This window comes from Rhamphochromis longiceps, linkage group LG12, assembly GCF_057381845.1.
Source record: "Rhamphochromis longiceps isolate RC_006_pf linkage group LG12, R_longiceps_female_GT1.1, whole genome shotgun sequence".
In the NCBI taxonomy this organism is placed as follows: domain Eukaryota; kingdom Metazoa; phylum Chordata; class Actinopteri; order Cichliformes; family Cichlidae; genus Rhamphochromis; species Rhamphochromis longiceps.
Window position 1 is genome coordinate 9,381,930 of NC_140568.1, and position 71,721 is coordinate 9,453,650.

A 71,721-nucleotide genomic window follows, 5' to 3' on the forward strand; every position below is an offset into this window, starting at 1 on the left:
AGAAAAATAGATTTCCTGGAAGTGTGTTTCTTGCCTCAGGGTGGGAATATGTTAGCATAGGAAACCGTATGCACAGGCATATACACAAAAGGAAAGCCTCTGTCACAAACTGCATCCTACAGGACTCTCCTATCGATTTTTATTGAGCAGATTTTATTAAACTAGTTTTCATTCCATCACATCATCATGGCCCTTTATTGCCCTCCAAGCCATACCCTCCGTGGTTTGTTTTTCTTTCCCCTTTTCTGATTTTCTCCAGTTTTCTGCAGAAATCAATGCCAGGGCATGTGTGTGTGCAGAGGCGGGTGAGGAGGTGGGGGCAACAAGTGGAACATAAAAACACCTGTCTCCCTCACCCTTTCTACCTGCCCTCGTGGGGCTGATGGGCAGAAGGCACCATCAGCAGTCCATCTGAGTCCTGTAACTAGGACTGCCAAGCCCAGCTCCCACAGAGCACACCGGGGCTGACACGCCAAAAGGTGTGCGGGGAAGCTGGGCAGCCTGGCTGGCTGCTGCTGCTGTGCTGGAAGAAAGCATGGAGCATGTCAAACCACAGCCAGTCTCTCCGGGGGTTCTGCACGGCTGGACAGGCCTGACGTTTTCAGACACAGGGGGATGCATCGATCCACAGCCAAGTCATGAGAGGCTATCCAGCGTCAATGATAGGGAGAAAGAAAGGAGAATAGCCCAGTGTGCTTGCTGCCTTTAAGGTGTCAGTTTTTAAATTCCATACGTGCTTCATACTTTTATTTTCTAAAGAACTCAGAGGTTGAAGATGCTGGTTGTATCTTTAAAGTTCAGCTAAATTATAAATGTATTTTGGCTAAAAATCAATATCCTGCGTTTGGTCCAACCTTGCAACAGAGAAGAAATTCCACCTTTTTTTGTATTACATGCATAAAACCGAATGTTTAGTCCCACTTATGGCAATGCAAAACATACATCCAAAAAATACCCTTCATTGCATACCTGCAAATATATTTTTTACTCAGGTGTGAAAAATGAACCCAGTTTGCAATGTCATATTCCATGCCGAGGTGTGTGAGACCAGCATTTGGGCCGCTTCTCAGTGTGTGAGCTGCGCTTAGCCCACGCCACTCACTCACATCATTTAATGAACCCAGTCCTCTCACTAATGAGGCTAGTAAAGGACTCAAGGGTCAAGTTTTCTGTCTCTCTCTCTCTCACACACACACACATACACACACACAGACACGCACACAGTTCCCATTTACACTCTCTTTTGAAGCTCTATTAAAAATGTGGGGATACAAAATTTAAAGGCTCTTAGTTAATTAGCAAGGACAGGTCAGAGTGTGTTCATTTGACTCAAGTTCATTAACCTTCAATGACACCTGAATGATGAGGAGCCACTTTTATGATATTGTTGAAGGAAATCATAGACGACTCCATCTGCTTTTTTTATAATCCCATCAAGTATAAAAATGGATTGTTACATGTTTTGATGTTCGAGGCTGCTATAAAAAATATCCCCGTCATTTTAACAAACCTCTGTTGTTATTATCAATTACTCTTGTTGCTATTATGCTTCGTGATCTGCCTGGAAACATGAAAAAATTTGGCTCGTTGTTAGCGTTTTTGTCCAAATATCTAATGCTGTGCAGCCTCAAAGCAATAAGTATGAAAGTGGATTTAGACAGCCAATCAGCGTTACAGGAACTTTGTCTTGGCAGAAGTCTTGTAACTTTGAAGAAGATTATTTTGAATATAATGCAAATAAACATAGCTGTTCTGCAGTCTGAGGCAGACACTGGTGATGAATCTCGTATCTGTACATCTAAAGGCATCCTTCACTGAGAGGCGCACACAATCACAAGAAAATAATGCCTACATGCCCGCACGCACACACACACGTAAGCACATGCACATACACACACACACACACACACACACACACACACACACACACACACACACACACAAAATCAGATTCTCCATCTCTGCAGGTGCTGTCATGGGCCCACTCTTCAGCCTCCCATCTTTCCTCCCAGCTCGCCTCTCCTTCCTTTGTTCCCAGACTGCACACCGTCATGTCCAGGTCTTGCCTCTGGGGAGTTCAGCCTGGCAGGAGGCTTGTTTTTAGAGCTTTGCTCTTTTTTTTTTTTTTACTTCTCTCCTTTCTCCTTCTTGGGTTTTTCGTTTGTACTGGTGCTGGCTAATTACCGGCGCATTCTCCTCCTGCCAGCAGCGTGCTGCTGCTGTCGAAACCCCCCCCCCCCCCCCACACACACACACACACACACACACACACACACACCATCACTTCTACCACCACCTCCACCCCCACTCCTCTGTTTCTCTCTTCCTCCTCTTTAGGAGTGAGCGGAGGAAGGAGGCGGAGGGGAGGGCCAGGTTACAGATGTGTATTAATGAAGCAGTGAAGGGCAGGGGGTGACTCATAGAGAGGAAGAGAGCAAGGGAGTGAAAGAGGAGCAAGAGGCGATTTGCATGCAGAGACGAGATTCACTGCTTCTACAATGCCTCTCTCTCTCTCTCTCTCGCTCTCTCTCTCTCTCTCTCTCTCTCTCCTCTGTCTCTGTCTGCTTCTCTCTCCCTCCAAATCCTCCTCCCATCATCCTGCATTCTCTTACTGTTTTAGCTCTCTCACCCTCTCTCTCCACTACTTCCTTGCCTCTCCTTTGCTCTCCGGCTTGCTGCCACTGCTGATTTGAATAATTCAGCACAAGCCGGTATTCTCCAGGGCCCCATTGTCTGCGCGCGGCAGGAGAATGAGAAGGAGAGAGATAGGAGAAGAGGGAGAGAAGAGATAGGTGGGATTGCAGGGCAGTGTGTGTGTGTGTGTGTGCGTGTGTGTGTAAATGGAGAGGGTGGAGGGAAGGGTGGGGGGAGGGAGGTCCACGCTGCCTTCTTTCACCTAGCTGTGGCGTAAATCAGCACTAATGAGGTAGAGGAGGAATACCGAGGCCTCGTAACACACTACAGAAGCTTCTATTTTTTCCATGCAAACGCACTAACGCACACAGGTAGACACACATTTAGCAGTCTACATGCATACAATCACCCATAACCTTCATTGCTCTGCTGTGTTGTGGTTATTGACTTGTTGCTAACCCTCACTCCAGCGCTATCAAAAGGAGGAGGAACGCAAGCAGAGAGACAGAAATGTTGTCATAAGAACACACAGGAGAAAAAATGGCATTCGTTCTTTGCGTTTGTGAGTTGGCTTCAAATATAAAACACTTAAAAGTGAAACAGACCTTTTTAGTAATTGTTGTCATAAGAAAGAAACTTTCTGCCCTTTTGTTTTCAGCTGGAATGCAAAGTGTGAACAACTTGGTCCAAAGCAAATCCTGCATGTGCACAGCAGCTCTGTAGTGCAGATCTGCTCTCCCTCTCTGGAGGTTTTCTGATGTAACATATTTGTCCTGATGCTGTGACCATTTTAGTTTTTACAGCTGCTTGAGCGAGGACAATTTAGCTTCGTTTAGTGCAAAGAGGAGGTCTGTCTGCTTATCACATACCATAATTTGACTTTTCCACCCTTCTCAGAAATAGATAATCAGCTTCTGATTGAATCCTGAAAAAGTGGAGGCTGAAACCAAATGAGCACACCAGGCACAACAGATGCTCTCACATTCTGTCTCTTTTAGCTCCCTTTAACTTTGCTTTTAAAACCTTGATCTCCACTGCACATCTCATCTCCTGCCAGCCCTCCGTCTTACCATCCACCCACAGATTCTGATATTGGGGAGTGGGCCCAGAAACTGTCCCATCCATGAGAACTTTCCCAGACAACAGGCACCACACACTGGACTGAGATCAGCTGAATGCGACAAAGCTCCGGAGATTGTAGTCTACGCTGCTGCATCTTTACACCCAACTGGTGATTTGTTCCCATAAGAAAATATGTCAGTAATAGCTCCACCTTCATGAATATGGACCAATGTGGAAGCTTTGTACTGTCTACACAGTGACTTCAGTCAAGTACCTCTCTCTTAGGAGATGACATACTAGTCCGTCAGATGTAGGGTTTTTAGTTTCTCAGAAAAAAAGAAGAAGAAGAAGAAGAAGAAAAGAAAAACATATAATGTCTAGACATCAAAGGAATGACGCAAATGTTATGAAAGGGCTTTCTTTTGTAAGTCTTGTGAACTCGCTGTCAGGCATGGGTAAAATATGCATTTTAAAATGTTTGGAAGGGTAGACTCAAACCGAGTATTGCACATTATTTCTATCACATCTTCAGCTCTATATTTGGCTCCTGTGGGTGAGGAACTCAATAAAAAACAATGAGCATGGGGGAGGAACTGATTCCCTGGGTACATTTTATAACTGTAATAATATAATCTGGGGAACATTTATTGGGTTATTTATCTGAAATAACAAGCTAAAAACATGTTAGATAGGCTCAATTAAGCAGCGAATCACGAAAGCAACGTAATGCTGGTGCACTCTTTTTCTCTTATCTCAGTTTCTGCTTATTCGCTGCCCCCCCCCCCCCCCCTCCCCCCCAGCTCAGCTATTAAAAAGGCTCAACCAATAGCTGTTTGTTAGCCATCAGGAAAAGAGGAAGATTTTTACCTCACACCGTCACGGTTGAATGAATTTACCCACATGAGTGCAATGGTCAAATAATCAGCTTCGGGAGGATGCTTAACCAGTCCAACTTTATCCCTGGAATAATTTTAGTCAATGAAGGGAGGAAGGGGAGACTTTCACAGTTTGCACCCGCTCACTTTCGCTGCGGCCCCCCCATCACTAGTCTCGCCAAAAGCAATGGCTGGAGGAGGGTGGAATTCCTCAAGACTTACTGCCAATTGGGAAGGTTTGAAGACAGAAAAAATTATTTTAAAAAACAGCTGTATCAAATGTAAATGATGTTGCCTTACCTGTTGTGGGGATTATGTGTGGCTATTACTGTGGCTATTATTACTACGTGAAGAGAATTACAAATGTAGTCATCATCAAGAAAGAAAGCAAAAAAGAAACAAGGAAAATAGGAACGTATTCAACATCTGTTTTGCAGCTGGGAGTATTTCTAAGGGACACCGGGAGAAAAAGGAATTAAACACAAGAAAGGGGGAGGTGGGGGGATCTCTGGGAAAGCTGGAAGAGAAGACAAACACGGGATCCAACATGGCTGGACTGGATTAAAATGGCTGGAGTAAAGAACACCTTTCTATTTACCCAGTTTGAACTTGCATGTCATACAGCTCTGATGTCTCTGTCATGATTAACTGGAATCTAGTGGAGAATTAGACTTCACATGCTGACCTTCTCTGGAAAAATGAGGTCATTTGCACCTTGAGCAAAGTTTAACATAATAAGTACCACGTTTACGGCAAATCGGGGGGTTCGTGTCATATGCAGCTGGTGACAAATGCCAAACTACCCGCTTGATAGCCGCTTCCTAACAGCTATAAAATGGCAAAGAGCACAGACCACAAACACCAACAGAGTGTAGCAAAGCCCCAAGCCCGGCTCTACAGGGCCTGACAGTAATCAGGAGAAGAAGTGAGTGCTGAGGAAGTGTCAACAGAAACAAACCCTGTGCTTCGTTTGAGCCAGACTGAGCTGATAGCTCATTGCCAGTGGCATAATTTAGATGAATGGTGGGTGCAATCCATCAGAATCAGAGTATAGCTAGAGTTAGTATGAGCGCAAGGAGGAAGAGGAGGGGTGCGACCCTTTCCTGCGCTCGCCTGCCAGTAACGGTATCCCATTACCCTACACCTGTTAACAACACCAATCCCCTTGTATAAACAGTAAAGTGATCCACTCATTGAAGGCAGAGGGACAGAAAGAGACAGACGGTGGGATTGAGGTAGGAAGAGAATGCAGAGAATGGGACAGGAAAAAGAGGAAAGAGTAGATGAAGCAGTGGGGATAAAGAAATGTTTTCTTGTTTGATTTTAAAGAGACTAGCACCTCTGGACATGATGGATGAACCCAGGGTCTGGAGAGACAAGTCATGGACAGATGGCTCAGATGCAAACTCCAACAGCACTGCAGCAGCCTTTACAGTAAAGCAACAGGGACATCTAGTGGCACAGAGTGTAACTTCCCCAACGCTCTCAACGTGCATTTGGAACGTGCACTGATTTTATCAAAGCAGCTTTAGCTTGAAACATCTTTGAAAGGCATCTGTCTGTTTTCATTGATATGTGACAGGTGCAATTAAAAAGTTAGAGGCAACAAATCAAAATTAAATTCTTCATTTATAAACATAACCCTTGAAATTGTTTAAAATGTGTACACAACATTAAGTAGGCTGCATATCTGAGTATTTTGTCTACATTTTATTGTTGATTAAAGGAGTAGATGTCAGTTGTGTCATAGCAAAGGACGATATATTAAAAAAACAGGTTTATTTATGAATGAAAACAGCTGCTGTGTTCATTTCTTTCTTAAGTTTTTACATTCGGTTACGGCACAAGTCAACCACATTCCTCACCTACCTTTGCCACAGAGACGATCCCTCAGCAAAGAGACATTTAATGAGATACAGAGAAGAATTGTTAAAGCCACCAAGTTGCCACAGTCTTCCTCTGAAAGGCAACTTGGTGGCTTTTTATTGTTCCTGAATGGATGGCTCATGTGAAAAAAACCCTGAAAAAGTAACTTTTAGGTAAAAGCTATTGACTCAAGCGGTCGGCTAATTGCCCATTTTCAGGCAGTGAAAATAATGGGCAAAAAAATAAAGAGCCATCCAAATTTTGACTAAATTACCCTCCTATAGCTTGGGAAGGTATTTATAGTCAGAATAATAATAATAGTCAGAAAAACACAGCGCTGTGACCTGGCAGATTAGAAGGTAACCATTAGCGGTTTGATAGCTTCAGGGCAGTCGAGTATCGACCCGCATGTAGCTGCATGCTTTTGTCATTCTTGTTCACTGTCGGCTCTCTCTCTTTTCTTTTCTTTTTTCCTTTTCTGGAGAAGGAAATAAAGCTCTTTTCATGGCAGATGGCTGTTTTTCAGCTAGTTCTTCTCGGCTACAGTTTTACACCACTGACACAGATGAGGCGAGCTGCAAACAGCACATCAGGGCTTCAGGACTGAGGTGTGGACAGGCTCGCTTTCAGTGTTTCGGGAAATGTAGGTGTCTGTGGCATTGTCTGTCACACTCATCCTTTTATGCAAAATCTATTCCCTGTTTGGCTTGTGATACTTTTATTTTGGAATACTTATCAGCAGCACAAAGCCTTATTCAGATTCCTTCACAGGGTAAATGTCCAGTTCAAAATAATAATGCAGCAGCTGCACTGACATGCCCAAACATGCCAAAATTTATAAAAATGCATTTCAAGGAATCTGTTGAAGAGTCGATTATATCTTTGGGTCTTTGGGGAGTTTTATAAAGAAATGGCCAAAGTGGGCTAAGACTAAGTCATTATTCGGCCTGTGAACTTCTACATCATCATGTGTCGTAAAACTTTCAGCAGAGTGTGCGCTTGCACAAAAGCTTAAATTTGAATTGTGTGCGTCTTTGGGGTAACTTCTTAACAACAAACCCAGCGCAATTGTCTGGAGTCAAACTGTGACTTGTTCTTTAAATAGAAGCTCCAAAAAATCAGAGACAGGGAGAATTAAGGAGTGGGAAACCAGCGGGAGAGCAGGCGTTCAATCACTCCCCACGCAGAAGATATAAAAAGTCTCCAGTAAGAATTCGAATAAGTATAAATGTAACACACATTTCCAAAATGACCATCAGCTCTTTGCAGAGGGCCCAAATTTTGCATCTAAGACAAAAATGAAAAGCTGAAGAAAGTTGATAGAGAAGATGAAATGTGAGTGTAGAGCTCGCCGCTGTGTGCAACATTGTGCTTAAAGGTGATTCCTCTTTGGCTTCAGCATCGAGTCCTGCTGCCTACTGCCTTCACACCTGGCTTTTTTGTATGCACAAACAGGATATAATGAGTAAATAAGGGTCTCGTGAGCTTTAGAGGCCAGCCAAGATTTTTTTTCCTCAAGCTTACCAGCTGCTGTTTTTAGGTTTATATTTAGCGTAAAGATAAATGAGTGGTGTTAGTCTTCACTATCTCGTCACCATCAGATACCTGATAGTGGTTTCTTCCTGGTAAAAATGAGTTTGTGCTTACTCATTGGGGTTGTCGGATGGTTGGGGTTTTCTTTAAAATACTGTAGCGTGTTCACAGTACAAAGCACCTTGGACTATTTTTTTCTTGTAGTTTGAATTGAAAACCTGAATTGATTTAAGTCCAATTTTATCTATTTTGCAAACAAACAAAAAACAGTCAAATTGTGCTTTTCAACATGTCAAATTACAAAACTGGTGGACTAAAAGCTTAACAGTTTGCACAGGTAGTGAAAGTGGGGTGCTTTTAAGCTAAATATCACATTCATTTATAAAGCTATTAGAATTATTGTTATTATTTTTTATTTTATGGTGCAGTGAATGTGTAATAGCCTATTAGAGTTGATTACAAAGCAGCGGATACTGTGGGAACCTGTGACCTGCGAGGAAAATCATTCAGGAATATTTTAGCTTTAAAATGAAATATTTCCTATTCCAGCGCTAATGACAGTCCAGCTACCCCACCATCACCCCCTCCCCACTATCAATTCATCTTATCAGTCCACAGTATCACTTATCAGTGAGTTTGTGTAAATGGCAGTGTGTGGGAGAACAAGTGCTGCAGCTCAACTAACAGCATTCCTCCTCAAAGGAGTTTCTCCTGTCCTTCCTTCCTTCCTTCGTCCCCTCCCGCTCTCCTTTCACTCTCATATTGTGTCTCTAACGAGTCACGTCCTTCTAGCAATTATTATGAAATTAAAGCTATTTTCCACGGCCGATGTTTGCCCCGGTAATAACCACACCGAGATAGGCTTCATTCATTTAGCGTTTTAGTTCAGCTCAATTCCTGTCGCATTAGCAAGAGGAGCAAAATCAGAGTGTCACTCAGATATTCTGCTTAATGGTTTGGCGATGGCCTGGCCCCTTTTCTTTTTTTCCCCCTCCTTTTTCTTTCACGATCCCCCTAACCCTATCTCTCTGCCAATTACGCTGTTTAATCTATATGTAGATAATGGTGTCCAGGACCTCCCTGTTGAAATGTCAGGTGTGAAGAGGTTATTAGCTAACTTTTAATTACTGTCCATCATTCACCAGGCAGCAGGACAGATTGGTCTTCTCCAGCTGTCCGCTTATCTGGTCTCCGAGTTGGGTGGAGGTGTGGAAAAGAAAGACGTTTAGGAAGCACCAGGTCTTCCACTTAATATCACCATTTTTTTTTTTACATTATTAACTAGACTTAGTGTTTGGAAGGAAGACACAGAAGCGAGGAGACCAAGTAGATCATGTGTCATAGGGTTTAATAGAAGCTGTCCATAAGGTGAGTTGCTCAATGGAAGGTGACTGTGATGCTGTGATGGCACTGTATAATGTGCAAACATTTTGCAGAAAATGTGCAATCATTTTAGCATCAAAACAAAACAATCTCTGCTTTCCAAAAATCTGAAAATAGTTGGCGCTGGTTATCAGAAATGCCAGTCTACCGACACTTTGAACAACCTGCATTCTAGTTTAAAGTGAAGCTTAATAGAGATCAGCTAGATCATAAACGTTCCAGCACAAAAATATTTTATGAACTCCCCCCAGTTCATGTGTCAAAACCTATGTTGTGCGCTGAAAGACCAACAACCCCAGAGCCACAATTTAGTACCCCTGTCTTCAGCACTTGTACTTGCTCTGCTGTATTGCTCCAGCAGGGAAGCAACAGGATGACTAGTGCAGACAGATGCCAAGGAGAGTGGCCTTGGAATTGTCTGTGGAACTGTTGCCGGATTTGGTGGAAGAATTGGACTCAGCGTTTCCCAGCAAGACACAACCGCTGAAAAGACTGATTTCTGATGGTTGGTGCGAGACCATTTGATTCAAGACTGTTGCACCTGTACATATAATGTATAAGTTGGACTTCTAGCCTGGTTTCAGTTTTAGTTCTCGTTGTTTCTTTAATGCCCTGGGTTTGCTTTACTGCTACGAGCACTCCTTTTTTTTAGCTGCTCTCTACCCGATGGAAAAGGAACTCCCTCTTCCTTCTGCTTGTTCCTCTTCTTTACATGTGTAACTTGTCTGCTTCTTATCCAGACTGAACTGAATAGGAAGTCTCCATTAATTTCCACATACATTTTTGCAAATGTATGTGGAAACAGGACACAGGTTGTAAAGGTTCTACAACACGACAACAGCGCACATACAGCAGGCCTGGAAATCACTTTTCCCCCTAAAAAATAGAAAACCTGAAGAATATTGTAACTAGATTCACATCTTCATTCAGGAAGCAGCGACACGTAAAAATACACACTTGCAGCGAGAGCGATCTCTTTTCAGTCCTTGAACTGTCTTTCAGTGGTTTTACTATTTTAAGCTCTACAGGGCAGAGCACTGCTGATTACAGTGCCACAAAGAGAAATACTTCCCGGGCTTAGGTTTTCTTCTTCTTCTTCCTCGCCATCTTTTACAGCCTACACACACATTCCGCTGGAAGTAGCGGAGCTGTTATTTCAGCAGGCATCCTCCATATGATGGAGGCTCTGGTTACAGAGGGCTGCTTCTGGATCGCACACATAATTACGCACGCACACATGAGCAGTGTGCTAAGACATTCCTTATTTTATTCAAACAAAGAAGAAAACAGAAATGGATAATTGGTAAAAACTTGCAGAAATTCTGACACAATTAGATAATTGTGGAAATTACTGATTGCTTACATCAACACACACACGCACACAAGCTCTCGGTCTCTGCCTCTCTCTGTCTTTGGGACATAAATGTCTCTGTGGTATCCAAGCCTGTATAAACTTGAGCATTAGTGTGTTTTCAAAACTAACCATGCGCTAGAGGACATCATTAAGCCGATTAAGGCTTTTCATGCAAACATACCTGCCTTTGAACTGAGGTTTGTGTGATATTTAAGACTTTAAGTGGAGCCTCACTTTTCTGCGCGGGGTTTTGTGTGTGTTAAGACTCTGCTTTCAGAGCTCTGCGGTGAATTACCGCTGACCCATGAAGACCCCGGGCCCCCCAGCTTCTGCCTGTGGAAACCCCCCTGTCATCTGGATCACATTGGGCTCAAATGGGGGGCAGAGCAGAACCCAGTGTGTCTGACCCATGCAGATCAGGAGGATGCTGGAATGAAGGTCCACTGCGGTGTGTGTTTCGCTCTTTCTGTCTCTGGCGCAGACACACAAACCTGTATGACGTGATGGATCTAATGCACACATTACAAGCGAGTTTTAAAGCAATACACTCATATCCTACTAACATTACTAACCACTTTTGTTTCACCTTTGAGTTGTAACACACTTTGTGTATTTGTAAAATCAACATTGCTGAAAATGTGGTTTAAAAGGAATCTTAAATGCAGTGTTTGAAGCAGGCCTGATGTAAATGTGAAGGAGTATCAACAGAATAGTTTGAAACATTGCCCCATCACAAATATGTGTCCGCTTGACTTAAATATAAGAAGAAACCTGTGCTAGAATTTACATCGTTTTTATCTCCCAACATGATGAGTTGCTGCCCCCTGCTGGAAGTTTGCATCCATGAAAACAATACAGTTATTTTAGACAGTTTGTATGTATGAATTCACAGGAGGAACATGGTGATCTGACTGATCAGCCAGACACATGCATAATATTTAAGTTAGTTTAGTAATACAACCACTTCCCACTTTGATGCCAGCGCTTCTCTGCCATTAATGATGATTTAAGGATCCATGACATTTCTTTGAGAGATAAAGTACTACAGGTATGTAAGCATTTCAAGATAAACAGAGCTTCATCATTTGACCTTAACCAGATCCTTTTTTTATACCTGAGCAGCTGTCAGAAACAAATACAAAAGATAAATGTTGAATGATGTCATCCCTGTTATCAGGTTAAAAAAAGGTTCTTGAATTCTTAAAGGTTGTTGAGGCACTGACACAATGAGTGTGTTGCAGTGTTTATGGGTCGTAAACACATATCGTTACACTAACACTCCTTCAGCTCCCAACAAAATGAACTAGTAGCTATTTACTTTATGCAAAATATGAAGCAATCTGGTCATTTTTTTCTATACTCATTGCTAATATTATTTATGTACGTATTTACAGAATATACATGCACATATACATATATTATGCATATATATTTATTGCTGATTGTGAATTAATAATAAATAATGTTACAAATCACTAGCAATATTATTTTCATTATTTTTGATGCAATATTGTCTACTTTATGGTTTATACATAGTATTTTATATTGAATTGGAGCTTATAAGATGCAATACCAATTGTGTTCTGATGGCCATTGTCTTCACATTTTAAAGCAATGTGTAACCTTGAGTGTCATTGCTAATCTGCGCTTGTTGCTTAAAACTAACTCCACGCCGTCTGTGACCGAAACAGGACAGGAAACACGGGCCCACAGACTTATGACGAAACGCTATGTTGCAAAAAAATTTATTAACTGGATACAAAGTTTTAGAAACAAAAGTTACAACATTACAAAAATATTCAGAAATTGTTCATGAAACAGTAAACGATACAATCACTATCAAATTATTGTTTTTAAACTTTATTAACACATTTTCTTAGACCTCCTGCTGTTCTTATGGACATTTTGCTTGTATTGCTTTTTTGTTCTTTTCAAAACATGATTTATGTCAGTGTAAACATTAATTAACATGCTGCTTCCACATAATACATAAACTGAGAGGTTCAAGGATTAGATTTAGGCTGCAAGAGTATTTGGAGGTTTTCGCAGTGCTCACTGCCAGTTTGCAACTTGTTTGCATTTCCACACACTTGTACACACTCGCTCTTCTCTCTCCCTCTCACACACATTCAAGCACGTTGTTGAATTTCATTCTGTTAGTAAGTGACGCATCCCCTCGATGCTGGGGCGCTTCAACAATTCTGAGCAGAGAGTTATTGATTCTAGTTAATTTTTGTTAGGTTATGTGTTCATTAGTAGGTTAGTTTGTTAGTTTGTGGAGAGCTGTTCAACACTCTTCTTTTGGGTTAGTGAATTGTTTTGATGACTGTTGTTCATAGTAGGTCTGTCCAGTGGTATTGCTGGGCATGCTTTGATTTACTCAAAGTTTAGCAAAGAACAGCAAACAAAGACATTAGTAAGATGGACATTTACAGGATCAGGACTGTTAGTATCAGCACCAATCAGGAGTTAGCACTGAGGTGTGCTCAGTTTCTGTCTGACATCACCGCCCGAGCTGACAACAAGCCAGGCACTCACCTGCAGGTTGACCGCACTGAGCACGTACAAATGTAAAGGCTGACCTCTCTGAATCTGATCACAATCGTTTTTGCGATGATTGCTCGTAAGTGTGTGGTCAACCCAGTTTGATGTCAGCAGCTGTTCCCGCTTGTCTTTTCACCTTGAGCTTAATCGCTTTCTTTCCCTTTCCAAGTCCCGAAACCCTTCTTGACATGCTCAGTGCAACATTTTTCCCGACTTTAACGATTTATTTAAACTTCTAAAAGAAGGGATGCAAAATCATGCAAAGGAAGTATATGCGCTGCAGACCGCGGGCAGAAAGCAGAGGGTTAGTCAAGTTAGGGTTAGAAATGCCAGCCAACAGCATTCTCAATACAGGTTAGTAATCCTCCAACTGTTAGCACATATATTAGTACTGTTAGAGATTAGTGAGATACTGTTAGTACAACCCAGATGTGGGTAAAAATCTATTTACGCATAATTATTAGCATTTGCTGAAATTGGCTTCAGTGTGAAATGATAGGACTGCAGGCATCGGGACAACTTAATTAATGCCAGCGGGCATCGTTTAGAAAACTACAGACCATTAATTTCCAATGGCATCCTTGTGATCTAAATCAGCATAATAACTGCTACTTCAGTGAGGTTGTAACAAATGCTAAGAACCATTTGTAAATGTTGTTTTATCCCTTATCTGGTACATCCAGTGGCTAAAAGAATATAGGCCTGTTATTGAGTGTGCAGCTGTGAAAACAAAAACCACAGTAAAGCAGCTTTTAGCTTCAGGCCCGTTACAAATACATTTCATCTGACTGATAAGAGACACATGCAGACATATGTACAGGGTACATGCAAAGAAACACGTGCACTCACGTAGACACTCCCGTAACACACACACACACACACAAGTGTGATCAACTTTAGAGGTTTCCACACAAACAAAAACATACTGTGTGAATGGCACATTGGGAACTTGTCATTTTCACACAATTTAGCAGCTTTTTTTTTTTTTTTTTCAAATATCAGAGCTTTGCACAAATCTGTCAGAGTAAACTCCAGCTATGAAAAGACACAAAATAGAGTCTTGGTGAAACACTGCTCGCTTTGACTGAAGTATCTTATATAGGAAGAAACCATCAGAGGGTTAGAAAGAGTAGAGGTCACCGCACGCGTCACTGTTTTTGAACAGCAAAATAAAGTCAGAGAACGGGCCAGGACGCGCTTATTACTTACAAAAGAAAAAAAAACTGTATCAAATTATTCTGTACAACACCCATGAAATATCTCCCTGCTAAATCTGAGCACACTGATGTTGACCACGAAGCAACAAGTGAACTACTGTTTTCACTGATTTGCAAAAGCAGAAGTCATCTCTCAGTAGGGAAACACTGGAACACGGACTCGCTCTTCTGAAGGTGCAGGGCAGGGAAAATGGCACCATGTGGTCATCGCTGCAAGACAAGTCACAATAAAGGGAATTAGGATGGTATAGTGTAGTATAAAATAATATAGATATAGCGAATGATGGCATGATTACAAAGATATAGTTTTGTACTGGTTTGAAAAATATTGACAAATATTTCCTTTTCTACAAAAATCTTGAATAAAATCACCCGAGGGGCAGATTATGCTAATATGATTTGGTCACATGATCCAATTTGTGGTTTATCTCACCTCTTAACCATAATCATGAGAAAAGTACCATATAGCAAGCATAATAATAATGATAATAATAATAAATGTCAGTGATTAAGCACATAACTGATCTCCCACGTTCTATCTGGTCTTCATTTATCTGTCCTCTGTGCCAGCATAGAGGCTTAACACAAACACACAGAGACATACACTCACACAAAAGCATGACTGAGTCCATAAAAAACTGGCTCTGTATTTTATATTCATCGGCACTTATATAAGAAGTCACTGTGTACAACATAAAAGTGAATGTGGAGGAATAAAAGTCAGTGGTATAAATCTGTGGCTAGATCCTGTACCAGTCCATACGCAGCACAGTAGAGGGCAATGGAGCGAAGCCACCGGGAGTACAATGAAGTCCTGTCGAGCCCCCCCAACAATCTGCTTTTTCCATCGATGTAACTGGAGAAGAGCACACAACACAAAGCAGCAGAAAAAAGTGGGACACAACCCAACTGTCCTCACAAGATCCCCCAGGTACTGGTTGTTCTTTCATCTTTTTTTTTTTGTTTCTTTTTACTGCTTTATATTTAGTATCAGACACGGTGGACTGAAAAACACCCACTGTAAAAACATATGAGTCACTTAGGATAGGAGTCAGTAATATCAGTTATCTAAATGACTGAGTAATGCTATTAAATTTCCGTGTGACCTCCCTAGAGATGATAATGACGACAATCCAGTCTGTACACATAACCTGTCCTGCTGTTGGTTCCCTTCTGGATCCTCCCAGCATCCTGTGTGTCTCTGTCTGCAGCGCTGTGGATGAATCCACAGGGAGTACCTAAAAGGCAAAATACTGAGTCAAATGGACTTGTCTATATACTATATACTATGTATATACTTCATATATACTTCATATTAGATGTGACTCTAATATTAGAAGATCTAAGTTAAGGCTGGGACTATTTGACATTGCTCTTGGCAAATCAGTGCAAAAATAATGACTACAGCTTGTTCTCTGCAGATTAAAGACATATAGGGTAGGTTGCATCCTGCTGTATTGAGAGATGTATTGAGATTAAAAATAACTACAAGATTATTTTTCATATTCTATGGTAAACGAGTATACACCCTACAACCTACAAGACATATTCTCTATAATCTAGGCCCTCAACTGGAGGGATTAAAGGAGTTAGTGTTTGCCTAAAAACATAGATCTTATTAAAGGATTGGGAGGGATAGAGGGGGGTAAAAGTTGAATGCAACGGAAGAGCAGAATAATTGGAAATAAATTATCTATTTTTTTTTTCCTACCAGTGATCTCCGGGATCCACGTCCACCTGTCACCAAACGATAAGAAAAGATCGCTCCTTCTTCGCCTTTTTTTCTGCTTTCTTCGTCTTCCTCTACCAGGCTGACCGCAAGCCGATCAGACGGGAAAACAGGCGTCGTGTGTGTGCGCAGTGATTACGCCCGCACTGAAAGGCTGGTTGGATCGAGTGGCAGCACGCTACTAACACGAACCGCGGCTGTGCGTCCTCTCTATATGGCTGCCGAGCGGAGAGAAGCAGATGTGGGAGTGCCAACAACAGCTGCGCACTGACGGGAGTCCAGTCCACGGAAAATAGGATAAAGTGGAGTCGGAAGCCTCGGGACAAAGAACATGAGCGGAGGGTATTAATGAGAACAGTAACTTCTTTCACTCAGCGCGCAGACCTGAATTAATCGCTGGTCTCGGTCTCCAGCTGCTGCCACAGGTTTATGGTCTTTTGTATGCGCCCCCTTCATCCACCATCTGTGTTTCCCGGGCAACGAGAGGACTGCCTGCAGGCACCACCAGCAAGGCCTGCATGCAACCACCTCAAATCAAGGCACACTACAGTGCTATGATTCTGCTTACTGTAACATAACCAGTGGTTGATGTTTCTTCATTGTTAGGTGCTTTCTACACGTACACACGCATAATCTCACACCTCTTCTTTCGCCTGCTTTTCATTCACTCATCCAAACTGGTGTTTGAACAATATTTCTTATCTTCTCGGTGCTGTGATTCAACACATTCAATTTCAAATAGCGGGTACTCGACTAAAAATGCCAAGTTTACCAGTAAATCTCAGCAAATAATAAAAGCTCTTAAAAAAAACTGGACAATTGCCAACTAAATACTTTTTCAGACACCTAGCTATTATCTTGATTTTAGTTCATGAGCAAAAGAGCTCACATTAATCAGATTTAAGCGAGAAATTGCCACAAACGTAGTTTAATTTAGCCTTAATTTTCAGGTATTATTAATTAAAGGGCTTAATTATTTCAGAGCAAATCAATGGGAAAAATGGAAACAAGTTGTAAAAATCTCAAACTGGAACAACATTAGGCTGTGTGTTATCAATCATGAGCATAAAAGAGAATCCGATACAAGCTGTTAACCTCCGATAATTCTCAGAAAAAGAAATGAAAAGTTTCCATAAAACAAGAAGAACAAAACCGGTGAAGTGGTAAACGGATGAAACAAATAGTGTCTATCAAAGAGAAAAGCTTTAGAAAGAGGAACATATGTAGACGGGGACAAAGATCCTGACCCAAAGAATGTGGTTCTGCCAGGGGTTGGATCTCCTGGGCTGCCGGTGGAAGCGGGACACTGGCTTTTACTCTTGATTTTCCTGCCAACTAAATAAAATGCTGCTTTTCTGGATCAGGACCTGGAACATTCTTGACTGGCTGAGTTAATCAGCTGATCTCAGTTCAACTGGGCTGCATTCCACTTACTGAGGAGGAAGATTAGTCTGAGAGACCTGACAAGAAGCAAGAATGAGTTGCTTTCAAAACCACAGCAGTCACTTAAGCATTTAAATAAACTTAAAATTACATTATCTTTAAATTTAGAGTTTTCATGTTTGCTTTGTGTGTGTGTGTGTGTGTGGGGGGGGGGGGGGGGGGGGGGTGATGATCCTGTTTTCTGTTCTGTATGTCTCAGTTTTCCAGGTCATGGTAGACTAAGGAGCTTGGGGGGGAAAAAACTCACTGGACTTCTTTACGTTTCGTGAAAATGTTTCATCTCTCATCCAAGAGCTTCTTGGACTTTAAGTTTCATGAAGGAAACATCTTCATGAAACTTAAAGTCCAGTTGTTTTCTGTGCCTTTAGTTCCCTGATTGCTTTAGTTGGTGAAAGGTTTATTAATCTCCATTTTGCATTCCCATTCTCGTTTATCTTCTATCTCTTTGTCAAATTCATGTCTCAGTCCTGGTCTCAGTGCTGGTTATTTCCTGTCTTATTTTGATAGTCTCTCGTCGTGTGCTTTCGCTTTGATTCTACTCCCACACACTTATTATCTGTTATTAGTTTGAGCTGTCCTCTTACCTGTTGCTTGTACCCTTGTTATCCTTTGTGAGCAGATGTTGTCTCAGTCCTCTCTGAGCTGTGTCCTGGGTGCCTGCTTATCTTTGTGCTTTTGTTGGAGTGTAGCAATAAAGCTGTTTTTTCAGTTTTATGCCTTTTGTTCCCAGTCCTGCACTTTGGGTTCAATTACTGAGGCCACACAGCAAATCTTGATTTTTTTAAAAAGTCATTTACATGATAATCATAACGTTGATGATTCATTAAAACTGGGATGTTTAACGTTTGTTTGTTTGTTTGTTTGTTTTCACAGTGTAGGTTATTTGAATTGTGATCACACTTTAAACCCACTGCATAGCTGTCAGTATAAAGCTGCCTAGTACGTCACTAAGAAAGGGTATTTACATTTCATTAATTCGACCTTGGTATCCACTTGATAAAACCCCCATCCAGCTGGAGGCGCCAGCTTGCGCGCTCACAGATGTTTGGCCTTCCTGAGTCGCCGTACCACTGCATGTACCTCGCTGCCCCAGCCGTGCGCGCACTGGCGCGATTAGTATCATGGAAAGGAACAAACTGTGAAGCATCGCTGAATGTGACGTTATCCATGCATCAGCCAGCTCCGTCGGCTCTCTCGGGTCTGTGCCGAGTCACCGACTGTCTTTACCTGAGTAATGCCCGAGCGGCCGGTGATCCCCGCCAGGTGACTGGCTGCGGGATAACCTGCATCATCAACGTCACTGAGAAAAAGGGCAGCGTCTCGCCCCCTCCAGGGGTGGAGTACTTCCACATCCCGGTCTCTGATACCCCGGTCTCTCGACTCAGCGATCACTTTGACGAGGTGGCGGATAAAATCCAGGTTACAGCGGAGAGCAGCGGCCGCACGCTGGTGCACTGCAACGCCGGGGTGAGCCGCTCCGCAGCCCTGTGCATGGCTTACCTAATGAAGCACCGCGGCGTGAGCCTCCTAGAGGCCCACGGCTGGGTCAGGACCTGTCGCCCTGTCGTGAGACCCAATAACGGGTTCTGGAAACAGCTCATCCAGTATGAGGGCGGGCTTCGTGGTTGCAACTCTGTCCGCATGGTGTCCTCATCCATGGGAGAGATACCTGACATTTATGAAGAGGAGGCCAGGAATATGATGCCACTGTGAGGGAAGCACGCTTCTTTGTGTGTGGTGGGAAAGTGGGACATAATTTCACAATGATCTGCAGTGTGCTGGCCTTAACTGTAAAATCCTGTGCAGCCTTGAAAGGAAGCATAAACAGTGAATGCGTTCCCTCCAGGCCCTCATAATAATGGGCAGTTGTGCAGAGTAACAGTGAGCTACTGTATAATTTATGCCTGCCGTGGTTTTCCCATGGTGCATTTGGCCACCTCTTGCTTGATTATGTGAGATTTTTGGTGAGCTCAGGAACCGCTTGCAGATATAAACCCTCCATCATTCTGCAAAATGCTCAAACATCCAGTGAGAGTGAGATTTACCACAACACGTTTGTCATGAATGGGAGCTCTAAAGATAGGCTTGTAGTAGGCTTCTACTCAATGTGACTAAATGCTGCTCCACTGTCTGTTAATGATAAATGTTGTGGTATGTTGTTTTACCACAACATTTATCTGAAAAATTACAGGATGTCATATTAAAGGATTCAAAGTTTATAAAATACAACAGAATAAATGAGTGATTGCTATTCTCATTGAGTTATTCCACATAAAATTAACCAAATCCCTCAATAAGGCAAATAGTATCATCTGAACTATTAAGTTCAGATGATACTGATCGAAGAAAAATGGCAGCCATGAAATTCTCTTGAGTCATAAGGAATCATTGCTGGAAGATGATCCTAGTATCAAAATCGTGGCTCAAAGAGTTGGCAGTTTGTCTTGTAACCGGAAGGTTGCCGGTTCGAGTCCCAGCTCAGACTGTCTCGGTCGTTGTGTCCTTGGGCAAGACACTTCACCTACCGCCTACTGGTGTTGGCCAGAGGGGCCGATGGCGCGATATGGCAGCCTCGCTTGTCAGTCTGCCCCAGGGCAGCTGTGGCTACAACTGTAGCTTGCCTCCACCAGTGAGTGAATGAATAGTGGTATTGTAAAGCGCTTTGAGGGCCCCGAAAAGCGCTATATAAATGCATTATTATTATTAAAATGTAAAGTTTACACATTGTACTTTTGGGGGGGGGAGATGAGTCATCAGAAAAACATCCAGGTTATCGGTTCTTGTTTCTGTTATTCTGCGTCACTGATTTGAAAATAGTTTGTTTGTGGTCTTGGATCTGAGCTTAAATACGTTTTTCAACTCTGAAAGTTTAATGTGGCCATCTCATGTATGTAAAGGGGAGGGATCAAAAGTGCTGGGAGACTCATGTCAGATATCAGATTATGTACTTTGAGACCCTGTAACTCAGAATGTTCATAATAACAATAATAATAATAATAATCTAGAAAGTTTATGCATGAAAAACAAAGTCAGCTGACTCTGAGGGCTCAGGTGGAAGCTCTGATTCAACACTCACTTTGCTTTTAAAAATGTTCAGAAACTCCAATAAACTCTTTGTATACTTTTTATGTGGATCAATTGTACATTTAGATAAAAGTTAAAGTCCTGCATTCACAGCGTTGCTAACTGAACTATTTAACATTAATGCTTTGATACTTTTTACTCTCAAAGTCAAAATAAGAGCTGTGACACTGAAGGCTGTTAACAAGTCCGACTCAACTGAGACAAGACAGTAGAAAAAGCATTTCTTTTCCAATAAGCATACAACTGAGCTGGCTCACCTCTCACCCTAATGAGCAAGAAAGCTTCTTTTTATTGTTCTTTGTGTTTTTATTTTTTAAATGGACAGTCACTCCTTACAACAGAGAAATAAAGTCTACATGGCCATGATGTTTTCTAGCTAATTACAGTGCTTCATTAAACAAAACAAAAAAAAGATAATTTCACTTAATTCTTTAATAAAAATATACATTTTCATACCATAATATGGGATTCCTTAAGTCAAAAGAAAACAGCTCTATTTCTTACACAATTAGCTTTACGTGCCCGCCACCTGCAACGAACAGCGAGGAAACTGAGGAAAACGGGTACAATATCTGAGCGACGCCACGGATCACAGTAAAACTCATTCACAACTTGGCACAAGTCTGTCATTTCTTTTAAACATAAACACACATCTGTTACAGAGTAAATGTGAAATCTTTATATTTAAGTGGTCATCCCCGAGACACACATGTAGTGGTACAACGTAAAAATATTCTTCTAAACCACAGACATGATGGATAGATTTCAGATCTTTAAACACCACTTTGAAAAAGACTGGTCGTCTCGACATACTGTCTGAAATAAGAGATTAGCATGCGCACCCAGTAAACCTAAGACAAGTCTCAATTTTTAAAAAGGAGTAGTCGGCCATCATACGGTTGCTCCCTTTATGCCACGAGTTTGCATCACAGCATTGACAGTACGTTCATCTCTGCATCCAACACAAACCTACAGCCAGCTTAGTGTTAATAAATATAGATTCCAGCCTTAAGCAGCGCATCGCTAATCGTGCACTTAAGTAGTCTTGAACAAATGGAAAAAAGTTCACGCGAACGCCCGCTTAGAAAGTCTTACAAACAAAAACGAAAAAAAAAAAGATGGTTTTAATTTTTTTTTTTTTTTTAAATTAACCATCAAAGTGTCTTTTTTAACTTTCAAATGTCAGATTCTGTTCTGCAATCAGTTTATCGTAAACATTGTAATATTGTACCGGTGCATCAATGAGCTGCTGCCCACATAGGGTGATTTAGCGTAGGTAGAACAGTTTAATAAGGAGCAACCTCTAATAACAAGTCTGGTAATGAAGTTATATTTGGGAAACTGCTATAAAACACTGTTTACACAATCACCACACACTAACTTTGTAGTCCTCATTGATTCTACATTCCACCTTAAAAGCAAAGATGTGCTTTCCGATATTTGTGCCAGGCTGTGGCTGTATTTAGCATGCAGATATGAGAGCAGTGACTTTTCCTTCTTCCATGGTTATATTTAAGCCATTACCTCCTTCTGGATTACGGTTGTTACAACATTCACATGGCCTACACTGCAGAGTCTGACCTCCAATATGACACTTTTACATCTTAATGAAATCTTGATGTATTTTTTAAACTCTAAAAGACATTTTTAACAACCGCAAATAAAAAGCACATTACAGTATTTTACAACGATTCAGATGGCTTATTTAAGAGTAAGGCTGGAATTTGCTACTTCAACATCCTGAGCAAGGACCTTTGTCAGGCCAAACTACAAGTGAAATAATGACACAAGTGCAAAAACGGCATGCCTATTTTACCTTCATTGCACTTCCCCCATTCCCTCAATAAGGCAAATCGTGTCACCTGCATAGTCATGCAATAAACATCTAAAAAGGTCCAAAATAGAAGAATGTTCATTTAACCCGAGGTGTAACCCAGAGTACTTCAGTAATATATCGAACACCGGTATCTGCACTCCTTCATTTCAAACAGCCAACAGCTGGCTTGAGATCAAATCTGAAAGAAAAGAAAGAATCGAAAAGTTACAACATTTCTTGAAAAGAGCCGCAGAGAAATGTATTTCTTTATAAAAGTCACTCACCTGCTGTTGCAATTTTTGGTATTCTGTGGACTTAGGTCGACGTGCGGCTCTGGATTGCTTTCCTTCCAAAACAAAGGCGATTATCTGGTGGCGAAAAAAAAGATCAGGCAAGTCTGGTTTGGACTGCTGTAAGATGTCTGATTTTCAAAATAAGGATAGTTAAGCTAGCCAATGTTAGAACTGAGTGTGCTACACATTAATGGACAACTAAGTTAAAAAAAAAAAAAAAAAAAGCTTTAGCTAATGTAAAAGTGGTTTTCAGCATTAAACCAGAACAGCTGGGAAATGTGTTTCTTTCCTTAAGCTCAGTGGAGAAATTTACACAACTCTCAACGTAATTGTTGTGTGTGTTCTACACAGGAAATGACCTGCGCCTCAAAAGGCAACCACAGGTGCCAAATATATTTTAGGCTCAAGGTTCAAGGTGCAGTTTATGTTAGTTTAAACACCAGAGTCAAACTTTAAAGTTAAATTAAAAAAAAAAATCTTTTTCTATGTGTGTATTTGGGTACAAGACTTGGGACATCAAGCCGGTCTAACAGCAAAAGTACCTTGCGCTTGTTGTGGTAAGTGATGTAGAGCACTGCCACCAGCACAGCTGCAGAAACGAGGTAGGCAAAGAAATGGCTGCTTTCCCCGTTTTCCATCATTTTGGATGGGTCGTATGGAACTTTCACCTCTTTTCTTTTAGTCTGCTCCACACCATCCTTTCCTTGCTCTTCGCCATTAGCATGGTTTGGTGTTTCCTCATTGTCATCTATCCCATCGTCCTCGTCTACATCACCTCCTTGGAATTCCTCCATGGTGCTCAATTCATCTTTAAGTTTCTCTGTGGATGTGCTTTCAATTGGCTTTTTTTTAGAATCGTTTTCTGTAGGAGCTTGGGCTTGTGGACTTACTTCTTCTTTGTCTTTGGTTTCAGGCTCCGCTTGGTTGGTTTGCCCATCTGTCTTATTGGGCAGCTTGTTTTTCCCTTGGGTTTGCGGACCAGAATCCTGTTTTCCATCGTGCTCATCATTTCCATCCTTCTGTTGTTTTTCAGTTTGATTCTGTGTATCTGTTTCAATTCCTGCGCTTTCCGGATTTTTCTCGACCGCCTTGGGCTGTTCAGCTGATGTACTCACACCCTTCGTAGGTGAGCTTAGTGACTCTTCAGGTTTTGATACGTTAGCCGCCTTTCCGGTGTGGTTACCAGACACGCTTGACTGAGATTGATCTGTTCCATTTGTATCTTTTACTGGTGGGCTTTTTGCATCTGGGGAGACTTCACCCTGTGCTGAATACAAAAACAAGAGCCTCAGTATTAATGGAATGTTAAATGTGTTAACTGGGATTTTGAATTAACTATTTATTACATTACATGCACATCTGCTTGTTTATCCTCACTACTTATTTCTTCCAGTGCAAACCTCTGAAATATTATTTAATCTATTTTTCTCTTCTCTCCCGATATCTTCGTAACATTTTTCTTGTCAGCTTCCTCCAAGTGATTACATTAAATGGGATTACTCAATTACATAATTGAATCATGTCTGCCATGAAAAAGATTGGCAGCAAAACATTCCAGAAATCAAAGGACAATATAGCAGACGTGGATAATACTAGACTGTGACAGTGACCACTGACACTTTGAGTACATTTGCTTACATATGTGACATACTGCGTAGACCTACTACTATAGGACTAATACACCAGTTATCAAGGCTGGATTACCCACTATGCAAAGCAAAAGGTCAGTGGGCTACAATATGTCAGCTGACCTCATTAATTTGTTAGGTTGACTACAAAATCATACAAAAACACAAAGATATAAGCAACACGCACTAGGAATCCAGTATTTTTTATCATCCTGATTTTCAACTGGGCCAATAATCAGCAGAGTGAACACTATATGCCATTAGTATTTGGTCACATGACTTGTGTGGATCAGTGGTGCAGACCATGATTAACAGATAAATAATGCTGAGATTTTTTTTACTAAAAGAATGTAGATCTGTACAATAAGTTATAATTCATGAGTAATTTTCTTAACATTATGCTACGGACAAAATGATCCAACAGTGTCCACAGTTTTATCCAGCAGGTTTGGAAATATATGTAGTAGAGACCAACTGATTTATTGGTGGGTCAATATTATCAGCCGATACTGGCACTCCACCTATCCTGTTATAAAGGTTGATTAAAGAAAGTAAAGAAGAAAAAGGTAGAAACACCCTTTAATCGTGTTAGGAGTCTTAATGTTGCATTGTTTGCCAACTAAAGGGCAGTCTACAACTTCCCTGTTGGCAACAGGTACCACAAAATCAACAAGCAACGTCAGGCAGAGCTTAGGCGAGTAAACAAATAAGTGCATAACAAATGTCAGGGAAATCTCTTTAAGTTTCATGTGTCTGAAAAATAAACTATATATATTGGCCAATATATCCGAATATTGTCGGGGTTTTTAAATCATAACCAAATATTGGTATGGATATATCGCCTGTGTCAGTTGGCCTCCAGTTGGGAGGAATTACGCCAGATTACGGTGAAAACCTTGTATGTGAATCCATATTTTGCTATATTCACTGTAAAGACAGGGAATATTATGCACAGATGTGTATAGTAGAGTACAGCACAAGTACACATTCCCCTGCAAGAGATCACAATAAGTTAATTATATCGCAAAAGTGAAGCGGTGAAGGAAAAGGAGACTGGATGAGCGCAATCCCTCCCAAGCTCTTAAGAAGCAGAAGGATATCCTATTCACGTAACACCTGTGAGCCAACCTGTTAAACCGGACCGACTGCTCAAGGAGGATGAGGAAAAAGTCAAGATTATTAAAATAACAGAAAAAGCTCAAATAAAAAACTAAACAGAATAAATAGCACCTATTATGCAATTAAAAATAAAAATAAAACATTAAAATTTACAGTTTTAAAAAATGTCAACACATTAACGTGGCAATATATACGAGTTTTTATTACTCATTTTATTGTTTTATTATTCTTTTTATTTATTTATTTCTACAGTGGTGTAAATCAGTCTATTCTCCTTTCTCCATTTAAAAAAAAGGACTGTTTTGACATATATCGTCTATCATCTTTATCAGGGATTGTGGGGAATTCCATAAGTGCTCAACCAACGCAGGCCTAAAGCCAAATAAAAACGCAAAAACAAAACTCGACTCACCTCCGATGGAGCTGAAACACAGGAATATTGCAGATATAGTGAGCAGCAGCAAAGCCGTCCTCATCGTGTCGGCTGTGTCCACACGCCAAAGAAACGCGACCCGAATCCGTCTAATTTCAGCTGCGTCTTCTCAGAGCTCACGACGCAATCCGAGCTGACAAACGCAGGCCGACAGGTTCAAGAGGTTTGACAGATCCGGCCTGCTTCCGTGTACGAGCTGGCATTTCTCTTCTTCTGCGATTGTAAACACGTGAGTGAAGTTTAGTGCCACCTAGAGGCTACATGCTTTTATAACAAGAACGTGCTGACGGAGAAAGCGTGGCGATTGTGGTTTCATTACTTTCACGTCCTTCTTATTGTGCAGTTTTATCATTTCAGCTGCCCAGCTCAGCCTGTGACACCGCTGAATCTCTAGAGCCCATCTATGGTAGTATACGGCACGAAATCATTATACTTTTGTATTTTTTGATTCAATATTATGATTTTATTTCGTCTCAGCTCACTACCAAAGTGGATCTGCTTGTTTAAGTTGGGTTTGCTTTTGTTTTGTTTTTTGTTTGTTTGTTTTTGCGGGGGTGGGGTAGTTGTGGGGCGAGATTTGACACGTTCAAATGAGGTGTTACAATAGAAAAACCTTTCAGTGTCATCAAACATGTGCACCTCGCCTTGCTTCTTTTGTTGGAAAGCCATATTAACAGACACTAACACTAATCTGTATTTCTCTCTCTTTTTTAAAGTCAATCCGTCTATTTTCTTCCACTTATCGAGTTCAGGGTCGCAGGGTGGGCGGGGCCAATCTTTTGTATGGCTAACACAGGCACAGAAAAGCATTCACATTCACACCTATGGGCAATTTTAAATGACCAATTAACCTAATCACATGCATGTCTTTAGACTGTTAGGGGAAGCCAGAGTACCGGGATGTAGATAACGTGCAAACTCTGTAAAGAAAGGCTTCACAGGACCTGTGGCTAACAGTGGTGACCATACAAGATACAGTTATTTTATATTTATTATTTTTATTTACTTATAGCTTCTTTTTTTTTCAGCTTACTTATAATCAATTATAATATCTTTGGTGCTTAAATTATGATAAAGACGTGTCACTATAGGTTAAGGGACAGTTTTTCATGTCCTGCTCCCAGTCATAGTGTCTCACCATTGTTGTAACAGAGAAAAGGAAAATCCCCCCGTTTCCTCCAAATATGCCTGCAGGTATTACTGTATTTAATTCCATATATGTATAAAGACAGGGATGTTCGAGGCAGCTCTGTCTTTACTCGACTTGGTTTAATTTAAAAGCTATGTGGAAACCACTAAAATTACACACATTACACAAATTTAGGGCACGCCTATTTGACCTCATGAAAAAAAAGTTGTGTTTATTATTCTCAATGTCTTTTATCCACCATAGAAGAAGAGATGGGGGTCTCGTTTGTGTTATACTGCCACACACGGGTTAAGTGTAGGCATTGTTGATATTTTTCCTTCATGCGTGTCATTTCACCTTATCAGCAGATGGCAGTATTGGCATGTAGTGCAATTTAAAAAAACAAACACTTTACTTGTGCCATTATCTATGTAGGTTAACTTTGCTTAAAGGGTATTGAAAAGCATTTCTTCTAGTAAGCAATGGCCAAAATAAAACACCACAAAACAAAGCCATGACAATACCAATATCGCTGGCCTTGGAGCTGAACATGTTCAGCAGTTTCTGAGATAATGATATAAATGTTAATTAGAGGTGTTTTACATCTCAGTTGGGTGCAGGAGACCTTCAGGCTCTTGTAATGAATTTGTCTTAATTGTGGCAGGCTATTTGACATTTGAAAAGTCCGATGATCCCTCTCATTCTTGACATCCATTTGCATTTCCATCTTTAAGGTCAAATGGGTATGAATAATACATTACGGAGGTTCTTAAGCTCACAGCCAGCCATACCTGTCTTCACAAACGAGCCAGCTGAGGCTTGCTCAGCTCAGTGAATGCTACAGAAACAATCAATTAATATCACTTTGGGAAACCGCATGTGAAGCATCCTGTAATTAGTAGGAATATAAGGTCACAGAGTCAATGGCAGATATAGGTTCAGCTTTTTTTTCCTGATTATGCTCATGCATAAACACTGGCCTTGCCTTAAATGTGCTGCAGCTCACAGTTTAAGTGACTTCTCAGATAAGAGATCTAGAGGCAGCATTACGCAAGTAAAGTATCAAACGGTTAACCTGGAATAAATTTAAGATCAAAGGAAGGCCCAAAAAAGGAACCTTGGCAAGAGATTGGAGGAATTTAATGAGCAAAAATTAACATGTATTAAATCTGACCTCGTGCTTTACATGGCAGATGTTGAGCAGAGCAGCATCCAGACACGTTACTCGAGATAAACAGCCGTGTGTTACATGCTGACTGCAAGATAGCCTCTGTTTGGTTTCAAGTGGATGGTGTGATTAAATAAAAATATTTCTTTCAATATAGCAAGACCAATTTAACATTTAAAAAATAACAATAATAAGCAGGCACGGGTATGGAAATGTATTTACCTGCACATATGAACTTATTCACTTAGAGACTGGGCTTCATAATAGGGGTACTGTCTTTGGAGAATTGAACGCCGGGCTGCATGCATGGCCTCGAGGAGACAGATTTGCTGACTGTTTTGACAACTCATTACCTGTAATTTCACTGATGGATTGGTGAGGTGGCTCAGAGCAGGCAGCCGTGGCATCAGAGCACGAGCAGTTTGTGTCTGGAATGATGTAAGATAGAATGGCAAACAAGCAAATGCTTATTGTGCCTAATGATTGCTTAAAACAGCAGGGCACACTTGACAGTTTGGTGCCTCTACTATATAAGGCCCCAAACAGAAACGCATCCTCAGTCCCGCCGCTCTGCAGTTTTACAACAATGTTTAAAGTGAATTTTAAAAATATATATGACACAGGTCACCTTTTTTTTTGCTGGCGGCAAATGGATGATGCTTCTGTGACAATGTCATTGATTATTTATGTTTCATCTGAATGTAGAAAATCAGCTAAGACAGACAGATCGTTCTCTGTGTTATTGTTAAGTCTTCTTTATATGTAAATGCATGTGAAAAAGTAACATTTCCCAGCTCCCTGCAGCAGGTAACATCTTGCTTAAGTTAAATTGGTAGATAGAGGGGTTGCAAGTTATCTCGTCCTGGCCGGCCTCCCCCCCTCTGCTCCCACATAATTGGTCCATCTCCAAAGCCACCAAAAACTCATCTCCAAAGCCACCAAAAACTGTAACCTACCTTGTGTATTTTTTCACTAATTGAAATGCCTAATGAGGTCCCAAGGGCTCCATCCCATTACCTCTGAGTTAATTAAAGCCTAAGCAGTGTGCCAAACGGTGAATAAAGATGCAGCAAAAGTGCAAAAGGAAAAAAGGGGAGCCCGAGTAGGGTACGGTGCACTGGGATGGAGGGTTGACCTGCTTTTTTTTTTTTTAGTCATTGTTGAGGGATGCCACATTCCAAGAATGAGCAGATGTCTATTATTTTTTTATTTGCGTCTATACCGGGCTTGAAATTTCCATTACCCTGGCTCAGGCACTCATTTTCCAGTGTGGTTAGCCTAATTCTGCTTTATTAAACATTAAAGTCTTTGCCACCGTCAGGAGGGTTTTGCTGAAGACGTTCTCACGTTAGCGCTGAAGGATAATGTAGGCATAAAAAAATGACAGCTGTGTTTGTTTTTTGTTTGGCTGCCCCCTCCAGTTTAAATGCAGCCCTGATAAATCATACTTGTCTTTAAATGTGATTTTCTACACCTACAGTGTCATGCCCTGTGGTCACTTTTTATAGGAACGCTAATCCAAACCACATCACCTCGTTAAAGCAATTTCTCCTTGTTAAACGACCAGAAACAGCATTGAAAAGACAGACTTGAGATATTTCTTTTAAGAAACAATTTCAAATGTTTATTTAACATGTCAGAGAAGGGGCACACACTCGTGAATTAAAAAAAAAAGAGGGGTTGGGGGGGAGAAGGGGGTTGCAATTATTGGCCAGTACTAAGACTTAAACTTCATACTAACATTAATCAGGTTTTGGCTAAAGTAAAAGTGTGTTTTTTGTTTCTTTTTTGCTTTTATAAAAGAAACTATGTACATAGGTTCATTTATACAAGAGGTTCATTGGATAAATGCATCAAAAACAAAAACAAACCAAAACAAACCAAAACAAAAAAAAAGAAACCAGTTCTGCAGTAAACTTTACAAAAAATACATTTTTGTTTTCATTGAGAGATGTAGAAAAGGAGACGGTCAAATATTGACCAATAATATTTCATCCTTTTCATTATTTAGAAAAAAAAGTTGTTCTAATAACTATTTTTTTTTAAAAGAAAAGCAATCAATATACAGCACAATAAATGGGGAGGAAAGAAAAATTGCCTTTGTGAATTCATTCAGTTGGTTTGGTAACCAAGGAGAGGGGCTGCGACTGGAACAGGGCATGATGGGAATGAAGGGCCTGGTGGAAGGGCGAAGGGGGAGACAGCATGGAGGGGTGCAGAGAGGTGAAGGGGATTGGCCGGGTGAGGATGGGTGTGTTTGACTGGCTACCTGAAGTACCAACGGGGATGGACATGGTGGGTTGGGAGGAGGAAGAGGAAGGGGTGGAGGAAGAGGAGGATGAGGAGGATGTGGACCCGGAAGCTTTCCCGGGTATCGAGAAGTGGTGTTGCATGCGCCCCTCCGGTTTGGTGGTGAGCGATAGCGGCTGGGCCTGTTCAGAGTGAGTGGCAGCGGGGGCGGCGGGGGAGGCCAAGGCTGCGGAGGGAGTGGCCGGTGAGTCCAGCATGCTTCCGTGTGACGACGCGGGGCTGTCGCACATCTTCTCCGAGGTCAGGTACTGCACGCACTGCTTCTTGCTTCTTATCGAGAAGTCTGCGGGGAAACGAGGAAAAGTGAGCAAACTGAATTATGGATCCGCCGCTGACTTCAAATCTGGTGCAAGTCCCTTTATGCCACGTCCGACAGAAGTGAATGAGTGATTATTTAAGCAATGAAGCACGATGTTAAAGTTAGAAACAAGACCTTTTTTTAAACTGACAACAAGAAGACTGAAACAGGATGTTCACAGCATAATACGAATGGTATGTGTGCATGGATCAAAAGAGGAACAACACAAAATGTACACAAAATGTGCACTAAAGAGTGAAAAGCTCCCTTTTTTGGCCAATTTGCCGTGGTAACTTGATTGCACAATAGCAGACATACCTACCACTATTAGCAATGAACCTCATAAGCTGCTTGTCAAAGTATAAAAGCAGGGAAAGGAGTTAGTTAGAGCCAGCGAAGGACAAAATTCACGCAGAAATAAAAAAAAGGGGGAAAGAAAATAACAGAAGAAATGTGCAGTGTCAGGTTGGGCTTGAGCTCTGCAAGAAAAATAAAGCCCTCGCTGTTAGTTCCTACAATTTTTCATTCTTCTCTAATGTGAGAGGGGAAAAAAAACCAAATAAAGCCAGTCAGGAAGAAAATGGCCCCTTACCCTCTGGTTTTGAGTCTGGTTTATTCTCTCTCTTCCTCTTTTTCCGCTTTCCCTGCACACATGAAACAATGCTGTTAAAAACAGTTTTTTTCATAGTGAAAGCAAACAAAATTCACCGACTTCACTTCAAAGATTAAAAGGGCAGTTTCTATAGTCATAGCTGGACTGAACTTTAAAGGGAAATAAATTTAAACATCATCCAGTCACGATATGAAACCTGAGAACAGAAATGTGTCACTCACATAGTTATCTCGTGCTGACCATCCCGGATAGAGCTGGGAGTGAAGTTGCCTCTCTTTCCTGGCCAGCTCATAGTATTTGGCTTGCTCCTCTCTTGACAGGGAATGCCACTGTGGACAGAGTATATCAAAGGACATTTAAACACTCTCACACACACACACATATATGTATGTGTAAACTCCAACGCCTTTGTCTGCACTGCTTACCCGTCTTCCAAGGATCTGGTTGATGGCCGCGCTCTCTTTCAGAGTGCACTCTGCCACCACTTTGGCTCTCATCTCCTTCATATACAGCATAAAAGCATTCAGAGGCTTCTTGATATGAGGCTTCTTGTCCTCTTCTTTCTTGGCAGGAACGGGGGACTTTCTGCTAATCCAAAACAAGAATGAAAGTAGCCGTGTGAATGACCGAGTAAGCACGAGTAGATTTTAGCATAACGAGGAGCAGCAATGAAGGCAGGTTTTGCTGAATTGTCTTACGCGTGCATCGAGGGGCTGATGTCACCGCTGGGCTCCTGCTTGATGGCCGGGGAAACTATGGCCGGATGAGGAATGCCGGTCTGGTGGAGGCTGTGCGGAGGTGGGGTGACCATGTGAGGGGAGAAACGGCTGGACACCAAGCTGGGAGGGCAAAAAGGGGGCAACGTTTTAACAGCGGGATGTAACAGCGTACCTCTGTCAGCTTGACATGGCATAAAAAAAAAAGTTCAGCTAACCTGGCACATAACCGCCCTGCCTCACCCTCGGGGTGAAATTCACTGTGCCTACTGCCTCCGTCTAGACTAAATTCATACACACAATGAGTAACATGCTTTCTTTTTTGTTCAAATAAAGACGTTTTCAAAAGGCCTTTTATTCACCAAAGGCTGAAGAAAAGTGGAATGTGTTGTTACCATGGCAACGGCAGGGCTGTGACACCTGAAACCTCTTTCCTTACCACGTCCCAGACCGCGGAGAGCGCTCTGACAGCCGTCCACACAGAACACCTTTACAAAGTGTCTCTCTCAATTTCCAGTAGTTAATACAAAGGAGCATTGTAACAGACAAGAGGGGGAATTAAGCTCCACAGGCCAGGATCAGTCACTCTAGTTAATGTTAAGACTGGAACATTCACCTCTTTTAAGTGTTTTAGCATGTTACACAGGCTGTCGTTAGTGACACCACACATATGTATTATATATGTGCCTTATTAACCTACATATGTGATGATTTCTAACCGTCACACTCAGCGACATGTGTTCAAACCAAACTTCTTGTCTTATAAAAAGTCTAAAAACAACTCAGTAAACAGGAGCTAATTCTCAGTTCATGTGTTATTTTCCTTTTTTTCCCCCTCGTCTTTGATATTCTTAATAATTTATACTGCATAAACAAACAGGACCCTTATGACTCCCCTGGTAATAAACCTTTACCAGCTATCCTTGTAAACATCCTACTTATTCCCCAGTGAATAACTCAAGCTGCTCCGAGTGATGGCATGCAGTCAAGCTCCGTATTTTGAAGATATTGCTTCCATTAGTGTTCATCATTGTTGCCATAAATTTTTATTCACGCTTTACACTTACGCTTACTTATATCTTACTGATACTGTCGAAAGTGTTTCGTGTAACGTCTTCGTTTCAGCGGGTTTCTTCCTGGGTCAGAGAGCCTCACCGCGAGTTTATTTCAAATCTCCATGATAGCAGAAATTTTGGCACAATATTTGGCACACAGTGCGTCTGGTGCATTAAATAACCTTGTGTGAGGCGTGCTTTGATTGTTGCGAGTTCATTTCAGGATGGAGTTACACATGCTATTGATCACAGAGAACCCTCTGAATATTTCATCTCATACTAACACCGGAAGGCTCCCTACAAATCTTTCCAACTTTGACAGAGGGTCAGAGAGTTTAGTCTGAAGGGACGTGTTGGCTCAGATGAGCTTTGATTTGTCCTAATCGATTCTCAGCCCTTTCATCTCTTCAGTGTGTGTGTGTGTGTGTGTGTGTGTGTGTGTGTGTGTGTGTGTGTGTGTGTGTGTGTGTGTGTGCGCGCACACATGTGGAGTGGCTCAGAACACTGGCCTGACCACAGAAGTTTAGCTCTCAAAGAAAAGACAGGAGAGAAGCCCTGAATGCCAATAATGCATTTGCTCTATTTAAGAAGCTGAACCTGTCTCCAATAGACTTAGACCTTACATCCCTTTGTAGTCCTGACACCACTGCCTGTCCACCGTCTCACAGTGTTTTCTCCAAGCGGATATACTGCATTTTTTCTTTACATTCCTATAAATAAAGCAACATCCACTCCAAATAACATTTACAGTATTAACCACTGAAGTTAATACTGCAGGAAAAATGTGAACAGAGCATGCCACAGAGGCAACAGATATTAGATGTCTCCCTTCGGGAGGGCTGGGGTGTTACTGAACGTGATCCACTCACCTGGACATGGATGGATTCATTGCTAGCGCTGGATAGGGGTGACGGAATCCCCCTGGAGGGATGGAGTACATGTGCTGGCCCTGCCTGGGAGACAGAGGTACACGGAGTGAGCGAAGGCTGCAAAGTGAGGTGGATCAAACACAGCTGACAGCTAACCCATCAGCACTAATCCTCCCCTCATCAACTCAAATCCCCTGCTTGTGGAACAGCACCGCTGTAATTGATTACAGGACCCATGGCAAAACCAATAAATGCTCATAAATTGTCTTGTCATGATACTGTCATGATATAGTTCTATGCTGCATTAAAACCTGGGTGTAGCAATCAAAAACTTTCTGGACAAGAAATACAATTTTTTTCCTTGCTTGACTTGAATTTTATAAATCATTTATTGCGCTTTTTTAAATTTTAGATCAGGGAGAAGCGGTCGAAAGTTGGCCACTAAGCCAGCGCAGCTAATTAGCTAACATCTCTGGTGGTCTGTTAATATGCATCATCACAGCAGGTGGACGCGCCCACAAAGCGAACTCATTCCAAGAACGTGACGCAAGATGGTCGTCAAAAAAAAATCTATTTTTTAGGCGAGCACATGTAACTGCAGCCAGTTAAAAGAGATATGATATGTATAAATAACTAAGTAATACATCTGGCTATGCAAACAGATCACAATGAAAGGAACGTACTGTGGCATGAGCCAGCTGAGAGGGTGTGCAATGGAACCGACTGCACCAGGAGACAGGGGGTAGTATGGAGACAGTTCTGATGGGTGAGGTGTCCGAGGAATACCTACGGAGGCCACAGAAAGATCAGTTTAATAGGAAAAAAAAAAGTCTATCAAACTTCCACAATATATGCCAAATTGTTTTTAAGGCGCGAAACTTTCAAGCCAATAAGATGTGCACTTATCCGTGCACATTTCAGTGCTTAATTTCATATTATTATAACACAACAACTGTAGTTTTATCGCCACTTTTCCTTGCAAAAAGATTCCATGTGAAGGTTAGTCCATCCATCAGATGCTTTACCTGTCTTTGGGTCAAGGATCTCTGGGGAGAGGTGCGATGGCGGCGTGCCAGGGGAGAAGTGTTCATTGCTGTAGGTGATGAGGGGCGTCAGCGGGTGGACATGGTGAGCATGCTGTACCACTGGGACTTTATTGGACTGAAGGAGACACAGAGAGCTGAAGGTGAGCAACAAGTGCCTGACATCATGATTGAAGAGAGTGACACTAATGTGTTTTTCTGTACTAGTGTTTTATTTACACATCAAAGAATTATTTATATTTGTATCTGAAGCAAACATTTTGTCTCCCATAAGTGCATGATTCACGCTGGCTATTGTACAACAGAAATGCACGCCATAAATAGGCCATAATTTGTGAATGCCCTCCATGGTAAACATCACAGTTTATGCGTGTGACTGGCCCTGTGATGCAATCTGGACCGGCACCAAGAAGCAGTAAAAAGGCCTCGCGGACACATGCCAAGATCATTACGGCCATTTAGCTGAGGAGAGAACTGTTTGTTCAGTCCAAGAAGAAAAAACAACGGTGCCACCGAGTCCAAAAGTCGCACCAGCAAGCCGCAAATAAACACAATGGGGCTAAGGTAAACGAAACGACCATAAACATGTGGAGCCATCATCTCCCACTCCGTCTGACAGCAACCACCACGGGCGGATTACAAATGCTGCTAATGTTGGAAAACCACTTAAAATTCTGTATAACTTCAGATAAGTGGTGACGAGCAGAAAGGCCAGCAACACGCAGAGTATGTCTTTCCCTTATTTCCACAATGCTTCACACACTGTGAAAAAACAAGAAAGCACACATCCTCTGTGAGATCTGACCAGCATTAAGAAAGGGATGATGAAGACAATAATAATAACCAGCGTCTCTACTTTCATTAGGCAGCACTCAGCCTAGCAGTCATTTCCCCTGGCTGCAGGGCTGAATAGAGCACTTGTTGGCTCAACTTGTCACAAGGGAGGGTCAAGGGGTGGGAGGGGAGAAAGAAGTCTTGTTCCTCCAGGCTAACCTTTCTTCAATATCCCTCCCCACCCCCTTCCCAACCTCTGTCTCTCTCTCTAACGTGGTCTGCCAGGGAACAAGGTTTGCATTGAGAGTCCTGTATGCTCTCTTGCTTCACGCTGCTAAGAATTGTTCCAAATGTTAGCTTTTTCTCTGCATCTTTTTTTTTTAAGAAAAAGGAAGGTCCAACCTTTTCCTCTTTAAAAAAAAAAAGTCTTTAGCAAAGTGGTTTCTCCTGTTTAAAGCAGGCTTTGATTCAGGTAATGCCAGATGGAGTGGGGAAAATATTTACTGGTGTTAAACATGGCTATATTAAGATCACTTTCCACAAGAGTTCTCTTTTTTTAAAATGTCTCCAGACTTGGAGGACGCGAGGTAAATGCATACGGAGAACGGAGGGCTTTGGATCGTGGTAGAGATGGTGTTGACTTAGTAGGTTAAAATCCTCGGTCCCACATGTCATGTATATTTGAGTTGTGCTTTGTTGTTCCACTTCATGTACAATATGCCGACTTATGAATTTCCCTATATTGTGAGAGCTGTTTGAGACCTCTAGACCTGGGTGCCAACACATTTTGGGAAGCAGTTCAGTGAGAATTTGAAATGATACACATTAATAATTCATATCTTGGAATACATGAATCGGGCGCTCCAAAGATATTTCTAAGTTTGAAGGCACTAGTTTCAAATCCAGGCTGCTTCCAGCCTGACAAAATGCAGAGAGAAATGCCGTGTGCAGCTTCCATGGACGCAAAACTATTCTGACCTACATGCTACCTGTTAGAGCTTCTCTGTTAGAGATGAAAATGGATACTTGAGCTAGCAAATTCCTTTTTTATTTCGACATATATTTTTAATTAAATGAATAGAAATCAGCATAATTGTAAGCTAGTTTAAATTAATTAAATTCCCCAGAACTCAGACATCATAACTCAAAACCAAACAACTTGTTTATCAGTGCCTTTTTTGGCTCGCTTTATGTCCGGGGTAATATTCCTCAAGCCCGTGAAAACCATCATAGGCGTAGTATTATTATCCACAAGCCAAGTGTAAGAGGAAAACCGCAGGAGTCATGAGCCACGTGTTAAATACAAACAACACATACAGACGCTGTCTACGCCAGAAAGATACAAATCTTTACATCGATGTGCTTGTTCCAAACATGCCTGCAATGGTGCATAACCCTCATCTATCCAAGTAAAAACACTCGGAGCTGCTCATCTGAAATAGCAACAGGAAGGTTTAAGAGAGAGAGAGATGGGGGGAAAACAAAAAACAAAAAAGCCAGAGCAGAAAGTTTCGGAGCCGGTGCAGAGAAAAGATGTCTGTCTCTGAAGAGGGCTTAAAGCTAAAAAGGCCGAGGTGGCAGCACCTAGCCTGGCTGTCCAACTTGGAACGGTGCTAAGAAAAGCACAGTCCTTGGTCAGTGTGGGTGGAGGAGTGGATTTCATTCAAGCAAACATGTTTTTGGATCCTGCACATCTGAATTGAATTACTAGGCAAACAGCCGATGGGGAAGAGAGCTTAGAACAAACTGAATAACCCCGCAGCTTTGTGTGTCTTTATGCTCGGCGATTCTGGGTGGGAGGCTCAGAGGCCTTTCAAAACTCGAGGAAAGACGGCGTGAAAAGAATGCCTGGCATGCTGAGAAATCCGAGCCTTGTTTGTCAACGCCAACAGGAAGCGGACGTGAAAGGGGACTGACCGTGTCGTACGGTTGTGTGTCTTTAAAATCAGCCACTCCAAAAAGTATGCCATTCATCACAGGCAGTGCACGCCTTTGCGACTGGTCATCGCCTCTGACAAGGTCAACGGCATTATAATTCTAGGTTAGAATAATACGGCATCAGATTACTGGAGTGAACATCCTCAGCAGTCATTAAATAAATGAAGAGAGCTAGCAAAGTCAGCACCATAAATATGGCTGTAAACACGGACAGATCTCTCTGGAGCCTAACCAGCGATAAATATTTGTAAATTATCAGACAGTAACATTACTTTCTGGTGAATCGGCCACTAATAAACAGTATCTTTTCACTCAGTCTGCCGCACTCGATCTGAGTACGCTCCTCTAAAGAGTTCGACTGGAATCAAAGCACTGGTTCCTCATCACATTTCTGAAGAGGATCCTGTCTCTGCAGTGGCCCAGCAGGACTGCAGACCTTAGATCAGTATTCAGTACAGTCCTCCCAAAGCCTTTGATTTCATGGATCTCGGTTGTTCGCTGCCTAATGCAAAACGAGAAAATCTCACCGGACTCCCAGTGAAAGGTCTGTTAAAGGAATATAGGTCGAAGGCAAATATGTGTATCGCTTTGGGGAGGGAAAAAAATGTATCGTTTTTATTTAATATTTCTTCTTAAAATGTTTTAAGAGCCCATAGATGTAGAAATTACACCAGACGCATGTGGGAAGACAAAAAGGCATCTCTGGAATCTTGCTCTCTACCATGCCACTTTGATTCATTTAAACAATTCGGTGACTAAGTAGCTTGTGATACGCTGACAGGATCAGGCCCCTTGGTGCCGTGATTACTCCATACCATGTTGAAACAAAGAGGGCGATTCTGTCAAGCGCAGATCGGCCCATATTTGACGACTGAGTGTGCTGTAATCCAGTAAGCATCTGAGGGACAGACAGCCAGTTCTGTCTGATTAACGAGTCACAGCTTCTCTGTAAAACAGATTAACAAAACTATTCAGTAATGAGACAGACAACAGGTCTAATGAATGAATTACTGCAAGTAAGTACGGCAAGGCTTGTGATCACTATTAGCAAAGTGGGAATCGATATATTATAGAAGATTCCTCTCCTCTCCTCCAGCTGGGTCACTACTGATGGGCTGACAAGTTCTCCATACTGCATCACCTGGCCCTGCAGCGCCTTTGATGCGTTATTCATGAGGCAAGCCTCTGAACACAGGAGCTGAAATGGGGGTTTTTGGGGTTCACTCGAGTGTGCATGTGTGTGTGTGTGCGCGAAAGACACGCTGTGGTATGTTCATGAAAAAAAAGCTTGTTCCCTTCTTCCCAGTCCTCCAACCCCACCATCATCATTACTACCAAAAGCAATACCAACTGAATGCTAAACAAACCTGTCTGTTGAATAATTGAGGATCTCGGGCAAGAGCAGGCTTCCGATTAGCATACAGGCCTTATGGACCCAATCTGTGGCAAGATGGTCTTTCCCCGGACCCACCGAACACAATTTCTATTCACCAACATCTTTTCTTGTTTCATTCACGCCAACAGAATCGTCAGAAATGTCAAAGCAATTTTGCTCTGGCAACACCGATTGGTAGAAATTTGAAAGTGCATTGTCCCCCCCCCCCCAAAAAGTTTCACATATCAACATGTGGCAACTGGCTAAAAGTTATTAATGTGCAGAAGAGCCTGACTGAGCAGGCCTCTCCATAACAGACTGCAAAAACCTTATCAGTGAACCCAGTTGTCGACATGCTTTTAAAATGCATGAATACGCATATCCCTATAAGCAGGCCCCAGCAGATAATCCAAACTGTGGCGGTCCATCTTCACATAAAAAAAGAAGCAACAATGTCAAATCTAACGCACGCAGGGAACAGGTCCGCTTCAGGAGTCCCTGCTGGGGTCTCCTCAGCGTCTCCTTGGGTCTCTCTCTCTGGCTCCTCTTGGCCCTGGGCAGTAATCCCTGGCCCCCCGTGTGTGCCCATCCGCTCCCCCTGCTCTCATTAGTGCAGTGTTGGGGCCTAGGGAGCCTGCAGGCCTGGGGAGCCAGCCTGCTGCTCCCCTCCCACTCTCCTTCTCTCTCCTCGGCTGGAGTAATGAGCACATAATCAGCCTGGCTCCCTGTCAGCAGCAGCACACCAGAGGAGTATGTGGGCACCTGGCCCAGAAGGGGGGGGTGGGGGGGTGGTAAGGGCACAGCGGGGTGTTTCACTTTTTATCCTCAGTGCCCACAGTGCGCCGTACCCAGCGTTCGATCTACCCACCCCACATCAAATAACCCTGTGGTCCCAGGTCACAAGATAGAGCGTAGCGACTTGCTCATCTAGATGACAAAATGAAAGCAGTTACACTTTCAGTGAACTTCCCCATCACTGACACTGATTTAGCGCAAAAAAAAGCATAATTATTTTTTCCACAAGTGTTTCATACGTGACATTTGACAGCGCACCGCCCGTGCATTACAGCCGTCTTAACAGTATTAGCATTAACAACGCCAACACCAGTACAGAGCTTGTACAGATGTTGAATTTAAAGGCAATTTCCAAGTTCTGCTGTGCATATACAAAAACATTTTTTAAACATTTAAATGCATAAGAAAAGAGAACACATGTTCCAAACTTCCAAAGAGAAATACACAAAAACAAATGATACTTTGTATTCAGACAGTTTTTGCCAGAAAACGATCCCTCGCATTCTCAGACTTCTACATTGTTTCTTTCTGTACTAGCTTTTCTGGTTTAATGACATTCAAAGACATGAAGGCCACAAGACACAATAGAGTCACATAAAAAGTAGCAACAGCTACTGAAGGACAGAACAGAAACAATCCAACCGCAGAACTAAACCTCAGTCAACGTTCTTTAATTTCCTTTAATCCAACTGCCATCATCGCATTCATTTCTGTGAATTATTGCTCACTACAATGGGGATTCAGACAATTTTATAGTGTTCAGTACTGGCTAAACAGCAAAACTTCACCAAGCAGCTGCTTAGAGTCTAAAAGAAAACCAAAAAGGGTCACTGATAGGTCAGGATTTTTCCTAATAGAATATCTTTAATTGAGACATAAAGTCAGGACTGCAGTCCCATGAGCAAACTCTGTTTTCTTCACAATTTCCCATTAATTGCTCTCAATGAGGACTTTGTCAAATGCATCAGTGCAATTACAGGATTCAGAGGATCAACCGCAAACACAGCAAGCATGTCTAGTCAGGATTTAAGGTCAAGGGGGCTGAGTCACGGCGACTGTTTTCGACTACAGAGCAGTGACAATGGCTTCCTACTCTCTGCACTGTTTAAAAATTGGCTTCCTGAACCAGAAAACGCCCTGATACAATCATGCAGGTGAGATGCTAGATAGTAAACTTCAGGCTCCACGTTATCTTGTGTTTTCCATCTGAAAAAACACACACATCCCTCAGTGAAGCCACAAACCAAACAGGTCTGCTGAGACCCCGCATTGTCTAACCCGAGTGAGACACCATCATGATTAGCTCACACCTGTGTGGGAAAGTTGAGGAATGGCAGGGAGGATCAAACTTGAGAGATTTATGCTGCAGACTGAGTTATTGTGGTAAAGACAGACAGGCTGCTGAGCAGCTGGACTGCGGGTGTTGCAGGCTGTGGTGGGAAGCTGCACATGGATGGGTGGGAACCGGCAGATTTGCATGCACACGATAACTTCATTATCGTGAATAATCGCATTACGCTCATGGTCTGATTAAAGCATTTATACAGCTTGCAGTAAATTGATTCCCTCAATACATTTATATGATTTGTCTGATAATTGGGTTAATGTCTTGTAGGATGCAGCCGGGAGGAAGCATCTTATTAGCGCCACAAAAATAAGGGAGGGTAAATAGTGGGACTCTGCTGGTGTGCACATTAATGGATTTGCTGAGCTGAGTTGTGCAGTGTGTGAAATTCTACTCCGTGTTTATTTCTTCCCTCATGCAAGCTGTTCTGCTGCTTGTCAAGCAAGCACTTAACTTATTCCACAATCTTTCTGACGCACGCACTGAAGCAAACCTGCGGAAGACGTCCGACACTTGCAGCGTGCACGTGCAGCAATCCAAAGTGTTTGTCAGTGATCGGTAATGCCAAGAATTCGGAGTCGAACCCCGCTTGCACATCTTATCGTTGTTTGGGTTGAATTTTGTTCTGTTTTGAGATTTACTTACTAAATGGCCAGGTGTCGGAGAGCGAGAATCCTTTAGTCCTGCAGATCCGGGGACATCTAGAAGTGGCCATTTCATCTGCAAGTACTGCAAGTGAGAAAAAAAAAAGAAGCAGCGTTGAACCACAGCAAGTACACACTACAGGGAAAGGGGGTTACAAAAAACAACCAAAAAACTGAAAATAAAATATATGGATTTAACAAAACGCATTCAAAAATAGAGTCTCGTGTGCAAAAGTCACTCTCTAATGTGAGTGTAGGCAGACCAATCTTTTTTTCCGCACAGTGCAAAAGTGGCATAAAATGGTGTCAAACCCACAGAGATCTCCAGCAGACACCTGTACGAGACCCGCAGTGCTGCTGGAGTCTGACAGTGAGTTCTGGCACAGCGGAGAGTAGGAAGAGCGATGTGAACACAACGGACTGGTGGAGGACTGTGAAATTGCCGTTTGTCAGGGAAAAACAAGAGGCCAGCTGTGGGCGCCCATCGCTGAGCGGGTGGGAAGAGACAGCTGGAAGGAAGAGGAAGAACCATCTAAAGATCAGCAAAAGACTCCTGACTACCCACCTCAATCCGTATGGCCCTTTGACCTGATCGCAGCCCCTGCTCGTTTCTTTCTTCTCCACACTTTTTTCAAATATGAAAGTAATCATACTCTTTTTTTTCTGGCATTTGCTAGACAGAAATCTGCAACTGCTTGTCAGATTATTACTGTTCTTCTCTCCCTTTGTGAGAAATGCGCTCAAGAAGAGGTTTTACTGCTCGATGCAACAAACTGAGCATTTTGTTTTTGTCCCACAGCAATGAAGATAGCATGAAGCCCGAGAGCTCCAACCATCTGGTTTATGAATCAGCTTAAATACCGGATACAGCAGCTTGTCATGCATGTGGATTTTCTCCCTGGTACAATTTAAAAATAATCAAGAGTTTTATTTTATAGGTAGTGTTGTTTGTTTTTCATTCATGCCCATGTCGAGTTGACACATAAAGCCTTCGCAAGTCATTGTTTCGGTAGCGTTATAAATTCTGTCACATGTTGTTGCGCAATTTCCCCATGCATCCACTGTTATCAGTCTGCAGTGAACTAGCATTGTTTTATAAATAAGACTCCATGTATGACTTCCAGTGCAAAAAAAAGTCCGCCCACTGGAAACATCTTGCTAATAAAGAAGGTCATTAATAGTACCCGTCGCTTAAAAACATTTAAAAAATAAATTTTTTAAAGCTGGACAAAATCAGCTAAAGACTATATGCAAAGCTTTGTCCATTTTCTGAAAGTCGGTGCAGGATAAATGATGACAAAGAGGCAAACTAGAGGAGTCATGCATTCAGGTTTTGATTTTTAAAACTCCATTCATCACTCCGGGTTTGTAAGGAGGAAGGAAGCTTGGATGGCTGTGGGTTAAAAATGGAAAAGACATTATGGCAGGAGAGGGAAAAGGGAGAGGAGGGAAGAAGAAAAAAACATTTTCAGGAATTAGTTTGTCGGAGCAGGCAGAGGGTATTGTTTCCTGACAGCTGGGGTCCAACAGAGCACTAAGGTAGGGGGAGGGGACCTTTTTTTCCCCTTCGAAAAGGGGGGAAATTCTTGGAGTTGACATCAGCCCTCTTCATTTTCACTATACTGCTCAAGGCTGAATCGTAGGTTCCAACTAATGGGCCCAAGTCCATACAACTGTCAGGAGGCAGTTGCTTTTAAAGGCTGCTAGCTCCCTATTGAAACTTTACTCTGCTGTGTGCATAGTGCCTAATGAATGCTACTCTCCGGAGAGAAAATCCAAAACAATGCAGTTTTCTCTGTCTAATCTATGTCAATCATGAGTCCTTCCACAAATGAAACGAGCGCTATTGTGAGCGTTTGGTCTGGCCCGGCCGTGCCCACTCCAGCTCTCCCACCCAATCCATCCCTTATTTGACAGCTTCTGCCAGGACTGAGGAACATGCCCCCGGGCACTTTTTTCTGAGCACCTACTTTTCTTTTAATTGCCAGTGTGCCCTATGTAGCAACTGTTCACACACTCCCCGAAACATCCAGCCAGGTAATGCCAGCCGCACACTGTCACATTAGCTCCAGTCCACACTTTGAGCTACACACCGCTCACTCATACATGAGAGGGAGAGAGGGAGGGTGCTCGAGTCTGTGAGTTGCTTCTGGAAACAAAAGGTGAGGAATTGGGGGCCATGCTGCTTAGCAAAAACTTTCTCTGTGTTGCAGTGCAGAAGGAAAGAGAAAAAAAAAACAGGTAAAGTGTCAGAAGAAAGTTTGCACTGCAGAATAGGAGCCAGCATTTTTTTAAGTGGCTGATTCAAATGCCGTGGCTTAAGCGGTACTAGATGTTTGTAAAAGAGTGAAACAGGAGATAACCTAATATAAATTAAACTGCAAGACATTTGGAAATGCTTTACACGCGCCCTTATTTTATTAGAAACAAACGCAGCCATATGGTTGAGGTCTCATAGCAATGCCTATTTCAGCATGGGGGCTGGAAGCTCTGGTAAGCACACTCGGACAGAGTACTGAAAGAAGTGTGTAACTAAAGTGAAGTTTAGCTGATCCATTTTCGTAACTCTCTAATTGTCTTCCAGCCTTCCCTGCTGCCTCCAACACTCAGAATAGACATCAGTAGAATGTGCTACTTTTACAGGACCCAGATGCAACAAAGGTGGCAGTGATGCCACTGAAATTTTCCAAAAAAGCTGCACTGGAGGCGTTTGGGTTTTTGAACACAGAGAATACAACATATGCTCGGGGGCATGTGGCCTGCCAGAGCTGGGTTCTAATTGTTACATTGCTCTCACAGAGCAGAGGAAAACACAGCCAAGAGTCTTTGTCATCTCTGAAGTGTGCGCTGCCATACTCCAGGCCAACAGCGGAGCACGGAGAAGAGACAGATGTCTGGACATTTGCTGTCAAACTAAGTCAGAGAGTCTGCCAAAGGGACAGAAAAAAAAATCCAAACTTTTGCTAACAACTATCTGTTAACTTAAAGGTCGCACTGAGGAGTCGTGTTAAGCGTAAATCTAGGTAATGTTAATTTTGCTATATTATCTAAAACGGATTGCAGGATTTTGCATATGTATTGGTGGCGGTGGATCAGGAAGTGGCTCAATACATGGACCCCCGCCCCCACCAAATGTTACTTAGTTATAAAGGGCATAAAATGAAGCACTGTTTGAATGTGCGCGAATGGGCAAATGTGGCTTGTGGCAAAAAGCGCTTTGAGTGGTCAGCTGGAGTAGGAAAGAATTATATGAGCACAATTCCATTTACCATTTAGCATGATATGCTCAATTGGATTAACTCACTCAAATCAACAGAAAAACAGTCAGACAGGCAACAAATAAAGGAGCGAATATGCATAAAGTGGCAGCTCAGACGCGGCCTGGTGCTTGTAAAAGCGGCTTCGCCCAACTTGCGGTGAATAGCCGAGCAGCAGGAATGCCTCCATGGATCACCCCGGCAGATAATGTCAATCACCTACTGTGTGGAGAACTCCTCCCCATTGTTTTCTTTTAACCCTCCTCCCCAACAGAAAACAAATGGGCCACACAGCTTGCTGTTTGGCTGAGGTGTTAATTACCGTCCCCCCGGCCCATATGAACAGCAACTTCAGACAATAACCCTGTCAGGCTCCCGGCAGGAACAGTCCCTCCCAGGTTTTCTCTGCTGATATCACCTGCTCCACGCGGGGCTATTGACACCTAAACCTGATCTATGCATGAAACACAATTAAAGACTTTAAGGCACAAAGGAAAGTGTGATAGGTAGCACCCGCCTTTGTCTCAGAGTTTGCATTAAGCACCATTGTTTGTCGACATTAAGGACAATTACGCAGACAATTGTTAAGCAAACCTTGGAAGTCATTGTGCTAATTAGCGTGTAATTGATGGGGAAATGACAAGCGGCTCAGCTGGTAATACCCGCAATACCGTCTGCGAATGAGGCTACTGCCTGCACTGAATGTGGACTTTTCAACTGGTCCACTATGAGGTAAGTATGCATTAGTAGCGGTGGTAGGGAGGTTGTTAATTAGAGGAAGATTAAAAAAACCTAGTTTGGTGAGAGTGTAAGTTATGGTGATATTTCTATTGCAGAATACATGGAGTATAAATACAGTTACATTAGGCACCCATAAAAAACTTTTGGGGTTGAAGCCTGTCGTCTTGGTTTATACTACATTAACTGTGAGAAGCCCGTGTTGCTGCACTGGAAATAGCATGCTGCTAATGGCTACCACATTTGAAGTGTCCATTAGCCCACAGAGGAATGAAGTTAAGTGACTATGACAGGGGCACTCCCTCAGTTTGCCAGGCTTCTATTGTGACCCGGTTGGTCGTCCTGCACTCTTATTCACAGCCAGTAGAAAAACTGGGTCAAAGGTCAGACATCCAGAGTGCTGTGGTTTCTATGACGACGTGGCCTATTAAGGCCAGGCTCATTGGCCTCTTAACATGCTCTTGTACACAAAAGAACTATTAGTGCAAAAAAAGGGGAGCGAGAAGCGATGAAGGGAGGCAGCGCCGGGGAGGTCCTGACAGCGCAGCGTCAAGCTTCTTCCGACATTTCCAAGACGGTTCGTGCAGGATACGCACTGTATGTCAGACGTACGCAGCGATGACGTGCTCTTCCGAAAACAGGCAAGATACGTGGGTTTGCGCTTTTCTCAAAAGGTCTCAGCTTTAAATTACTCAATGAGCGATGCCGTCATATGACTACCTCATGTGTATTCTGCACAAGGCCAAACTCACCAGCAAACCGGGTTTATTTGAAAAGTCCTTGGAGTGAATTTGTTTCAGTAATAAAACAGCATTAACAGAATACAAGGCCAAGACAAACCCCCATAAAAAGCTTCTTTAACATTCTGTCTCAGTGAGTGAGCTGCAACTTAAGCAGGCGTTTGCATTTTTGCAACTCAAGCAATTATTTGTTTCATGAGGCTACTCTTTTTTTTTTTTGTCTTCCTTGAGCATGACATGGTCCTGAGTTATTACTTCCTGCATCTAGAGTGTAACCAACGTTAACTGCAATGTGTGTGTTAGAATGAAGCCGCCATTGTTCTCCTCCTTGGATTTCAGCTAATTTTAATCAGCCGTTTAAAGCTAAAGTGAGGGTACAGTCAGGAATAAGTGAGTAATTTTGTTACAGAGCACAACAGCAGGTCACATAAAAACTCACTGTGTAATTAGACGCAGGAGAAAATAATTATACATCTGGTAAGAGCAAGGCCATCTCATAAAGACAGAGAGTAGGGTGCAAAGCTATTCAAAGTTAATTATGTGAAGTCAGTTATGTGGTTTTCTGCACCTTTGGAGATCTGCTTTCGATTGTCACAAACGGCTCCCTGCTAATGTCACAATGATCCGATGTCAAGACAGGCTAGCCCTCTAATGTCCAAGATATGCTTTCTGCTCAACGACCCGCGGCATTGTTTGTCCAGTCGCGCAGGAACGCAACGTTTTTATTGTTTGGGGAGTAGCCTCGTTTCATTGAAATTCACAGCTGTAAACGTCTGTATAATTAACTCCAGAACACGACGTGGTTACCAGCAGTCGGCTGGTTGTTTACAGTAAAGCTCGACTTAGAAATCAAATCTAGGTGTGTGTGTGTGTCAACACTACGCCAATGACACACAAGTGAGACCTGAATTTTTCATTTATGACCAAACACAAATTGACCGGAGACAGCGTGGGTTACCAATATAATGCTGCGTTTTCTTGCCAAGGCGTTTAGGAGGCAATAATAAGTTCTGCATGCACCCCCACCCACTCGCGCTGAACGGGGCAAATACCACAGCGTGGTAATCACTCCCAAATACACAGGGAAGACATAAAAATAACCCCTCTCTTCTTTTTCCAGAAATTGCAAATAAATATTTACCCCCAGCCTCCGAGAGTAAACACACGTACGTCTAAAAGTGCACCTTTTTTTTCTCACTGACAGAGCACAATTGTTTTTCTCTCTCTTTTTTTTAACTTCCCAAGAGTAGCTGACAGGGCTAGAGGAGCGGCAGCAAAGCGTCGTGAAGGGGGGCAGTCAGTTTTGAAAAACTGAGGTGGGCATAAGTGGGTGTAGTGGAGAAGGCAAGCGAGAGAGAGCGAGGGAGAGAAGGAGGGAAAAAAAAGAGCCTAAATTAAACACATTTGTTTCTGCTCTCACATACCACAAGTCTTATGAAAACAGAGGGCTGATTGTGTTCACTCTGCAAGTCCTACCCCCCTCCCCTCTGTCTCTTCACCACCACCCAGCTCCACTCCCCCAACCCCTGTCCTGAGCAGCAGCAGCCCCTAACCACCCCCCCAAACACACACACACACACACACACACACACACACACACACACACACACACACACACAGCTGCCTGCAGATGCCTCCTGTGTTTGCTCTCTTGAGTGCTAAAGCGCAAATCTCCAGGCCCCGCAGACTTCTGGGCCCTGCCTCATCTCAGTTTTTACTACCTGACATCCCTATCACCCCACTGCAAACTCCACTCCCTCCACTCTCCTCCGGCTCTCTCCTACTCACACACACACACACACACACACACACACACACACACACACACACACACACACACACACACACACACACACACACACACACACACACATGTTCAAATGCCACAGGTATATTTCAGCCACAGTCAGTCCTTAAACACAGGGGACTCAGAGAGGGACTGAGGCCATATAATTTAAGGTGGCAAAGCTGTGGAATCAGTCGCTTTGACGTGGAATCAATTCATTTCCATCTATATGTCGCTGTTTTTAAGCTCTAACAGTCATGCAAACTATATTCAAAAATCATTTGGCACAAAAGAAAGAAATTTGCTACATGTGCTACAATGTAGCTTTTGAATCGAACAGTAAAAGCAATCTCAAACCTCCACAATGTGTGACACAGCACAAAATTGCCATGACATTCCCCGGGATTAGTTATGCGTACTGTCAGCAGACTGCAGGGAGGTCTGGAAGACTGCCAGCGGGGTTTTTTTTGTTTTTTTTAATACCTGAAACATTTGTAGAAGTCATTTCCTTACAGTCTGCAAGCTTCATTTTCATCGTGCTGATATTGAGTGCTAAATCACGATTTAGCAATAGGCTTGTCTATAACTTTGTCCCCATGCAGGGCTCTTCTTACATCTCTGAAACTCTGAAAAGCTTGAAACCCGTCAGACAAAACCTACACGTTCACGGTGTAAAGAAAAGCCTATAGAGGAATCACAAGGCAGGATGGGTCATTAGGTCCTTTACCTCTTCAAGGTTCACCAGGTCTCTTGAAAGCAAAACAATGAAGCAGGAACATGAGCAGAGAACCAATATCAGTTTATTTTAATATTGACTAAATCACTTTTTACATATTTTGGGAAAACATGTCCAGTTTTGAGCAACTAATATTAATTCATACAGGCTGTCACAACTTTTTGTAGAAAAAAAATCTTCATGGCATTAACCAGACCACTGAGACCTCGAGGCTGGACATGCTACTTAAAACAATACAGCTGCTGCTATCTTTCACTTTCAATGCAATCTAATGAGAGGGGCAAGGTGATTATGATCAGGGGCTGCTGTAAATATCAGATTCCCTGGGACAGGGTTGAGGAGAGGCCCCCTTACAATTACATAGTATTCAGGAATGCAGAGCATGAACCACGGTAACAGGGAGCTGAAGACAAAAACGCTCACATCCCATTCTGAACGTTTAGCTCACACCATGCGACAGGGAAAAAAAGGGGGTTTTACAAACAGCCTTTAAAAAAGTAGGAAAGTTTATCTTTCATGGAGAACTGTTTCTGCGATACTGTGCCACAATGCAACAAGCTTCCACTCAATCCAAGCTGCACACTTCTGCAAACAATTAAATGTTAACCCAAGGACTGTAAGCTGCTCAGAGAGAGCGAGAGAGGGAGAGAATAGGAGGGGGTGACTGGAGAGAGAGAGAGGGGGGGGGGGGGGGGGGGGGGGGGGTGCTTGTGCACAATTACAGCAGGGATTTATGGCCTGAGAAACAATTTATAAATCACAGCGCCTGAGCTAATGTGCTCCAGATTGTTCTCCATGCAGCTGCAATTTTGGTCTGCGTGAAACGGCATAATAAACCTGGCTGGAGGACATGTTTGGGTGGTGGCGGTGGTGGGGCAGGGAGAAAAGTTGAGATTGTGGGTGGAGGCTGAAAGTTTTGAGGTGTTTTGAACAAAGAAACTGAGAAGGTTTTTTTTATTATTATTATTATTAATATTATTTGAGGCCGGGTGAGATTGTGCTGAGGTGTGATTCTTAATTGAGAAAGGCTAAGAAGGTCTTAACAGAAATGTTCAAATTATGCAAATAATCCCAGTTAAAGATTGGTGGGAGGTTTGGGGGGTAATAATGGACAAAACAGGAAAAGCAGTGAAACTTCACAACAAGCGCAGTAACATTGCAGTGAATGGTTTTCCACTCACTGCAAAAACCGTGAAAGGCACTCTTTTAATTACACTTCTGACATGAGTCGAAAATCATTCGGGTAATGAAAAGGAAAGACAAATGCTGCAAACTGATCCCTTCATTGTGGCTGCTGGGCTGATGTAGAGGAGGGGATCGGATATGCCGAGGGGAAGCCTGAGCTTTCGCGGCCACTCAGCCAACTGGCCCTGAACCTTGACCTCTAACCCTTCACCCAGGGGGGCAAACAAAGCTCTGAGTGACATCTGAAACTAGACACTCTGTGGGGAGAGAGTGTCTGGACAGGACTCAAATAACCCCATTAACTCTGCAGAAAAGATTTATGGCTATTTATTCTCCATCTGCAAATTTCGAAAGCTGAAGAGTCACACAGATCTGTCAAAAATAATTGAGCGATTAAGAGGTGCGCAGCGAGTTTTATCCCGTTTACTTGCCAATATCTCCATCTTGCATGAGGATAGGCAAAAATGCGCCATAATTAACAACTCTGAGTGGAGCTGTGATTAGCAGTGGTACACACATATGCCAACAGTTAGTCTGCAGCAAAATAAATTCTGCTTAATATGAACAGCATGAGTCCGTCTTCAGGCAGTTTTAAAGAGAGTCACTGATGCATATTCACCCGCACCTCTGATGGATTTCTGTACAATGGATTACGTAAACAACTCTGGCATTGGTTTACTGTAAACAAAAACAGAGGGAAAAGTTGATGGTAAATGTGCTGCGGTGAATGCGATCGCTCCGTCGCCAGAATGCTGAAAGCCACTGTAGTATTTAAATCAGGCAAGGAGGGAGGAAGACTGGGCCAAGCATTCTGTAGCTCAGCTGTGAGGCTCTAAGCCGTTGCCCTAGGGTCTTTGTCCTGCCTTTCAGGGCAAGTCTGAGGTAGTCAAAGACCCTATTCATGACCGGCGCTCCCCCTGCCAACACACCCATACAGCCCCAGTCAAGTCAGCCGAGAGCTATAGAGCCTTCCCATTTCACACGAGAATCAGACCTGCCCCTAAAGCCTGCTTCAGGGATTTCCAATAGCCAGCTCCTCTAACCCATGTACAAATCAAACAAAAGGGCTCCTTGGCCTATTCCATGTCATATAGGCTTGATTAGATCTTTTTTTTTTTCTAATGTAGCTACTCTACATTTGAAGCAAATAAGTCAGTCAAATATGTAGGGAATTGTTCCGATGGAGATCCTGACCCTACCCCACATCCATGATTATCATCTGATACAAGATCAACCTCATGCCAACACTTACTTCTTTAAAGAAGCACCCAAGCTGAGTATATCAAATGATAAACTCTCAACACAAAGCAACCTAATCATGCTGATTATCTGAGGGCAGGCGTTAGGGGAATCCCGCTATCTGTAAAGAGTGTCTTATGTCTGCTGAGCACAAGGCCCTCAATCACATCCCTTACTCATAACTAATCAAGAACATTACCTCATAATTTTAAATTGAGCAGATAAGGTCAGGGAAGAGGGATATCCTGTGGCTGAGAGCGATGCAAACAGCTCAGGCCATCAGACGCTTCTGCTGCTCCTGCTGTTTATTCTAACAGGATCCACAAGTCTGGACCGAGATAAGGAGGCTACACATTTTCGATGACTTGTGCCTTTGCTCGGCTTTAATCTAATTTGCTGCTCCGCAGAACATTGTGACTTCTTAACAAGTACAATTGGTTTATGAGGCTAACGGGGAAAGAGAGGGGCACCCAAAGGTTAAGTTAATACCAATATCAGGACAGGCAGCCTGATCTCATGGGAAAAGTGTCAATGTGTGATATTTAACAAACAAATTCAAATTCAAACTTTATGGGGTTTCCTGGTTGTTGTTTTTTAGATATCTAAGATCGGCGTGCTCTCATGAACATTTTATAAACTTCACTTAAAAAACACTGTTGCAATAAAGTGGCAATGCATAAATTCTTTTACAAGTACTGTTGCAGACAGTTTTTAATGGTAAAATGTAAACCACTAAAGCTTACACGGACACGTTCCAATAATGGCTTAAACAACAGAGTGAAATTATGCTTCTGTGACATACATTTACCCCAGGCTAATATGCGTGTGTCTAAATAAATGTATTAAACACGTGACACTAGCTCTCCGTCTTTATTTATACAGTTACATATACGATCCATTACTTACGAGCTACCAGAGCTAAATTCAGTTTGCAGATGGCGCGTCAGTCTTATCGGTTACAGCGATGGCTCTATAGTCAAGCGCGTGCAAGTTTTGGTCTATTTCAATACAACAACGTGCAAGAAATCATCATGCGGCAACTTAAAATGCGTGACAAAGTGAGAGATGCATTTGCTTTATGGGTAAAGTGAAAATCTGCACGGGTTAAAGCAACTCTTAAAATGTCAGTGCGGAACAGGTCACGGGTTGTGTACGGGTGCAACGTGCGGATGTGTGACATGTATCTGTCAGTGGGCTACGAGCTCCAACAGCACTCCTAAACCTGCTCCACCATTTAACTCGGTGGGAAGCGGCATTGCTGATTTATAACCTCAACCAGAAGAACAGCTGCTCTGCTTGCAGTCAACTAACCTCATTCTGGAAGGATGTCCATCCACTTCTTAATTTAGTATGACACTACAGCCTCACTGGTACAACGCATACGCATGCCTTTATTGGGCCGCACAGAGCACTTCCGTGCCCAGCATATGAACCGAAGCGAGGCCTGGTGTAAATCTCAGTAGTACTGATGCTACATGCACATGATCTGATATCCTCCTGCTGTTGTTGACTGGGTTGTGACTGTAAGGTAATGGTAAGGCATTGTGGTCTACGAAGAAGAAGCTGTGCTCTGTGGGAGACAGAATCCCTCAGATAAGTGAGTCCCTCAAGGTCTGGAAGGCAGCCCACCACAGGATAACAGGCAAAGGAATAGCAGCACCCGTATCTGCCCCAGTTTATGCTTCTACCACCACATCTCATCAACAATCTCTCCTCATGCCTGCTCCCTCTCCCTCTGCTGCTGCCTGCAGTGCTTAAACTGAAAACAGCTGCTTGGAATACCAGACTGATGAAACCCTGTTTAGAGCTTTTTTTTTTGTATTCCTGCTGTACAATCACATTTTACTAGCGAGGAGTTTAAGGTACAATTATAGAGGGAAAACATTTCTTTATGCGACCTAAACAGTAGTGGTTATGGGTATGCATGGGCATACAAACACTTATATAAAGAAACAGTCACTCTACCCTAATCTACCAGTTAGACTGCTGTGGTAGGGATCATTATGATTTTATCTGCAGTTTTCACTGAGAAGCAGTGTACTGGAGGTGAAAAGACTAGTTAACCGATAAGACTAATTTAACCAATCCAGACAAAAAAATCACAAGTTCATCTCCTTTCTTTGTCGTATTACACAAGCGATTACACAGTTAATCCACCTTCATTCAACTGGCTGGATCATAAACATAATTATGGTTAGATGCAGGCATAATTAAGGCCCGACCGATATATCATCCGACATTTGTCTAGCACAGGTAATTTAGTCATTTAAAAATGGTATCCGACAGAGTTGCTCCGACTCCAACTCTGACAAACTGTATTAAGAATAAAACTCCTCCTCCGTTTCTATGAGGACAGAGACACGCACACGATTCTTGCGAGCTTTAATTTGCACTAAGAACAGCTTTTTTTAATATGTAACAGTTTAACCAAAAAAATGAGTGACAAAGAACGCAAGCTTTGGTTTTCCATTGCTTCTAACTAAACTATATTTGAGTCTCACAATAGATTCATGATGCAGAGATTATCCGCTAAGCATTGCAATTGTTTGAGCGCAAAGTAAGGACATGTGTAGACATGACTCTCTATTTGTTCACCGGAACGCCTATCGCCTATATTTAACTCTTCAACAAGAGTTTTGTGTTCCGAGACTAGAGCTTCGGAGACATCGGCGTGCGCTCCGAAGCGCTAGACGTGTTCACCTGTTTGGCCAAATGTATCTCGACTTAAACACAAGTTCTCCCATTTTTTGTTTGGTCTTTTTAAAGGAGAAAAAGCAGTGTACCAAACTGAGCAGCAGTTCTGGCCAAACGCAGCAAACGAGAAAAACACATAAATTGATTTTTAAAAAAAAAAAAAACACTCGCACACATATTCATCTTGGCACATCAAAGGGATTCATTGATGTCACTGAACATGGGGAGTCTGCGGCTGGAGAGGGGAGATGTTGGTTATCCTTTCCTCAAAGGGTGCTGAGATGCTCCTGATGGGCCCCGCGCTCGAGAAGCCAGAGAACGCTATAAACAGAATTTCTAATGTCAGGCGGGCGAGTGGGTGGGTTAGGTAGTGAACCAGCAGGCTATGGGGTAGCGGGAGGAATTGACGCCAGCTCATGCTTTCCACAGAGATTAGAGAGAGAAGGATAGAGACCAGGACTGACACCATTTCACACAGTTGTGTGTGAGGGATGGTAGGAAGAAAGCATCCGTGGGCTGAAAATCAAATGCCAGATGCATGCATCCCCCCCCAAAAAAAAAAAGATTTGCATGTGACACTGCTGGAGATGGTATAAAGTTATAACATCTACTGATTTGTTGGTTAGTTTCTGTGTAAATTGGAACATTTGCAACATATTATTAGCTGCACTGGTTTGTGTTGCACTAATTAGAACTGACCTTGATTACCCCTGTGCAATATAAAAGCTAATTGCTGAGAAATACAGCCGTGAAATATGTACCAATTCACACATTATGTGGAAACTGAGAATGTAAACATCTCTCCCCTTCTTCTGCAACTAAATCATGATTGTTTTTCAATTCCTTTAAGTCCGAGCAGAGGGTTCATTATCAAAATGACTCCAGGCGAGAGCTCCCAGCCAGTGATGGCATTTCTGCGGGCGATCGAGATCTCCTTCTAATTGGATAGTGCCACCAAATTGATGTAGATGTGTTTGCCTTTGAAGGGAAAAAAATCCTTTAAAAACTATAAACCTAGTCAAAAATGTTAGCTGTGTTGACACAGCGCTTGGGTATAAAAATATTTGCACGCCAACATTCAGGAATACAACACTGAGCGTTGTGAGAATGTGAGCGCCCCGTACACTGTTCCCTCTGTTGCAAAATATCCACACAGCATCACCTGAACGCCCCCACTCCCCCAACCCTCCTGACGCTCACAGGCTCTGCACAGACAAACGTGCAGCACGCATGGTTGCATGTTTGCTCATTCACACACACACACATGCAGCAAGGTGAGTGAAATGCCAAGTGAGCCACCTGATGAAAAGACATCTCCACACAAACAGGCTTTGCTTATGCAGGGAGAGGCCCTTTTATTCAGCGGGACAATGTCTGTGTTGACTTTTCTTTGTCTGCACATTTTAAGCACCAAAAGCACCAGAAAGAATTGAGGGGGGGTGGCGGTGGTGGTGAGAGCCAATGCGGCATGCAATCGTAGCCACTGACATGTCCAGACTTATACAAGCTCTCCATTCATATCTCGATCTCAAACCATTTTCTATTCAACAATCATGCTCGGGAGTTCGAGTGTCCCACCGTGTATTTGATGAAGATATGTTTGAGCGGCTAACCTCGCTCACACTCTCTCGCCACCTCTCACACACAAGAGGCATTTCGCTCGTCGGCGAGGATGATGGTGATGTAGTGGCCGAGTTATCTAAAAGTGCTGATGAAGGCAACAAGGGGCGGTGGCGTGGAGCGGAGTGCGTGTTTCGCCAAGTTAAATCTGACAGTCTTCGATCACAATGCAAATCAGTGAATTGGCAAACATTTAGCTGGATTTGTGCTGATAACTTTGATAAAGAGGGGTAAAAAAACAAAACAAAAATTTAAAAAAACAAATGCTCCGGTCCTGCGCCCCACAGCAGGCAGAGGTCTGGTGGAACATCTCTGCAAACATAAAACCTCCTCCTCAGCTCTCAGTGGATTACAGCGGAATGTCAGCTCAGAGCAGGCTTTAAATCAGTTATGCTTGGCCCTCAGGGGAACTCTGTGCTGATCCCATGTAGGCCTGTCTCTCATTGCTCATGATAGGGTTGCCACATCCCAATTTTTATTTTTTTTTTAAGTTAGGGGCTCAAAACCTTCAAGACTGCAGAGTAAAATTACTGCATGACAACTCTTGAGCAACACCTCACGTCTATTATATGCACTGAATGCACATGCAGCATTACTACACAAAAGCAGCTGGTTGGGAGAGCACAAGTAGGAGTTATAAATATTTTCATGCAAATGTGAAAATGAATGTCTTGCATACATACAAAACTAAAAAAAAAAACCATTTACATTACGCTCAAAGGTATCAAGCTGCCTAGTCTGCACCAGGAAATGGAAACGGTGGATTTTGTTGCCTGGCACTAATCACACGATCTGTGTGAGAGACGCAACTTTAATGCGTCTCATGCAGCACAAGTACAACCGCGTACTGCTGGGCGCTTGTAAAACAAATGTGGCAGTTCCAGCAGCAGGGCGTTCCAAGCTGCACAAGATCATAAAAGTATTTGCGGGCACCAGGATGGTTTTTATGTCAAGACGGGAGAGGTGACAAAACAAATTCATTTGCCCTGTAGGAAGAAATTTAATCTCACTAGCCTATCTGCATATTCCACAGAATGATTATTCGTGATAAGCTTTACTGCAGAGCTCATCATGTGTGTAAAATGTGTGATAAATATTATTCTGTAAACCTATCTGCACTAAACTTGATCCACAGGTGTAAATAAATCAGACTCTCGCGATGAGAGGTGAAAAAAAAAGAAAAATGTTGAGCCTTTCCCCAATCACATTCACGACATTTAAGCCACGAAGCCAGTCCAAAGCCCAGTACAATATGGAGACCTTAAGACGACCGCTAAGTATGCCAGCTATTGTCTGCCTGCTTGTTTTCTGCCACAGTGATGATTGACACAGTCAGCCCACTTTGTCCTATTGACCCCATTCTTTTTTTTTCTTCAAATATAGAGGATTATACCTCAGAATTTAAAATCCCCTGTAATTATTTGTTACTTTGCCACAAGCAATAAGCTGTATTAATTTTCCGCTCTTGTTTTCCTAGAGAAAATACCAGGAAGAGAGAGGCATTCATACCAGACACGCATGACAAAACAAAGCAAGGGACGAGATAACAGAGTTGAAGCCGTTAGGTTTGTTTCTTAATTACACCAAATACATCTACCACAGTTTCCTTTGGGGGGAATAAACGTATTCTAATGCACTTCTATTCGAGCACGTTTATCTCTTGGGTTGTGACGTCACTCCTCGGAAAGTCTGGTGGCCAAAACCAACAACATAGACAAACTACAAGATAGCGTGCATCACATGGAGTGAGGAGAGTAGCCATTTAGTTAATGAGCCCCAATGGAGACCTCCAATGAAGCCATCAAGACTGCTCAGAATAACAATGGTCAACTAACGCCTTTCTAATTGAATGGAAGGTACAGGGAGGCAAGGGGAGTGGGCAAGGAACAGTGAAAAGGATAAAGGGGGAGGGAAGGGGGGCTGGGTCTTTTCAGTCAGATGCCTGCCAGGCCTTAACGAAAGTACTTGTTTTGTTTTTTTTTTCCTTTTTTTGGGGTGGGGGGTGACATGGCTTGGGGGATGGACAATCTCAAGAAAAACAGAGCTCACAAGCAGAGATTATTTCAAGGAAGTTTGTGCAGCACCAATTACATTGCATTTAACAGTCTCCCGATTCCAAATATTAAACTACCTAAAATGTGTGTCTGTTTGACCTTAAGTGTCCACAGCATTACTAACTGGCTACCCACTGCTGTGTGAAAATGTCATGTTTGAAGCCAAGCACTGCAAAAAAAGAAAAATTGCAACAACAACAAAAAAGCAGCAACCAAACCAATAATCAGTATTAAACACTATAAAATGTTTACAACTTCACAAGCTGGGAATGCCTCAATGCAACAGGTTAAATGACACACTCCAAACTCTGCATCAGCAACACTTGCTTAAGACTGTCAACCTTATCTGGACATTTAAAGTCTCTGGACAGCGTCTGTCGGGGGACACAGTGCAGTGAAATGCCTCCCGTGTGTGTCAGAGTGAGGTATTACATTGTTGTTACTGTAGGATATGACCTGACCAACAGCCTTTTCCCCCCTTTTGCAGAGTAGCTTTTAATATGCAGGCCAACAGAAGAAGTTAGCCTGCCTATCAAAAGAAATGCCACTGAAGCTAAAAACATTAGAAAGAAATGTGGTGCAAGTAAAAACAACACGAGAATATCTTGCGATTCTAAAATGGCATTTTAGCCTCTGCACTGCAAAATACAAGTCCCTGGAATAACAGCACTTTAGATAACATCAGCTTTAGTAAGGCGAGGCCACTATTAAGTATATAATGAAGACCCAGTGTGAAGCTGCAGCACAGTTTTTGTAAGGGACTGTCAAAGTTGCTCCTTATTTTCAAAAAGACTGAGCAACGTGTCTGAGGTTTCCATCTGAATAAGAAGTTCTCATATGCGAGCCTTTGCGAGGGGTGGGTGGTAGGGAGAATTTTATATCCCCAAAAAGAACAAAGAAGTAGTTAGTACTCCTTGAGAGGCCACTCGGAGGGAATATGGCGGTCTGAGTTGTGCACAAGGAACTTTTACGCACGGCCAAAGTTTTTTGCAGAGTAAGAGGGAACAAAGAAAAGAGAGCAAGGGGAGGGAAACACATCCGCAGAGACACTTACTGTTCTTGCACTGGGAGACAGCGAACCATTAGAAAGGTATGGATTGGTGAGGTCTGGGATCATGAGAAACGGGTAGCCAGGATAGTGTGGACTCTTAAAAAAGCCACCATCTTGCTGTCTTCTCAGTGCTGCAGGGATAAAGAAAATGGTTAAGCAAGACACAACAATTACCAGTTGCACTATGCAAAAGACCCAGAGTTCCTTTTTATTATTATCATCATTATTATTATTACTGTTATCATTACCTTCGCTGAAGTAGTCTCTTGTTTTCTCATAACTTTCTGAGTCGGGTCTGGTTTGGGGGCGCCTCTCTGCTTGCTACAACGGACATTAGACACAGACGGAGGAGGAGGGGGGAAACTAGTGAAACTTTCAGCGCTATTAAATCCCATTTCTTTTAATGCTGAGCCCCGCGGAGAGCACTTAAAATGTGCTCTGCACTTACCTCCGAGTCTGATGAGCTGCTATTGTTTTCCGACTCGTTCACTAAGGAGGATTTCACATCATCCAAATCCCTTTCCGCTGACACATTTTCGGAGATCTTTTCCTCCTGCTCCCCTTCGTCTTTAAACGATATCATTTCATCGTTGGCCCCCAAATCGTCCCCACCACCTCCGTTTAACTGTGGCATTTTCGCAGACGAGTGGAGAGTATCAAGGAGGACGAAAAACAAACGCAACAATTGACCTTTTCTTCTTTTTTTTCTTTCTTTATCTGATCAGCGTAGTCCAAGCGAACCACTGGAGCAGTAAACTACAAGAAAATGTTCATATTTTAAAACTCCTTTTTCATCCTCTGAACTTGATCCCGTGCGCCATGTCGAGCCTTGAGTTAATAATCCACAATTAAAAGTTTGCAACAGCGACAGAAAAAATCGATGAAAGCTTGGCGTCGGTGGCCGGATGCGCCGCAAACTTGGCAAAGTTTCGTCTCCTTCGCAGGTTGTGGACAACTTACGGTCCCTGTGTGTCTCTACTTTTTGTGCCGCTGAGGAATGGGACTTTCTTTCCTCCTACAAGAGTCCGGAGACCACATAAACTACAGCACGCGCGACAGCGAGGTTATTCAAGAACGAGCAACACGTCCGATTTCATCTCCTAATATCCATGCGTAAGAGAACTGCTCAAGTTTTTTTTTAAAAAGAAGAAAAAAATGAGGAAAGAAAAGGGGAAAAAAACAACAACGACACGGGCTGCAGTTTTCTCCACTTCGGACTCGCTTGCTTTCCCCGAGAACCGACAATTTGTTATGTGGGCCCCCAACGTAAACAACGTTCATAACTAGAAAAAGAGAAATAACAAAAGACGTGCAAAAGTATAAAAAAACAAAAGGTTCAGCTGGACGTGCTCGCCCTTTCCCTCCACATTGCTGCCGGGGAATGCGCTCTGAAAACTACTTGGTTGTTCAAGTGGAAGAAAAGCGCAAGCCCGTCCGTAGAGGAGGAGTTTGCGCTGAAAACCGACACTTCATTCACCGCCGTGTAGGCTACATCAGCTATTCTTAACCCTAAAGCCACCAATGCGCAGTCTCCATACAGACCATGAAGTGATGAGGGGGGGCATTTTAACTGGAGGGCTGCGTGACCACAAATAAATCACCACCCCAATATATTATTATTATTATTATTATTATTATTATTATTATTATTATTATTATTATAGACAAATTACGAGGTGGACTCGCTTTGTTTTAAACATGCGAATAAAGCACAAACAGCGCGTCACCCTAATCGCCTTTTAATAGTTTAAGTAAACACCAGCAGCAGTCTATTGTGTGACGCGACCAGATGATATTCCCAGTATTGTTCAGGTAAGCAGCAGAGACCACGCCGCCTCCATCAGGGAAGGAGGAAATAACAGGCCAGCTTTTAGTGACAAACTCGTAATTACACGCTTCTATTTAAATTGCACGTCTGCGCTGCCCTGAAACAATAAAGCGCAATAACACCCGGGATAAAGCACGGCCTATTACGGCACAGCTACCAGGCATGACAGTGAGGCAACAAGGCTCTGAACATCCAGGCCTCCTGTGACATGCCTGGCTCACTTCTCTCTCTCTCTCTCTCAAGCACATTGCCCCATTGTTGATTTGAGGAACAGGACTGGAGCCTGGTTTTGCAAGCTTTGGAAGAACAAGGGAAGTGGTTACATTTTTTTAAAAGATATGAAGTAACCTCCTCACAAATCTTAAACACGGGGATGAATTTTAAATCCACGACAAATGAAATGAGCTGAGTTTGTTTTGTTTTTCTCGCAAAGTATGGAGAGTTGCTAAAGTTATCCAGAGGTGCAACACACTTAGGAAAGTGGTTTCATTCTTCAGGAGCTTTTTCTTTCTTTATGCCTCACGTTATCTTGGCATTTCTTATTCCAAGTCCAGCGGACCTCAGACTTTTCTTGACTTCTGATGCAATTCGACATTCTTCGCTTGCTTGTGAAAAGCAGTCACTGATGTTGTTGACTGTGTGTCAGCAAGCTGAAGGCTGACTGACAATTCAGCAGTGTTGTCTCCACGGGCCTCATTAGATCCCCAGATTCCTACTGAGTGTTTGTGTATGTGCTTGTCAGTGTGTGTGTGGGTGTGTGTGTGTGTGTGTGTGTGTGTGTGTGTGTGTGTGTGTGTGTGTGTGTGTGTGTGTGTGTGTGTGTATTTGTATTCGGTTAAAAGCAACATATACTGTAGTTGCATACTGCACCTAGTGCACTTGCACACACACACACACACACACACACACACACACACATACACACACACACACACACACACACACACACACACACACACACACACACACACAGGTGAGTATTTGCCCTCAGGGCTACAGATCCTTGCTTTTTTTTAAAGGGGTGGAAAATGTAGGAGGCTACAGTATGCAGAAAAAAAGTATGAGTGAATTTTCCAAATTGTGCTTCGGTTAGTTGATGATTTTGTTTATCCGAAGTCTGTTTCGCAGCCTTTTAGTCACACCCTTTGTTTCTGGTGTGCATATTTCTATACCCCTTCTCAAAAAAAAAAAACCTAAAGTGGAGGAAAAATACAGATTTCTCCCCCTTAAAGATATTACGTGTCAAAGATGCAATAGACTATGCATGTCCCAGCAGGTGTAATTACAATAATTCAACACTTGTGCCCCATAGCCTTATGAATGATTAGTAAAGAAATCAAATATTAAAACAAGTCAACACAGAAAAATAATAATGACATGCATAAGCAGTTGCCCAACAGGAGTATCTCTTAAATAATGACAACCTTACACACACACACACACACACACACACACACACACACACACACACACACACACACACACACACACACACACACACACACACACACACACAATAGTTGAAGCAAGCATGATAATAAAGCACACTCGGTCAAACTGTGGACAGCATCGAGTATATTTGCAAGATGATAAACGTCAGCTATCTTTAATATGTTTTGTGATAGTGCCAAGGCCTTCATGCTGATTTGTTCACCACTATCTCTCTTTTTGTTCTTTTCCTTTTTGCGAAATTCTAACAATCCAGCTTTGATAAAAATTAATTTCTTCACACCCTCAGCACCTGAAAGCAGATTTAATCTCTCTGACTTTAACCTACGGATCCCCGTTTCTCCGTACGACTGCCTCGTTGGAGCGGGATCGGTTTTAACTGAGAGCTGATGAGGGGTCAGGAGAGATGCGAACAGCCACAATCTTAGCCCGGGGGCAGATCAACTGGTGGCCAGAAAATTTATTCAGAGGGTCCTGTCCCTGCATCTGCCTTACTTTGAAGTTGCTCTCTCGACTCTGGCATGTCGTACGTGACTGCGTGTTCATTTTTTTTAACCCCCCCTCCCCACTCTCACTAAAGAGAGTGTGAAAAAGCCGAGAGGGAGCGGTAGTGTACACATGTATGCGCTTCTGTCAGAGTAGGCTTATACTTGTGGTAGTTCGTGTGCGTGTGTGTGTGTATTTGACAGACATGAGAGTGGAGAGAGGAAAGCAGGGGAGGCGGGAGAGAGATGGAGAGATGCTGTGTGCCAATCCATACTCGCGCTGGAGAATTCAAGGTCATTCTTTCATGTTTTGCCAACCATCGGTCAATCAGTTCCCAATCAAAGTGGTGCTTAATTCAGCAGTAATTCCCATCTCCTTATTACGTTTTTGTTTCACCACCACCACCGCACCCCCCTCACTGTTTCAGAGGTGCTAAAGCATTTCCCCTGTCTTCTATCTGATCTGCTGCAGTGTGTCCAACATGCCCTGCCAGGCCAAACCCGCGCTGTCAAGTTCTTTAATAATACCAGTTAAAGTGTGTGGAGGACATGTCAGATCACACAATGTGCTACCAGTGCTTCTATCTATCTCACTTCAGGAGATTTAGGGCTCATTTGATTGTCTCTGAAGCGTACCCAAGTCATGTTCTTCCATTAATCAGTTCAACCCTCCCCAATGTCTCCATCCATGTCTGTGTGTGTGTCTCTTACAGATTGAAACTGGAGCACAGAAAACTGTCCAACAGGAATCTGGAACAGTTATAATAGATGTGATGTTGTATCTTAATATTTGTGATTCCGAAATCCAAAGAAGATCCTTTGTTTACGCTGCATAAAAACATGCCGCTGCCCATCTGCTGCCGAGCATTTTCACCCACGAAGAGAAAGCTTACAAATCACTCAGCGAGTGTCACTCACTCGAACCGCAGTGTGCAAAAATTAAGCATGCACCAACAGTTGCACATTGCAGAAGGATCAACAGACTTAAAAAAAAAAAAAAAAAAAACACTAAGCACTTCAGGATTTTTTTCTCCTTTTTTTCAAAGGGCAGGATCCAAAAGCAGATGAACTTGCACAACTCTTTTGCATCACCACTATGCTATATTAGCTCACCTCCTCAGTCATCACGCTAAGTCTAGATGGGAGTGCCTCGTGCAATCATGGATCTCACAAAAATAACCTCATATCCGTTTTAATCCAGAGAAAGGTCCCCTTTCCAGGCTGGTATGGGCGTATATGGCATTTAAGACTGTGTGAGGATATGATTAGATGACAGTTTTTACTGCCTAAAGGGTGTAACTGAAACACTAAACTGTGCAGAGAGGGGAAAATAAAAGACTGTGTTGCAAAGTTTTATTCCTGCCCTTCTCCTTCTCTCTGGCGCTTTGTTGCATTTTTAGTATCCTTTTCAAGCAGAGTCCTGTTTTCAAGATGAGACAGAGTTTCCTGCCAAAAAAAAAGAAAAAAGAAAAAGCAATCAATCCTACCCTAATGAAACAACTGCTGACTCTGTTCATTTCTATATGATCGAGCTATAAAAGATGACGGCAATGAGGCGCAGGCCAAATTAACATATTTTTCTAGCAAAGATAATAAACGTGCGACTAAATTAACTTTATAATGAGATATTCTCAAGAAGTATAAAAGATGATCAGACTTTAAAAAACATCAAACATGTCCAAGTCCTCCAGCTGAGATTTACATGGTCGCTAAGAAGTGCTCGCTCGCACCTCTTGTCTGAAAATCCATGTTCATGTTTTTCTGTATTGTGGAGGATGCTTTTAAGGAGCATTATTTCTGAGAACTTCAAAGCCTGCCAAAAGCACTCTCCTTTTGGAGTGTGCAGCAGCTTGAAAATGTACTTATATTTTCCAAATGGACAGGAAGAGGCCCTCACTGGTATTGAGGTGATGCTAATGCAGTGTGGCTCTAGTTTTTTTTTTCTTCTTTGCTTTTTTTTTAAGTGTAACACAAAAATATAGCCCCATATTTAAAATAATAATATTGTTTTACACGACTGATTATATATAAATTTTAACAGCTTGAAGACAGATACACATTTATGTATTTTTTGCTTAGTCTACACAAACGCATATCCAACAATGCCTACAGATACACTGTTTACGTGTACAGTCCTACAATCTAGCTACTATAATCTGAGTCAGATTCTTTCCAGATGCTGCATTCAGGTTGCTTGATATTCCCTCCTTTTATTGATTCAGTTAACATTGCTGCATGCAAGGCCGCTGTTTTCTTAGCTTGGGACACACTGCACGGCTCCTCGGGGGGGAATGGGGAATAGTTCCCGTGATGTAAGCCCTGCCTGAGTAAAAGCCTGTTGACTTTATTTAATACATCCGCCAGATTTTTATGAGCATTACGCAAATGAAATGGTCTGCATTATGTGTGAACCATACGTTCCACAGAGGCATGCATGGCAGCAGACAGCTGGAAGTAACTTGAGCCCCTCGGTCACTTATCAGCCTTGGCATCCCTGCCATTTCCCATAGCCATCTTCAAGCCAGAAGAATCCAGCCATTGTTTTCATCTCTGTGGGCCCTGTGTTAACTCAGCAGCCCCTTGCTGATTGTTGCAGAGATATTAAAGAAAATGGTAGATTTGTCTTTGTCCGTATAACCCTGTCTTGTGATACCAAGTCCCCTATGTGTATGTGAGTGCATGAGTGTTTGTGTGCGCTGTGTGTGTGTGTGTGTGTGTGTGGTGGGGGCTTCTAGTCGATGCAGTTGTAGAGAGTAGCTGCACCTGCCCTGTATGTCAACAACAGGGTCTGAAGGAGACACTCAAGAAGAGAGGTGGCTTTCACACCACCGGCCTTTACTAGAGCTGCTTACTTTCCAAAGACAACAATGACCACGCTGCTGTGCTGCGCAGTGGAGCTTTTAGGCTCTATAGACTTGGCGCCTGCTCTGTGTGGCCTCGAGATTATCTCCCGACTGAGCCCTCAACATACAAGCTTATTGGACTTCCTCATGTCCCCTTGTTTTTGTGGCTCTAGAATTTCCAGGATGCTTTTTTGACTGTCTGTTTTACACATAGAGACAGGATCCCCCGTGGGGGTTGTTAGGAGGTTACACGGGGGTAGTAAAGGGGTCAGGGAGAAACTGTCAGTCTATTTCCTTTCTCTGGCCTTGGGAAACTGCACCACAAGTCTTTTGCATATTTTTAGCGTCCTTGCTGGTTTTTGTCTGCAAGTATCCAGAGGAGAAGATAAGTTATTCCCAGTCCTCGTGAAGTTCTGTTTTTCACATGGATTGCTCATTATTAGTGTATTCTCTATGGCTCCTTTTTTTTCAACTACTTATAGGATGACCATATCCAGGACAAGATCAGTCAGAATAATGCACAGGATCTGGAAACCATCATCTGAATCTCTCTTCCACAGTATTCCTGCACAACCCTCTGCTGGATCTTGTAGATGTGAATTTTTGCATTTTACATTAATTAATAAAGTCGCATTCACAAGCCAGAGAAATGCTGTGTCCAACAACAAGTTATGTCACAAATTTGACATAAAAAGAGTTAAATTGTGTTATTTGGGATAAAATGTTCTTGTTTGTGAGCTGCGGGAGGATAGATGCTATCTGTGGAAAGTACGGATATAATTTTCAGGTACTTTAATGCTGTTATGAACACAGAGGGTAAATAGGTGCTATGTTTTGCTATTAGTAAATGCAGCAGATGCTCTAGCAGTGTACTGTTTAAGGGGAAATGAGTCATGTTTATTAGATGCATCCGAACTCTGAAATAGGACTATTTAAAAAAAAAAAAAAGCTTGAGAGGGAGAAATTGCACAAAGTGGGCTGGGTAAGTAAAGAGCACCACCCCATATCTTTTTGGGCAAAACTTGCTCTGACGTCAAGGTGGGTATTGAGCGATCACGTACACCTGAGAGAGCAAGCTTCTATAAAACCTGCTGGACAGTCATGCTTGGCAGATTCAGGCAGCATTTACAAAGAATCACAGACACGTCTTACCTGCTACACCACATTTCTTCCTGAGTTATCTCCTGATGCATCTGCGCCGCTATCTTTCTGCATTATGAACGGTGAGGCGCTCATCTGCAGCTGTTAAAATAGCTGCTGTACGTTCGCTGAGTCCTTCCAGAATAGACCACTGTAAGAGTTAATATCATATTTACATAAAGTCAAGGTTATTGTCATTCTTTGTGTCTGGCGACAGTGACTATTTGTGTTCTTTGCTTCTTGCGCTTTTTACATAATACAGTTAAGTGTGGCTGGTGCAGTGTGTCTTCTGAAATAGACTGTGGTCATTAAAGAGGGTTTAGCAGCACAGCGAAAGCCTACTGTAAAAAAAAGTCCTCAGAGTGAACAAAACCACCTTGAAGTTATTACCTGTAAACAGAGAGCAACTTTAACCATATTAAAATTATCTCAACCAGACTGCTGCTCTTGTTTCGTTCTAATTCCACCATACAATTATCACTCAGTGAATGGAAAGGTACGTGGCAATAAAAATAAGTAATTTCTGTTTTGCTTTGGCCCACCTCTCTGTAATGCTTAACTCTGCAGCTGCACTGTGAGCTGTGGAAAACAAACAGTGCAGTGCAGCTGGGCTTCTCAAGACAGCAAAAGGGGAATTTTAATCCCTTTTTTTTTTCTTTGGCACCAGTCTGATTTATTTGGTCATAAAGAAAGGAAAAGCACCCCACCATCTGAGAAGGATTGGGAGGTGAGAACGCAAATTATGCCAGAACCCCAGTTGCAGACTGAGAAGAACAACAGACCAGGAAATGAATCCCCAACAGGTCAAAGAGCTCAAAAAACACAGAAGAGGTCATTTAACTATAGTGACATGTTACTGGGATGCTGGGACAGCGCAAATCAGTTTATCATATGCCCCCTAGCAACCAAATATGCTACAATGCGGGTTTTTTGCAGCGACACTATCTCTGAGATACAAAAGAACTACAAGGAAAGGCTAACCTACACGTGTCTCTCATCCAGTCCCGCAGTCTGCTCTGAAAACAAACTATCCGGAGAGCCTCAAACCATTTCCAGCTGTCACGTCCCAGCTCCAGTATAAGGCCTAACTTGATATGACAGGGCAAGGCGAGGTAAGGGTCAGGCTTCGGGTTTGGACGAAGATTCAAAACATGTAACTCAAACTATGAGCATTATATTCATAATTGCCCGTGGTTGAAAAATGAAGATGCTTGTTGTCTCTCATGTTACCTTTAGCACCTTCTCATCTTACATCACACAGCGCGAGCCTTCCCACAAACAATAACACGGCAAGGAAGAACGTATAGAACAAATTTGTAATATTATATGATAATACACCAGAGCTAGCTCCTTTTAAGTATGCTACACTGACACACACAAACACGCACTGCTGATGAACGTTTTAGGGGCAACGGAAACTTACACCATGACTCCTTTTTTTAATACTAAGCTGCTACACAGTATATAATTGCCTGTAATTTAACCATGTAACTATAAAGACCTACTTCTACAATGCATGGGTTAGGATGTAACAATAATGTAATATTGCTACATTCTCTCACAAGCCTCTTTATTAGACTCAACAAGTTGCTGGAACGTTCTTGAGAGATTTTGGTTCATATTGACATGATGACATCATACAGTTGCTGCAGATTTGTTGGCTGCACAGCCCTGATAATAAATAATAATAACTGAGATTTGAATAGCACCTTTCAAGGAACCCAAGGATGCTTTACAAAAGCTTAAATAAAGCCACGATGTGAACCTCCTGCTCCACTATCAGATTGTGATCTGATGACTGTAGAGGCCATTTGAGTTCAGTGAACTCATTTTCATGTTCAGGAAACCAATTTGAGATGATCTGAGCTTTGTGACACTGTGCACCCTACTGGAAGCAGCCATCAGGTGATGGGTACACCAAGGACATGGTCAGCATCAGTACTAAGCTGAGCTGTGGTGGCATTTGAACATTGCTCAGTTAATATTAATGTGCCCATATCTGGGTAACTGAAGCATGCCAAGAAAATAATCCTTGCACGATTACACCAGCAGCAGTCTGAACCGTTGATACAAGGCAGGATGGATCCACGCTTTCGTTTTCTTTGTGCAAAATTCTGGCCCTACCATCCAAACATTACAGCACGTCACGGTGTCAGTATGTCAGAGACTGAAATAACACAAACAGGAAAAAGTAATAAATACAGTACAACAAATTTAAAAGAAAAAAAAAGCTTTGCAACAATCATCTGGAATAAAGCTCAAAATTCTGGTTTACTCAGCTTCATAAAGAAGATAAATGTCCAGAGAATAGCATGTCTAATCAATCGACTCCACCAGTGCACTGAGGCACAGGACAGGCCCCAGAAATTCTTTGGTTAATGTGCAATAAAAGACTACTGCTCAAAACATTTTAAAACTAAACTTCACAGACGACATTACAGCAACGCTGCTGCATAAATGGAGGAACTCAAACGGACACAAACCTCAGCCTCCGCTATCGCTCAGTACCGAGTGTCAAGAGACGTATAAGATGTTTCCTCACGGGCATCGTATTGTCAAAAACTGTCTCCTTTTCTGAGCTGACGTGTTTAATTGAGCAGCAAAAAAACCTGCATCTGACAGAAAACAGAGAGCGCTGCGCTCAAACTAATCAGGATGTTCAATATGAAATAGTGAGTTGGAGCATTGTCCTGATTTCATTTCCTGAAACTCTTGATAATGACTCAGAATTGACAAGAGAGGGGAGGGAGGCAAAAGAGAGGCGATTTTGACATTTTTTTTTGTTTTAAGAAGTGTGTGTGCGTGTGTGTGTGTGTGTGTGTGTGTGTGTGTGTGTGTGTGTGTGTGTGTGTGTGTGTGTGTGTGTGTGTGTGTGTGTGTGTGTGTGTGTGTGCGTTTGTGCTGGCGCCTCACTATCCAACCTCTTACCTCCCTTTTGGGGCCTTTAGGAGCATCCTGTGACCTCTGACCTTGCAGACAATAGAGGCCGGGACGTTTCCCAGTGAGCGCCGATGGAGCCAACAACAGGAACATGAGGGGTGCTCCTGGGAAACAAACTGTTTATTGTGCAGCAGGATGGACAGCCCCCCATGTCCCAGTCACTTACTTTCACACACAATCAGCGGCACTCACTACGCACCTCTGCACAGTAAAATCCTGTCAAACAACAGGTGGCTGCTTTAAAGGCCGATGTACGCACCAGCAGCAATGCTCAAACGTCCCGTATCTTCCGAGGAAAGGGGTGTGTGTGTGTGTGTGTGTGTGTGTGTGTGTGTGTGTGTGTGTGTGTGTGTGTGTGTGTGTGTGTGTGTGTGTGTGTGTGCTTGGCAGTGACAAAAGCCCAGAGATAAGAACACGTCCCTTTCACCTAAGTCACAAAATATTAGCATGTGTTGCAACTCCATATATACTCTTTTCTTCTTTTATCATTCAGTTGTTACACAAATATGCAATCTGTGTCCCTGTGTGCAGCCTACAAAAAACGTGTTTCAGCTGCTTTTTTTTTTATTCTGTACTGGTTTGGACTACAGATGATAAGTTTATATTTAGTGAGACTTTCTATTTGATAACAGTACCAGGCCATTTGTTGGTGCTGCCACTGCCTGTCTGTTTCAGAGGAAATCCCTCCTTTGTCTCTCAAGGAAGCTCAACAAACTGGGAAAACCTGAATTTGTCATCAGAACTCAAACAGCTGGAACGCATTTGATTAGGGAGAGTCACCACTGAATGCAATAGTCAACACTAAAGATTAGTTATTACCAAGACTCAGGAGACTAGTCATTTCAAGAGCAGCACAGTAAAACGGTTTCCAGAGCTGTCAATCACCTTTCCACAAGTGTGGCGCAACGCAGAGTCACAGAGGCCTCTGGGGATTCTTCTGTAAGTGCTAAACCCCGATGGATTACTGGTTCTTTATGACTACATGTGTGGTTTGGGTCTGTACTCCACATGATGCACATCTGATAAGGGTGGATCAGACGGGATAGGCGCAGGAGGCCTGGATCTGCTGTCTCCGGAGAGACATTAAATCATGATAATCAGAGATCAATTGAAATAAAGCCATTAAGAATATGAATCCACAAATAAGGATTGTACAGAGCCTCTTAAAAGGCAAATATGGCTGTTTTAATAGCAACATTGTTTTAATATCAATATTACTGAACCTCCCATACTTGCGAAACATGTGTTAAAGCTTTAAATCTAATACAGTGTTTGTTTCTTAAACAACAGTGTTTCTACTCTTCAATTGTTATTCGGGGGGCTTTTTTTTTTTTAGATTTGCTGGAAATAATATATAGAACAAATTGTACAAAAGACTGTGATTCAGAAAACAGGTCATTAGTTGCCCTGTGACTGTAAACACTGCACGGCCTCTCAAAAACACTAAAATGTTGTAACGTTTTTCTTCTAGGCCCCCTGCTGCTTGTAAAAGTGAAATTCCACAAATGAAACCTGCAGAGCTCTCTATGTCCGCAATTATAGCATTTAATGTCATTTAATAATAACATCCTCGAAGCTATAAAAGTTTACATCATTGCATCATGTAAACTCTGCGAGCCAAAGGAGCACACAGTCATGTACCAGCTTGTTTTTATGTCCAAGGGAGCACAAAAGGGAAAGCTCTTATCATGCCTGTTTACTTATTGATGCGAGCTGTAAAATTCACAGATACCCACAGAAGCAAAAAAAAAGAAAAAAGGAAGATTTGAGGAGCAATTTGGAGATTTTTCTAGGTCAAAGGCCAACTTAACACTGACAAGCAAAATCAAATCACAGCTGAGGAAATGAACC

At 42.5% G+C, this 71,721-nt stretch overlaps 3 protein-coding genes and 1 long non-coding RNA gene across 5 annotated transcripts; 1 reads left to right on the forward strand and 3 right to left on the reverse strand.

Moving 5' to 3' along the window:
- Window positions 1–13,867: 13,867 nt before the first annotated feature.
- LOC146656861 (uncharacterized) lies at window positions 13,868–16,661 on the reverse strand. The gene is made up of 3 exons (XR_014914187.1): window positions 16,180–16,661; window positions 15,222–15,706; window positions 13,868–14,678 (listed from the first exon to the last, which is right to left on the reverse strand). It is a non-coding gene; the product is annotated as an uncharacterized LOC146656861 (long non-coding RNA).
- Window positions 16,662–18,681: 2,020 nt separating this feature from the next.
- LOC146656862 (dual specificity protein phosphatase 18-like) lies at window positions 18,682–20,766 on the forward strand. Its single transcript, XM_085424640.1, has one exon. The coding sequence runs from the start codon at window positions 18,682–18,684 to the stop codon at window positions 19,351–19,353; it is 672 nt and encodes a 223-aa protein (XP_085280766.1). The 3' UTR covers window positions 19,354–20,766.
- Window positions 20,767–21,846: 1,080 nt separating this feature from the next.
- On the reverse strand, window positions 21,847–26,198 carry LOC146656863 (uncharacterized). The gene is made up of 4 exons (XM_085424639.1): window positions 25,993–26,198; window positions 23,376–24,100; window positions 22,825–22,908; window positions 21,847–22,739 (listed from the first exon to the last, which is right to left on the reverse strand). The coding sequence occupies exons 1-4, from the start codon at window positions 26,054–26,056 to the stop codon at window positions 22,734–22,736; spliced, it is 879 nt and encodes a 292-aa protein (XP_085280765.1). The 5' UTR covers window positions 26,057–26,198; the 3' UTR covers window positions 21,847–22,733.
- A 3,709-nt stretch (window positions 26,199–29,907) lies between these two features.
- Window positions 29,908–60,636, reverse strand: LOC146656864 (transcription factor 7-like 1-B). Of its 2 annotated transcripts, none has more exons than XM_085424642.1 (12): window positions 59,634–60,636; window positions 59,434–59,506; window positions 59,189–59,316; window positions 42,087–42,170; window positions 35,197–35,332; window positions 34,855–34,957; window positions 34,172–34,255; window positions 32,230–32,370; window positions 31,957–32,119; window positions 31,753–31,860; window positions 31,511–31,562; window positions 29,908–30,903 (listed from the first exon to the last, which is right to left on the reverse strand). In XM_085424642.1, exons 1-12 carry the CDS (start codon window positions 59,817–59,819, stop codon window positions 30,419–30,421), a joined length of 1,743 nt encoding a protein of 580 aa, XP_085280768.1. In that variant the 5' UTR covers window positions 59,820–60,636; the 3' UTR covers window positions 29,908–30,418. The 2 variants fall into 2 exon arrangements, with proteins under 2 accessions (XP_085280768.1, XP_085280769.1); XM_085424643.1 differs by having other exon boundaries at window positions 31,957–32,116; window positions 59,634–60,633.
- Between the last annotated feature and the right edge of the window lie 11,085 nt (window positions 60,637–71,721).

Excerpts from the sequence above, each read along its gene's own strand:
- LOC146656862 (XM_085424640.1), top strand. The coding sequence starts at position 18,682 with ATGTTTGGCCTTCCTGAGTCGCCGTACCACTGCATGTACCTCGCTGCC.
- LOC146656863 (XM_085424639.1), bottom strand. The coding sequence starts at position 26,056 with ATGAGGACGGCTTTGCTGCTGCTCACTATATCTGCAATATTCCTGTGT. Across the intron at positions 24,101-25,992 it reads GTGTTTCAGCTCCATCGGAG|CACAGGGTGAAGTCTCCCCA; the intron begins GTGAGTCGAGTT and ends TTTTGTATTCAG. Across the intron at positions 22,909-23,375 it reads CTTACCACAACAAGCGCAAG|ATAATCGCCTTTGTTTTGGA; the intron begins GTACTTTTGCTG and ends TTTCGCCACCAG.
- LOC146656864 (XM_085424642.1), bottom strand. The coding sequence starts at position 59,819 with ATGCCACAGTTAAACGGAGGTGGTGGGGACGATTTGGGGGCCAACGAT. Across the intron at positions 59,317-59,433 it reads AAGAGACTACTTCAGCGAAG|CACTGAGAAGACAGCAAGAT; the intron begins GTAATGATAACA and ends TTATCCCTGCAG. Across the intron at positions 35,333-42,086 it reads CTCCGACACCTGGCCATTTA|TCCAATAAAGTCCCAGTGGT; the intron begins GTAAGTAAATCT and ends TGTCTCCTTCAG.